Source organism: Gossypium arboreum, chromosome 4 (assembly GCF_025698485.1).
Source record: "Gossypium arboreum isolate Shixiya-1 chromosome 4, ASM2569848v2, whole genome shotgun sequence".
In the NCBI taxonomy this organism is placed as follows: domain Eukaryota; kingdom Viridiplantae; phylum Streptophyta; class Magnoliopsida; order Malvales; family Malvaceae; genus Gossypium; species Gossypium arboreum.
The window spans coordinates 7,597,087-7,669,175 of record NC_069073.1 but is presented as its reverse complement, the minus strand read 5'-3'; the positions used below and the strand labels follow the sequence as shown (position 1 = coordinate 7,669,175).

Sequence of the window (72,089 nt, the reverse complement as noted above, 5' to 3'; positions counted from 1 at the left end):
ACAACAAAACAGTAATAAAACAACACCAAAAAAGTGGAAACGACAACATTTGTTTCTTTTTTTTTTTTTTGCAAATTTAGGTTAAGGCAGGCTCGGATAAAAAACTTACATGAGGCCTTACCCATTTAGAAAATGTGCCTTGTTTTTTTGCTCAAGCCTATTTTTTAGACTTATATTTTTGCTCAAACATTCTCACTTTTCGAACAGGCTTTTGAGCATAACCCACCCCATGACCAAGTCTAGTTGGATAGAAATTTAGGGATTTTTTTTTATTCCCCTTTTAGCTATTGTATTATTCGTTTCTTTCTTACTTTTCCAACGTTTCTTCCTTCTCCTTTTTGTTATTTTAGTATTTTGTATAAAAACTTTTAATACTATAAATAAAATTATAATTTATACCAAAATGACTTTATGTATAATTATTTTTATCAACAAATTTATTATTTTACATAAAAATAAATTTGATAAAAAATTTAATTATCCATTATATAATTATTTGATATAAATATAACTTTAAGGGAGAATATTTGTTGCTTTGTTAGTGTATAAATTTCATGTGCTATCGGTGAATAATAAAATAATGCATCACCACTAAATAAAACAAAAAAATAGAGGAAGACTTATAAATAATTACTAATAATATTATTCAAACATAATTAAATATTAATTAATTATAAATAAATACTAAATCCTAAATCTTAAACATTTAAACCCAATATCCTAAATTAGGAGATATTAATATTTATTTATAATAGTTACGATTAATGTTTAAATAAAATTATTAGTATTTATTTACAAGTCCCCAAAATTTTTTCAATTTAATGATGACATGTTATATTATTATTCATTGATGGTGCATTAGACTTATACACCAACATTACATCAAATATTTTTCCTATCTTTAACAACATATAATTTATTGAACCCCATGTAATAACCTGATGGTTAAAGGTGTTAATTGCACCAAATGTGACCTCGGTTTGAGTTGTGCTAATTGTGATTATTATTCAAGATTTACCTTATTATTAAACTTCAAAAAAACATATAATGTATTTATTAATTTCATAAATCAAATAAAATACAAATTTTGTTATATATTTACACCTTTTGAGTAATGCTTGATGTTTTCATTGTTATCTTCATCGTATTCTAAATCTCAACCATCCATCTCTTTATATTCATGTTCATATAAACTTTTTTATATAATGTCTAAAATTAGGGATAAGTAAAATTCGATTTGATTTAAAAAATTCAATAAAAATTTAAATTTTAAATTAAATAGTTCGAGTTATTCGGACCAACTCGAATAAAAAAAATCAAAATTTTCGGAACTCAAATATGAATTACATAATTCGAGTTATCCGAAAATTTGAATAAGAAAAAATAAAACTACGTCATTTTTATAAATGTTTACCCATCAACCTTACTTATGTAGTTAAATAATCTTGTATTTCATCTACTAGTTAAATAATCCGTTCATATAAATACAACATTTAATAAAAATAATAAGATTCATTAACTCGACTGGACTTGATTCGAAATTTTTTTACTCAATTCGACTCGATCGAATGCTCACCCCTAATCAAAACTACTCATAACCCCTCCCCAACATTTAAAATAGAAAGATAATACGCTTCAACACACTCGAACTTATATTTTTCTACATTAATAATAATATCGATACTAATCAAACTGAGACTTAATTCGCATATACACATTCTAAATTAACATAAAACATATTTTCATTTAAAAAAATGAAATCCAAAAAGGATTACTAAAATCCAAAAGGAGGTAGATGGAATTTTTGGCGCAATGATAAGGCCGTAGAGTAGGTAAACGCGTACAAACCACTCAATGGGACAATGGAATGCACGCGCATTTTCCTTAATTTAACCAATTCCTTTCCTATAAATTCAAATTAAATTATTTATTTCATATATTATTAGTCTCTACCAATATAATTTAAATAATAGAATTTAATGTCGATATATATATTTTTAAAAATAAAAAATAAAAATACATATAATAATATTTAAATTTTAAATAAAAAATTTTCAGGACTAGCGATCAAATACTAAATCATAAAATACATACCAAACTCCTCAAAACTCAAAAAGATGAATGGAAACCAGCTGCATGCCAATTCCCATGCACTTCCCCACTTTAGTTGACTCCTTGTATTTACAATAATTGTTCTTACATTTTTAACAAAAAGAATTTCTTGTACAACCTTTTATTTTTCTTTATTAGTTAATTATTTCTATTCTTTTTAATCTTCATCGTTTTAATTTTCTTAAATTTATTCATGGTCACTAAACGTGTGAACGTCTGAACTAGAAATATTACAGTAAAAATATAAATAATAAAGCAGCGATACCTACAAGTATATGGGTCAAATTGTAATATAGTATAATATTACAACGAAACATTTTGGGAAATATTCCGAGAATCGTACCTAAGGGATTGCAGATTGGAGAAATTTTATTATTAAATTAATTATAAAAATAATTACTAATCTAATTGAATCACAAATCAGAAGTGTTGACGCGAAAAAAAATTAATTAAACTAATTAAATTAATTAACTTAAAATAACTTAATGGAATTTTCTATTCCTAGTGTCGATGATGCGCGTTTCTGGCCTATGATCAATTAAATCTCTAATTATCAATTAAATCATTAATTACCTTCAATTGAGTTATTTACCACCCTTAGCTAAGAATACACTTTCGGTCTCATCTTCACTAAGGATTACCACCTAAGTCACCCTTTCGGTCTCTTCCTAGACATGCAGATACCCTTTCAGCCTTACCACTTGACACAAGTTATACCCAACAAGATACCCTCTCGGTCTCACCTGTTTAGATATTCTACTAGGGGCATCACTCCCTAATATACTAAGCACTCTTGAATAAACACCTAATTTTAGATAAATAATTACTTAAAAATAAATCAATTCCATAACCGAATTATGCAAAATATAAAATATGCACAAGACTTTATCCCAATATTCATATAAATGTTAGTTGATCAAGTTAACAGAATAAAAGAATAAAGAAAAGAGAATGCTCATTAATAATTAACGGAAGTGTTGTTTCATAACAATCTTTGCTCACAATCATCTTCACATCGAAATAGAACAGTTATGATTAAGCGAACATAAGAAAAACTAAAATAAAAACTAAAGAGAACTGAAAATTAAAAAAATATGAAAATATTGTTTGACGGCTCCCTAGGGTGAATCCTTAGGTTGACTCCCCCCACCTAACGAGGTTATAAGGTTGTTTATATAGACCAAAAAAAAAATACTAAGAAAAAATCCAAAAGGCTAAAGTGCACATTCAATTATAATGTCAATTAGAGTTTTAGGTTAGAAAAATACTCTTAATTGCTCTAAAAATCGTAGCCACGGCGCACAGGAATTTTTGGCTACACAGAAGTCAGTGTCGCGACACTAGGTTCCGGTTTCGGAACACCGATGCCTATTTTGTTCCAGAATTTTATTTTTTGCTTTGATCTTCGGTGTCACGACATTGGGTGCCTGTGTCACGACATGACTCTCGTCCTTTGTGTTTTTGGACTAGAAATGGCACTCTGCACACTTAAATAGCCTATTAGTCATTCTTGAGGCCCAAGTTGGCCTAACGGGTTGTTGAAACACTAGAAAATGCTTAAAAACACTTATTTTGCTAATAAGTAGGACGAAGTTACTAAAACGAAAAACGAAACAAAATGACAAAAAAATACTTAAGATCAAGCTCATTAAGTACCGAAAAGACTCTAATTTGCCACAACAAATTGTGACAGATACAATTCAAAAATATAATAAACATTAATTGTAGAAAAGGTGATGAACTAATTATGCAATTTACTCCAATTTTGGTCTCATGGTAACTTGGAATTAAAATATGTGCAACAATAATTTTGTTTTAGCAAACTTAACCATACTAAATTAGGAAAGAAAAGTTGTAATTCTAACATGCATTTCAATAGTTAAGTTTGCTTCATGTATCTACTTCTATGCTTTAAACACTTAAATGGCACTTGATATCCACAATATGTATGGTGTATTTCCTAAAGATGTTAAATGGTGTTATCTTGCCTATGTTAAATATTAAAATTTAATCTCTTCTAATTGGATGCTTAATTAGAGAACAGTTAACAACATATCAAATGGGAATTGAGAAAATTAACTAATTAAATGCATGATGAAACATTTAAATTTTAGGGTAAATTACACCATTAACTGTGTAAGTTTTCGTTTTAGTCACTTTATTAAAAAAAAAGTTACAATTTGGTTACTGAATTCTTTAAAAGTTTTTATTTACGTCACTAGGCTGTTAAAATTGAGGTTATATGATTTTTTTTGTTCGCACTTCCTGCACCAATCGAAAGTTCTCTTTTCCCTTCTCTTTTAAAGTTCAGTTTTTTTCTCATGAAACAACTTTGGATGTTACAAATCTCGAACCAAAATTTAAACATTTTTTTTCTACCATCTCCAACACTAACCTCCAAATTGACTTGGATTTAAGGTATGTTTTTCTACTTGCCGATGGGTACTAATTCACAGCACCAGTCATCGAATGATTGCTTGAAACTTGCTAGCAGAATATTTTTGAGAAAAAAAAACTTAACAGCCCGGTGACTTAAATAAAAACTTTTAAATATTTCAGCAACTTAAATAAAAACTTTTAAATAAAAACTGTGACCAAATTATAATTTTTTTCTAGTTAAAATAAACTTTAATATATTGTAGAGGCATTATATACACACAAGTGGGTCAAAACGAAGGGCAAACTTTAATATATTGTAGAGGCATTATAAATAGAAATTACATGATATATACACACAAATGGGTCAAAACGAAGGGCAAACTTCAAAGGGAAGAATAAGTAAATCACCACAATGTATATATATGATAAATATATAAAATGGGACAAGAGTCCAGTCTTTTAGGTGAAAAAAGAAAAAGCAAAGAGAAAGGACAATGATTTGGTGGAGTCGTTTGAGTTTTATATATGTAGGCCATTTGCAGCCGCCCACCCCCACTAAACCATAGAGGAATAGGAATTGTGTGGAGGATGAGGTTAATCATGTCTTCTCACAAATTTTCCGCTCAGCATATGATTTGTTTGGAAAGTGGGATTTTGATTTGGATCATGCATATATGTTTCTCTAATTAATTACTTGTTGATTTTGTAAAACATTAATGTTTGACTTTAGTTTCCATGTTTGACAATCTTCAACCTATCTAGTTATTACATGAGTCCTGTTGTTGCCAGCCGTCATTAATTTTGGCTAAGTTGGATTTCACAATCAATTTAGCGAATTTGTCTACGTGTCCCTCTTACGTGCAAATCAACATGCAATTAACCTTAGATTATCATATTCATTAATGAAGAAATTTGGTGGATGAAGTGATAGACCACCACTATCTTCAACAAAGTTAAAAAAAGGTTTGCCGATTCATATGTGGACCAACTTTATGTATATACATCTTATCATGCATGTGTGTATATATAAATGTATCTCCAGCTAGCCTTGTAGCAAGCTAAGTGATCTCTCTTGAAGTAGTTGGTCATTGTATATACATAATGGTGTTGAACTTAGTGAAGATGATAACGATGGCTAATATGCTAAGTATGTTTATATTAATGGAGGTTGTGGCGGGTGGGTTTCGATTTGGAGTTGATGGTCTTCGCATGGACTACTACATAATGAGTTGCCCATTTGCTGAATCCATAGTGAAGAGCACTGTTAATAGAGCTTTGCAAGATGATCCAACGTTGGCAGCAGCTTTGGTTAGGATGCATTTCCATGATTGCTTCATTGAGGTATCTCTTTTCTTCCTCGCTTTTCAACTTTCTTTTTTTTTTCCCAATTTATAGTAAAGTTTCAGCTTAAATGGGATGGTATAAATGTGTTTAATATTGGTAATTTGTTGGGATTAGGGATGTGATGGCTCCATTCTGATTGACTCGACCAAGGATAACACAGCAGAAAAAGACTCACCTGGAAACTTGAGCTTGCGAGGCTATGAAGTTATTGATGACGCAAAGGAGCAGCTGGAAGATCAGTGCCCTGGCATTGTCTCCTGTGCTGATATTGTTGCAATGGCTGCCAGAGATGCCATTTTCTGGGTAACAATATATCTATAAACTTTATGGATACTAAAGTATTAATAGTCAAATTGTATTCTTTTGTCCCCTCTATTAAAAAAAATAGATAAATTAGTTATTGTATGTTAAATCGAAGAGTACATTTGTTATTTTTTATTAAAAATTTATCCATTTGCATTGTTAAAAACTGTCGTGCTTGACACAATAATCAAATAGTAATATGTAACTTTGTGTCCTTCATGTTACCAATTTACTATTTCATCAAAGATTAATTTACTCATTTTTTGAATAAAAGAGTTAAAATGTGATTCAATTCTTAATACAGATGTGTTTATGATACTTTTACTTAATATAGAGATGATTGGTAGGTTGTTTGAGTTAATTATGATTATAATAATATGACAGTCAGGGGGACCTGTGTATGATATACCAAAAGGAAGAAAAGATGGAAGGAGGTCCAAGATAGAAGACACCATAAACCTGCCATTCCCCACCTTCAACACCTCAGAGCTCATCAGCGCCTTCGGCAAGCGAGGTTTCACTGCTCAAGAAATGGTTGCTTTATCTGGTAACTAAATTGTGTTAAATATAAATTAAGTGTGGTTATCACACTTTGATACACAGCTAAGACATCCATCCAACTCGAGATTGGTGTGATTGAATGTAATGCAGGGGCACATACGTTAGGAGTGGCAAGGTGTTCGTCCTTCAAAAACAGATTGAGTAACGCAGATGCTACCCTGGATTCGGAATTCGCCAAGACGTTGTCCAAGACATGCAGTGCCGGCGACAACGCGGAGCAACCGTTCGATGCCACGCAAAACACCTTCGACAACTTCTACTTCAACGCATTGATAAGGAAAAGTGGGGTTCTTTTCTCCGATCAAGTACTGTATACGACGCCGAGAACAAGAAACATTGTGTATGGTTACGCCATGAACCAAGCTATGTTTTTCTTTGATTTCCAGCAGGCAATGGTGAAAATGGGGAAGGTTGATGTTAAGGAAGGATCTAATGGGGAAGTTCGACAGAATTGCCGCAAAATTAATTGAAGTTTATTATACTAGTTTGAGTTCTACAGCTTGATTTTCTGTAATCTAAATTGTATCAACCACAAATTCTGCCATTTCTATGTTTATGGTTACATAAAAATTAAATAATCCATAAATTACTTTACCTACTTCTCGCTCTTTCACAAAAGATTTTTAATTTCACCAATAGGTTTAAATAAATATACAGATAGTAAACCAACTATCAAAATTTTTATTTTAAATAATTATAATAAAAATTTACAATTTAGACACTTGATCATTTTAGTCTAAAGTCTCAAATAAATTTGACATGATATTTTTCTTTTAAATTCTGATTTTCCACGAAATAACCAATAAAATTCATGTCATTATAATTCATTAAAAATATTATCATTTTCATCCCAAACTTTTAATTTAAATTAAATATGGTATAACCCTAAAAATTTGGGAGATCTAGGGTTCTGGGCATCTGATTTTCTAAGAGATCTACCCGATTTCCAGTTCTTTTCTCTTGCTTCATCCATCTCTATTTGTAATTGAAGATTGGACACCAGTACCTTTAATGCTCTAAGTATCTATACATATTTGACCCATACTTTATTTAATAACTAAAATCTAATAAACTTTAACAAAATTAGATCACTTTTAATTTGAGCTAACTTTTATGATAATAAATAATAACATATAATTATTCTTATTATATATGTAATGTCTATATTTTTCAACATTGTCCCCACTCCATAGAAGGCCACCGATAGACCAAATAAAAATAAAAGATAGAGAGCCCGAACTCTTAAATTTTTAAGATTATACTTTATTTAAATTAAATTAAAAGTTTAGGAATAAGATGATAATCTTTTAATAAATTAAAATATATGAATTTTATTGTTTATTACATAAAAACTCAAAATTTAAAAGAAAAATGTCATGTCAATTTCCGTTTGATATTTTAAGTAGCAACCAAAATGATTAAACTATATAATATGGATATCTAAATTTCAAACTTGTGTTTCTTTCATTTAGCATTTTACCATAAGAATATATATATGAATAATTTTATTATAGGTTCTCGTCATATTTATTTTTTTGACATAATACTTATAATTACTCATAACCCCTCACCAATCCATAAAGAAGAGGATAATGCACTTCAGCACACTCGAACCCACGTCCTCTATATTAACAATAATACCTATAACAATTAAGTTAAGACTCAATCAACATTTTACGGTAAGAATATTGAATTTAAATCAAATTTAACTTTTATCTAATGTTTACTTTTTTAAAAATGAATAAATGAATTAATAACGAAAAAGTTATAAGTCTAAAATAAAATTGTTAATTTGAGGGATTAAGTTATCGTTATAAATAGATGATCCTTCTATTATTAGGTCACATACACATAAAAATTAAAAACTAGGTTAAAATATGTTGTATTAATCCAAAATTGTTGAATTTAAAATTTTAGTTTAATTATTATCGTTGTTTATAATTTCAATCAAAGTTTGTTGATTTAATATGTTTGTTTTTTTGTCAATTAAATGTAATGTCATATAAGAATAGTCTAATCAACATGTCAAGTTGGCCAATTTTGTCAAAAAAATTAAAAGATTCTTATTCGTCACATCTCGAGATCACAGAATACTGTTGTTGATCATATGGTCAAGTCTATGGCATCATGTTTTACAAGGATCCAATGGTTTGAAGAGCCTCCACAATCAGTTCGTGATTTAGTTGAGTTGGATTATGTTAAAAATGTGAGAGATTAATGTAATCTTTTAATTTCACCTTAGACTGTCATTATCTACCCAAAAAATAATGGCAATAATAATAATTGGACTGAGGTTTTTAAGTAAGAAAAGTAAGGACTTCATTTTAAATTTTTTAAAATTTTAGGTACAGAAATTAAATTTCAATTTTTATCCAAGTACAAAGACTAGCAACATATTTTTAACCAAACAACTGATAGAAAACTTTAATCATCAATTATTAGGGTTTACCTAACAAAAGAAAAAAGGTATCGAGAGAGGAAAACCAATTTATCATAGTGTTCTTCGTTGATTCTAAAGACCTGCTCTAATTTTGCAATAAGTAATTCTTTATATTTATGAAAATTATATTATTTTAAAATTTAAAAATATTTAAAATTTGATTAATAATAAAAATATGTAATTTTACTTAATTCACCTTAAAATAAATTACTTACCCTACACATCAAATAAAAGAGTCAATAGTAATTTACAAATTATCTTAAAATTTAACTATCTAGACAAAATTTTTCTATAATATAATTTAATAGCACAATATATCACTGCAATAATATTACAAATAACAAGATGGAAAAGTTGCCTCACAAAGAATATGATAAGTTTTTGGGATGATTCCACTATTTATTGTACTAAAAGATCTTTTATGAATTTTAAATGTGGAATTGGGCTATTTCAATAACAACTTACGTGGGTGGATTGTTTATTTGTGATGGGAGTTGCTATAAGATGAACAGATAATATTTATTATTATTATTATTTGACTACAGTTATGATTTGTTTTATGATATATTTATATAAATATACTAAGTGTGGGTTTGAACTTGTGGTACGTTAAGTTTATTTTTTTATTTCACGCTATAATATTATCATAATATCTAATATTATTATTACTATTATTTTATATTAACCGAAGATAAATAAATTGCCTATTCACCTTAATTCTAATATATGTAGTTAATTCATGTGTTAGTTCGAAACATCAACAATATGATGCTCTTAAATTTTGTAACATTATTTTGTATTTTAAAGTAAACTGAATTTATTTTTAAATTTTTAAATTTCTTTTAGAAGATAAAAGGTGTTGAATCAACATAGGGGCAATTCTTATTTTTAAAAAATAAAATTCAATGTTCATTTTTAAGCTTATCCATGGGTCGAGTTGGACTTAGATTAAGCCTTAACAAAATTTTAAGTCCATTTGATAGACCCAAATTTAAGGTGAGCATTTGTTCAAATCAAATGAACAAATTTTGAATTAATTGAATTACAAATCCTATTTTATCATCTTAACTTGATTTGAAATTCAAATCAAATCAAATATATTTGTTCAAATTAAATTTAAAAAATTACTTTAAATCCTTGTAGCTACTGTCACCCACCGTAATCAAATTTGTTACCCACCGTAGTCAGATTTGTTATTAATTTTCATTCCTTAATAATTTATTTATTAATATATTATATATAGGTTAGCTTTTTACTTGTTTAGTTGCTTCAATTATCTTTTGATTCTTATCACCGTGTGTTTTGAAATTAAAATATATATTAAATGTAGAAAATATGATTCTTTAATAAAAGTTATGTTAAAGATAAAATGTAAAATCTATATAGACAAAAAATTCAACACAAATATTTTATGTTATCATCAATAATTCAATTTTAAAAGAAATTGATAAATATTTAGCATGATTAAACAATTCAACAAAATGTGAAATTTAGAATTTAAGAGGAAAGTAAAAGTTTAAGGAAAAGTAAAAGAAAAAAGTTTGAAGGGATTAAGGGAAGTTAAATTTTGTAAGGAAAAAAGTTTGTCCATCCAGACCTGGATCTAAGCCTAAAATTTTATTCAAATCAACCCGAATAAAAATGTTAAAACCTAAGTCAGTCATGTTCTTTTGTATTAATTTTTTTATGTACCATTTAAAAAATATATAATACATCAAAACACTAAAAACATTAAAATAAATATTTCCTAACAAATTAAAAATTAATTTTAATAAATCTTTATTATCCAAAAAATAACAATAAAATTATAACAACATAATAGTAACATAATAGCAAAACAATAAAAAATGTAACAAAACAATAAAAAACAAAAAAAATCTTACCCAAACCTCAACTAGTTTTCTAAACAAAATTTATTTATTTTTCTAAATTTATTTTTCAAACTTATATTCAGATACCCAAAAAGAATCTTCGGGTGAAGTGGGATGATCCAACCTATATACAGATATATTCTTTTTCATGTTGTTTTCACAAATATTGTCAAGCAAATTTTCACTTAAACTAAATTCAAGCCTAGTAGAACCAGCCAATCAAGAAAATCCTTTTGTCGAAGCCCAACCAAGATGAGGCTAGGCCTATTGAGCTAAGTGAGCAATGGATAGCTCTAATCTCGACAACAATATCACTCGCTACATTTTCCCTGTTCTACCAATCAACTTTCTATTCAAACAATCAAAAGACAAATGTTGCATTGATTCAAAATAGAAAATGAAATCAAGAATTCCAGCTAATTCACCCTCTTCAGAGCCTCTACTTGTAACAATAACAAACATCATATTCACTAAAAAAATGGCCTCTCACAAGTCTTCTTTCCAAAACAATCTCAGCAGCTATTACGTACCAACATTCAAAGCATGTTCATCAATAAGCAACAGCTTAATAGAAAAAAGAAGAGCAATCAAGGCAAAGAAAAGAACATCTTTCTCTGGTTATTTTTAAAAAATTTAAAGAATTAGAAAAGAAAATCAAGATATCTTTATTATTTTGCCAAAACTAGAAAAAATAATTTGGCATCTGAAATCAAAAGAAGAAGAGATCATCAGTGACTTAAAAACGAGGAGGAATCATGGGAATGAATCCATCATGTTGTTGGTCTTTCAGACTCATCATTTGATCCTTTTTTTTTTATCATCCAATCGCTAAAAACCATGTAAAATGCTATCTTCTTCTTCCGAAAAGAACACATATAATAGCTTACCCAATGGGGAAAATGCAATTGGAGTGCATTTATAGACTCGAAGCCGACTGCCGCACCCTAAAACCCTGGAACTTTTGGAAAAGATGGAAACCCTAGCATTTATTCATTTAGATACCACTAAACGCAGCGTTCCGTTCCCACTCAATAGAGTAAAAGAGTGTGTCAAATTTTAGTTTTGGTCCCTCTATTATGCACAAAGTATAGATTTAGTCATTATACTTTAATTTTGCATAAATTGATTTTCCACTGCTATAATGTAATTAGTTAGTTCAAATAGTTATTTTTTCTTAATTCTTTCTTCAACTAACATGGATTCTTTTAATTGAAATTGTTAACACTACCCATAATTCTTCTCTAGCTCATAAATAAAAGGATAATGTGTTTCCGTGTATTTGAACTCACATCTTCTTGCATTGACAATAATGCTCATACCAGTTGAGCTAAGGCTCAATCGAAGTATCATTAAGTATTTTAATTAAGTTTTGCATGTATTTATTTTGTGTCTTAATTAATTTTTTTAATTATTTTGAAAATTATGAACTAAGCACGAGTGATAACATTTAACAAATCGCAATTTACTTACAAACCCCCCATCTCTGTGAAGCAGAAATAAGTAGAATTGAACAATTTGCCAATACGCAGCCTTTTTCTTTTTTCTACATATAAAAAATAAATTCAAAAAGGCCGCAAGTGGCCTATTAGCTCAGTTGGTTAGAGCGTCGTGCTAATAACGCGAAGGTCGCAGGTTCGAAACCTGCATGGGCCACTTTTATTTGTTTTTCCCTTTTACTATTTTTTAAAGACATATATTTATTCCGCTTTCTGCTCATTCGATGCCTACATGGGCCACTGCACATTTCACTTGGGCTTGGTGGACTATTTTGCTGTCAAAATCTAATTTTAAATTTTAAAAATAAATGACATTTATAGGATAAGAAAATATTATTATTTTATTATTTAATGTCATCTCTCTCTCAATCACATATATATATATATATACATACCAATCACAAATTGAGACATTCCCAAAAATTTGTGTGGTGAATATGGTTTGAAAATGTTTAATGTAGTACTTAAATTATCAATTTATATATTATTTGATATTTTTGCTGATAAAGTTTTTGATTAACTTATGTTCTATTTGAACAAGAATGAATTTTCTTCTTGGCCATGGGAAGAATTTAGTCTCTTTGATGTTAGTTGTTTATGGCCTGCAAAATTGTGACATATTCGACAAAACAACAATTTGATTCGGTTATGACTCTCAAGTGTTTCAATCGATCCTTGTGATTGTAGAAGCCCAAATTGCTCGGGCCCGATTTTATCAAAACCCAACCAAACCTCTAAACCCACTAAAACCCTTAACTCATGACCCATTTACATCTACCCAAACCCATTACAAAACTTAAACATTAAACCCAATTCAAAAGCCCATTAAGCCCCCTAAAAAAAAACCTAACCCAAAAAAAAAAAAAAAAAGAAAAACCTACCCAAAAAAAAAACCTAACCCAAAAAAAAAAAAAAGAAGAAAAAAAAACCTAACCAAAATAAAAAATAAAAAAACCTAGCCACCTAACCACTTTTCCACTTGCCCCATTTTTCCTCCCATTGTCTACCACCACCACCTACAAAATAAACAAAAAAATAATAGAAAATCATGTAAAAGATGGCTATAAAAAGCCATTCAAAAATCATGTAAAAGGGAGGAGGGAATTTTGATCAATACAAAGAATTTATCTTCAAAAAATACCTAAAGGTGATTTTATCTTCTTTATTATTTTACTCTTATTTTTATTTTTATTTTTTTCCTTTTTCGAATCTATTAATCTATATATATACATCATAATAAAAATATAATAAAATATATATACAAAACAAATATAAAGGCGCCGGCGACGACGATGACAAACATCGACCATTGATGACGCCCTGGCCGATTCCCTTCCCCCTCCTTCTTTCTTCCCTCTCTCTTTTTTTTCATTTATTTTCGTATTTACCTTAGATTTCATATTATTTTGCTATTTAATTTAGCTTTAAATATTAATCATGTTATATATGTAATATTGTTATCACTATTATTTTTATATATTGTTATTATTATATTATATTTAGCTATATATATATATATATATATATTCTTTATGTTCCGTTTCTTACTATTGTATGCATATATATCTATTATTATATTTATTATTAATATTGTTAGCATTAGTACTTTTACTTAATGTGTATGTAGATATACATGTACATATTAATAGTTTTTATCATATGTGTATATTGTATATATTATATTTATATTATATATATATTCTTAATGTTATTAGTTGTATACTTCTTGTATATTTCCATGTATATATTTTATATTGTCTCATGTACATACTCAAAATACTATTATATATATACGTATTTTTAATACCATATCATGTATATATTATTATATTTATTTTATCCTATTATATTTATTATTAATATTAGTACACATATTTTATTATAGGAGTATATATATTCTTTTCTTTATATAGTATTATTTTCATATATCGTTATATTTATTATTATACTTATCATTTTTCTCTATTGTTACTTACTATTTTGTTTTAAATTATTATGTATTATTTGGTATATATCGTCTTTTATTATTACTCTTATTATCATTATTAGTACATGTCCATTATATATGTAGATATTTTAATACATATAAGTACATATTCATGTAGTGTCGTTAGCATATATATATATAAAATATATTTTTCTGTTATTAATATTTCTAATATATGTTGTATATTTTCATTTTGGTATGTCATGTATATATATATATATGTATATGTATGTTTTATGTATATATTGTTATTTTCTATTGTCATTATGAATATATTATTTTTCTTATTATATTGGTAGTACATCATTTCTATTTTTTGTAAATATTAATATTGTTGTTTTAATATTCTCGGTTTAACATTTCATTATTAATTGCATCGTTGTTTTGTATTATTTACAATTCTTATTTTAAATAATGTTTTACTCATAATTTTTAATTTCAATAAATAAGACAACATGCCGATTTAATATTAAGTCATCGATTTCATCGCTATGTTGGGTGAATATCAATCGACTCGTGTTAAAACGGTACGTCCTTCTCAAAAGAAAACGAAACTTGAAATTTCTCGTGTTTTGATCGGATCACGATTCAATGTTACTTTGAACTTGCAATTTTGAAAATTAAGACAATACTTGTTTAATAAGATACCAATTTTGGGCGTCGCGAGGGTGCTAATACCTTCCTCACAGAATCAAACTCGAACCCAACTTTACTTTGGCTTTTGACGTAGACCTAAATTCGGCCTTCATTTTTGTGCAAGAATAAGTTTTCTTTTCTAAAAAAGGATGATTTATTAGGTGTCCGGTCACACCTGGAAAAAAGATCGGTGGCGACTCCCTTTGTTAATAAAATCGAAAGTTGGTTTTCAAATGTTTAATAAATCACCACAATTAGCAAGCGAAACTAAATTTTTTTTACGTTGCTACAGCTGGCGACTCCACTGGGGACCTCCATTTTTGAGAGTCGAGTTGAATTAAACGCGTGTTGTCAAAATTTTCAAATTTCCGTGTTCAAATTAATATTTAATCATGATCCTTAAGTTTTGTTTTCGAAAAAATCATACATACGTATCTCCTAATTTGTTTTATCTTTCATTTTAGTTTTGTAGTTTTAAAATAAATGGAAGGATTGCAAGTTTCTCCCACACACCGTGCACTTGCATTTTGCATAACATAAGCTCTCTACCCGGGCTCTGTCCGTTTAAGTGAAAGTAAACGCTATGCCTTCGTGAGTTAACTCGTCCCTCCGCACAGGCTAGTGAATACTTTCGGGTTACATATGACTTATGCTTTCGTGAGTTAACTTGTCCCTCTGCATAGGCATAAGTAAATGTAATCCCTCGAATTGAACTCGTGAGCCTGTGATGGGTTATGACCGAGGCTTCGTGCTAATCTTAGCAGATGATAGTACGAGCAATTCGAGTACCTGTCTAGAACCAAAACCGCATATAGTGAACCATACGAGCCACCCAACTAGAGCCATGCCGAACTTCCGCTCGTTTAGTAGTCACCGACATAAGTACACGGGAAAAACATATCTTACCGTCTATTTCTTTTACATTTGTGCTTTCTAAGCAAGGGAATCGAGTTCACTGGACCAAGTAGCTTAATTTGTTAGATTTTCCACAGTTTTTCTCTGTTTATATGTGTTGCGCTAACCAAGGTCGTTTGTCTGTATTTTTATTTTTCATCATGCATCGAAGGCATCTTGTTAGAAAGGTGTTGATTAGAGATTGGTTGCCAAAAACGGGTTTCTAATGGAGGAGTCAATTATACGAGTGACCGAAACATTGTGTAATACTCCTTTGATTAAGGAAATGCCTAAATAGGGGCTATCTTGAAATTAACATCAAATTTTTGCATATTCATTCATGATTGACATTCATTTAACATTCATGCATTCATTCATACATTGCATATCCCATACTCGGTCGCTGAAGATAAAATATATAATTCGCAGTTGTAATACCACAAGACTGGAACCACATCATCCGTATAAAACGCACCGACAAGCTAGAGTAATGGAGGCTGAATTCAATGAGAGAATTGAAAGGATAGAAAGGGCTCAAAAGGAATTACAAGAGCAACTGGCCAAATCGCAACAAGAAACGAGAGACCTAATGGTGAGATTTCGAGAGGAATCACTCGAGCAAAGAGATCAGATGGCCAAAATGATGGAGATGATGACAACTTTGGTCAAAGGAAAAGGACCCGTGCAGAACCCCGATGTTCTGGAACCTCAGTCAAGAATTCATCACGATCAGGATCCACTCTATCCCCCGGGATTTACTCCACCACCCGCATATACAACACAAAGAGGGTATACTCAAGGGGAACCCACAGGCTTGGAACATCGACCTATTCCACCTGCTCCACCCACTAATTTGGGGCAAGGAATATTCGCGTCGAACCCAGGGGCTAGTCCTGCTGATCCACTAGTTCCAGATCTGGATGACCCAGCAGAGGTAGCCAAGTTAAAATTGGATAACCATGACGCAAAATATAGGAGTCTAGAGGAAAGACTCAAAGCAATAGAAGGCATTGAAGTCTTCTCCGCACTAGGTGCCAAGGAACTCAGTTTGGTACCTGATCTAATTTTGCCTCCGAAGTTCAAAGTGCCTGATTTTGAGAAGTATGATGGGACAAGGTGCCCAAAAGCACATCTCATTATGTTACATCGAAAAATGACCGGTTATGTGAACGAGGATAAACTACTCATACATTGCTTTCAAGATAGTCTAACAGGTCACTCTTGGTGGCACAACCAACTCGATGAGAAAGATTCGATCTTGGAAGGACTTGGCGTCGATTCTGCGAAAGCGGTACAAGCATGTGTCGATATGGTGCGAGCCGGATGACCTTGCAAATGATGGAGAAAAAGCCATCAGAAACTTTCGAGACGATATCTGAGAGATGGAGAGACGTCTCGGCCCAAGTGGAACCCCCACTAACAAAAATGGAGATAATCGTTCTCTTTATCAACACCTTAAAGGCGCCATTTTATGACAAATTAATGGGAAGTGCCACGAAAGAGTTTGCGGATATTGTAATATCTGGTGAGCTCATAGAGAATGCCGTCAAGAGCGGTAGAATGGAAGGCTTAGAAAGTTCAAAAAGGGCAGCACCTATGAAGAAGAAAGAACCAGAAGCCCACATGGTGGGAATGAAAAGTCGTTATGCCTCTAATCCATATCCAAATCAACCCCGACCTCGAAATTATCCACCTCCAAATTTCTATTATCCTCCTCAAACCCCTTATTACCAAGCACCACCTCATTCCTATCCCGTTTACGCCACGAACAATCAAACACCCGTCACCTCATTCCCACAAAACATGGTACCCGCCCAAAGCCAACCCAGAAACGAACCAAGACCAGCAAGGCATAATCCCGAGTGACCGCAATTTACCCCAATCCCTGTGTCGTATGGAGAATTGTACCCAAAAATTTTGGAGAAACAATTGATATCTCCCCATTACATGGCCCCCCTTAAACCTCCATGCCCGAAATGGTACAATCCAAACGCTAGTTGTGCATACCATGCGGGGAACCAGGGGCATTCTACTGAGAACTGTCTTGCTTTCAAAAGGAGAGTTCAAGGGCTCATCGATGCGGGCATTTTGCGATTTGATGGTACTGGCAGTACGACCGGGAATCCATTCCAAAATCACACCGAAGGGAATGTGAGTGCAGTAGGAGAGGAGGATAAACGACAAAGTAGAAGATGGGTTTCTGAAGTAAGAACACCTCTGCAGAGAATCTGGGAGGTACTAAGTGAGAAGGGGTTGCTCTGTCGTTTTAACGGAGTATCCAAAGGAAAAGATGCAAAAGGTCACAGTTTTTGCGAGCTCCATGGTATTGGAGAGCATAACATTCAGTCTTGTGAAGAATTCAGAAGTGTACTGCAAAGTATGATGGACAATAAGGAGATTAGAATTTTTTGTAAAGCCAAAGAGGCTGATAGTGGAGAAATATGTGCCTCTCACAATCAATCATCAGGTTTCCCATATAGCGCCGACCGACCATTAATAATCTATTATGACGAGAAGAAGGAGGCGGTGAAACCAAAATGATAATTGAAGTACCATCTCCTTTCCCTTATAAGGACAATAAAAGCGATCTGGTGGAAGTACGATGTCAACATCGTTACACGAAGGTGAAAAGCTTGAAGCCACAACTGAAGACATTGGGGAAGTAGGTCATTTTACCCGCAGTGGACGGTGCTATTCTAAAGAAGTTGAACCGATAAAGAAAAGTAACGATTTGAAGCAAAAAGGGAAAGCAGTGATGCACGAAGTCGAAGTCGAGCAAGAAATTCCACCTGTGCAAGAAACTAAAAAGCCTGTGAATGAGGAAGAAGCTCAAGAATTTTTAAAATTTATTAAGCACAGCGAGTATAGTGTGGTGGAACAATTGAGCAAGCAGCTAGCGCGAATCTCAGTTCTATCTCTACTGTTAAATTCAGAGCCACACCGGAATGCTTTATTGAAGGTGTTAAATCAAGCTTATGTGGCCAACAACATATTTGTCGAAAAGCTTGATAGGTGGGTAAACAATCTGAATGCGGACAATTTCATCTCTTTTAGTGACGATGAGATACCGCCAAATGGTAGAGGCTTGGTGAAAGCGCTGCATATCACGACTCGTTGCAAGGGATACATAATACCAAACGTACTCATCGATAATGGGTCAGCATTAAATGTCATGCCATTGGCCACGCTTTCCAAAATGCCGATGGATTTGTCCTACTTAAGGCCCTGTCATTCCACGGTAAGGGCATTCGACGGGACGAGGCGCGAAGTCATGGGAAAGATCAAAATCCCTTTGGAAGTGGGCCCTTACATTTATGATGTCGAGTTCCAAGTCATGGACATTACACCCTCTTATAACTGCCTTTTGGGAAGGCCCTGGATCCATTCTGCTGGAACAGTTTCGTCCTCTCTCCATCAAAAAGTAAAGTTCATCATGGATGGCTGTTTGGTCACAGTCGAGGGCGAAGAAGACATTATTGCATCTATCTCTGCTGATGCGCCATACCTGGAAGTAAGCAAGGACGCAATGGAATGTTCCTTTCGATCTCTTGAATTCGTCAATGCCACTTTCGTCGCTGAGGGAAACAGAATTCCGATGCCAAAACTATCGAAAAATACCAGAATGGGCGTCAATTGACCGTAGGAAAGGGAGCTCGTGCGAGAAGAGGTTTAGGGAGACATCTGCAAGGAATAGTTAGGGCTTTAAAGCCAGTGCACCACAAGGCCCGATATGGTTTGGGGTTCCAGCCTGACATACGTCAAAGAAGAAGACAGTGGAAGAAGGATCAAGAAAGAAGAATTGCAAGAACTTTGGGCCGAGAACCAGAACGGGAACCAATAGAGTACCCTCCTTTGTTAAAAACATTTACATCTGCGGGAATAATGTACCCTGGACAAGATGATCCACGAAACATGCTGGGGTTAATTGAAAGGGGTTTTCAGAATGTCAGTATAAATGTCATTGACAAAGGAGCTGGTGCAAGTAAAGATGTCTCGAGGATACGCCCTTGCCTTCCTAGTTTCGTGTTGAACAATTGGACAGCCGAGGAGCTTCTTGTAGTTTATAAGTCTTCAGAGTAATGCTAAACATTAACCTTCTATTGTGTCCTTAGATATAATAGAATTCTTTTGTAAGAACTTGCATTCGCTCTTTATCATGAATATCAATGGAGATGCATTTTGTCACGATTTTTCGCATTATCACTAATCATTTTCTCATTTCATAGCCTATCCTTACATTTGCCTCATTGCCATGACATAATATTTCATTTGTTGTTTCCAATACTTGGATGTCCCTCTATAGCTTCCTTTTCCATTCAACTTTCAGGTGCTCAGATATTGACGACATGAATAAGCCCGTTACGAATCTTGAAATTGATTTTGAGAAGGCTGTTTGCTTAAGAGAATTTGAAGCCGAAAAAAATACTGAAGATTATGTCTCGTCTCCTGAATTGTTAAGGATGGTGGAATAAGAGGATAAACAGATTTTGCCTCATGAAGAATCTGTGGAAACAATAAATTTGGGCACTGAAGAGAGGAAACAAGAAGTGAAGCTTGGGACTTCTATTTCAAGGAGTACCAGGCATAGTTTGATCACTTTACTCCGTGAGTACAAAGACGTTTTTGCATGGTCATACCAGGACATGCCAGGGCTAGATGAAGATTTAGTGGTCCATAAGCTCCTATTAAAGCGAATGCAAGCCTATCCGGCCAAAAATTAAGACGGATGAGACCCGAAATCTTGTTGAAAATAAAAGAGGAAGTCAAGAAGCAATTTGATCTCGGCTTCCTACAAGCCTCAAATATCCGAATGGGTGGCTAACATAGTCCCAGACCAAAGAAAGATGGCAAAATACTGAATGTGCGTGGATTACTGTGACTGAATCGAGCAAGCCCAAAAGATAATTTTCCTTGCCACATATTGATACGTTGGTGGATAACACAACAAAACATTAATTATTTTCTTTCATGGATGGATTCTCGGGTATAATCGGATCAAGATGGCCCCGAGGATATGGAGAAAACTACCTTCATAACAATGTGGGGAACGTTACGCTACAAGGTGATGCCATTCGGGTTAAAGAATCTTTGGAGCAACATATCGAGGGCTATGGTGACGTTATTCCATGACATGATGCATAAAGAAATAGAGGTCTACGTCGACGATATGATTGCTAAATCCAGGGAAGAAGAGCATGTAGTGAATTTCAAGAAGTTGTTCGACGGTGAGAAAGTTCGATTAAAGCTCAATCCACCAAATGTACGTTTGGGGCTACCTCGGGAAGTTGCTAGGCTTCATTATCGATGAAAGAGGTATCGAGGTTGATTCATTAAAAATAAAAGCCATTCAAGAGTTGCCATCTCGCGCGCAAAAGGAAGTTAGAGGATTTTAGGGAGATTAAATTACATCGCCTGATTTATCGCTTCGACTTACCAACCAATGCGACCCAATCTTTCGACTTCTTCGAAAACATAACCCTGGAGAATGGAATGAGGAATGCCAGTTGGCCTTTGATAAAATAAAACAATATTTGTCTAGTCCTCTAGTGCTAGTGCCACCAACTCCGGGAAGACCATTGATATTGTATTTAACTGTGTTTGAAAATTCAATGGGTTACGTACTGGGGCAACACGACGAGTCAGGAAAGAAAGAAAAGGCAATCTACTACCTCAGTAAAAAGTTCACTGAATATGAGGTAAATTATTCGTCCATTGAAAAATCTCATTACGCTCTGGTTTGGGTAGCTCGGAGACTCGGACAATATATGTTGTATCATACGACATGGCTAATTTCAAAGCTAGACCCAATAAAATACATGATGGAATCACCGCACTCTCGGGAAGAATGGCACGATGGCGAGATCCTCCTATCGAATATGACATTGCCTATGTAAGTCAGAAGTCAATAAAAGGGAGCGCAATAGCTGATTTCTTAGCGACTCGAATGACGGAGGATATGAGCCCTTGAAATTTGATTTCCCGACGAAGACTTAATGTGCATCACGAAATGGAATCCGAGTCATCAAAGAGAAGTCATGGAAGATGTGCTTTGATGGTGCGTCAAATGCTTTAGGGCATGGAATTGGAGCAATCCTGGTATCACCAAACGGGAATCATTATCCGTTCACTACAAGACTGAATTTCTTCTGTACCAATAACATAGCAGAATATGAGGCCTATATCATGGGACTTCGTGCAGCCATTGAACGAAACATCGAAATCTTAGAGGTGTACGGGGACTCGACCCTAGTGGTTTACCAAATCCGTGGAGAGTGGGAAGTGAGGGACCCAAAATTGATTAAGTCAGTGATTTAGTAGTGAATTGATCAAATAATTCAAAGAAATAACTTTTCATTACTTCCGCGAGAAGAAAACCAATTGGTGATGCCACAGCCACTTTGGCTTCAATGTTCAAAGCAAGTAAAGAAGCGAAATAATGCCCTCAAAATGAGCATATACGAGGTCCCTGCACACTGTTGTAGCATTGAGAAAGAGGCGACGGACGGCCATGGTTCTATGATATCTTAGAATATATCAAGAATCAAAGCTATCCCGAACAAGCGAATGAGAATGACAAAAGAACAATCGGAAGAATGGCGGTGGATTTGTTCTTGATGGGGATATCTGTATAAAGAGGAAAGGATCAAGTACTTTTGAGATGCGTGGATGATGTTGAAGCGAAAAGATACTTGAAGATGTCCATGAAGGAATCATGAGACACATGCCAATGGTTTCAGTATGGCGAGAAAGATTATGAGACTCGGTTACTACTGGTTGACGATGGAAAGAGACTGCATTAGTTTTGCCAGAAAATGCCACAAATGTCAAATCTACGGCGATAAAATTCATGTAGCCCCTTCGCCCCTTCACGTCATGACTTCTCCGTGACCTTTTTCTATGTGGGGCATGGATGTCATAGGGCCTATTTTCCCGAAAGCTTCTAATGGACATCGATTCATTTTTGTGGTCATTGATTACTTCACAAAATGGATAGAAGCCGCTTGTTTGCCAATGTGACCAAGACTGCGGTTTGCGGGTTTTTGAAGAAGGAAATCATTTGTCGATATGGTTTGCTGAAAGAATCATTTCGAGATAACGCCATGAATCGAATAACAATATGATGAAGGAAGTATGCGAGCAATTCCAAATAAAGCATCATAACTCCTCGCCTATCGTCCAAAGATGAGCGGGTCATTGAAGCGACCAATAAAAATATTAAGAGGATCATTGGGAAAATGGTAGAGACGTTTAAAGATTGGCACGAAGCTTCCATTTGCTTTGTTTGCATATCGAACATCTGTCTGAACATCTACGGAGCAACTTCTTTCTCTCTGGTTTATGGAATGGAAGCTGTGCTACCTATCGAGGTTGAGATCCCTTCTCTACGAGTCTTAATGGAATCAAAGTTAGAAGAAGCAGAATGGGTACAAGCTCGATATGATCAGCTGAACCTCATTGAAGAAAAGCGTCTCGAGGCAATTTGTCACAGGCGGATGTGCCAAAAAGAATGATAGCGACCCATGACAAGAAGGTACGACCAAGAGAATTCCATGAAGGAGAACTCGTGCTGAGAAAAATTCTCCCAATACAAAAAGATCTGCGAGGGAAATGGGCACCAAACTGGGAAGGACCGTACGTCGTAAAGAAGGCATTCTCAGGAGGAGCTTTGATCCTTACCGAGATGGATGGGAAAGAGTTGTCGAATCCAGTGAACTCAGATGCTGTGAAGAAATATTATGCTTAAGATGAAAACCCGAAAAGGGCATCTTAAAAAAAAAATGGATCAAGGTGAAAACCCTAAAATAGCGTCTTGATTATTACAAAAAGATTAGGATGAAAACCCCAGAGGGCGTCCTAATGAAACAAACTGGCGGTCGAGCGATAGGTCAAGCGGTGAGGCTCTGATTTGAAGCATTTAAAAGCTTGAAATCTTCTACGAAGAAGCCGCTCAAAAGATTTTGATTGAGGAGCGAGGAAGAGTTCATGTGTTGAATATCTAGAGCATTTGTTTCAGTTAAATCGATCCTTTCTTTCTTTTGACATTTTTACTCTCATTGTTTAACTTGCTTTGTTTGCCACATTTGAAATAGATGAATATGAAATATCATTTTGTCCCTATCGACCTTTTTCATGCATATCATTATTTACATGATAAATGGTGAAATGACATACTCTAAACAAAAGAAATGTTAAGCATTACGGATGAAAATTTGATAAGCACAAGAGTCTCAAAGTAAGAACAAAGTTCAATCGAGGCGGAAGAGTGATATCGAGAAACGTCGATTACTCGTGAAGCTTGAAGATGGTATAAGGCACGAAGAGAAAGTCGAGAATCAAAGCAATGAACACGGATCCTCAACAATCGTGGCTAAATGGACATACGACAAACATGCTTAAGGAGCCTTTGCATAATCATGTAAGCATGAAAGCATTTAAGACAAACATGTGCATATCATGATAACATCATGCATGACATATACAGGTACTCCAGTAGAGCAAGAAGATGTGATGATAGCTAAAAAGACACATGAGTTCCACCAGATGACATGTTCTGGTATTCTGATGTTTTATTTCAAAATTCAACTCATATTGCGAGAGATGAGTTGAACCTCAGGACACGCTGAGGTAATTTCAATTTCTGTTGTCAAAAAAAAAAATCAACTCGTATTACAAGAGGTGAGTTGAGCCTCAAGACACGTTGAGGTATTTTCAATTTCTTTTTCAAAAAATCAGCTCATATTAGAGAGATGAGTTGAACCTCAAGACAATGAGGTGTTTTCCATTTCATTCTTTAATTTACGTGTTTCAAAAAATCAGCTCATATTGAGAATGGTGAGTTGAGCCTCGGGACACCACGAGGTAATTTCAATTTCTTTTTCAAAATTCAACTCATATTGCGAGAAATGAGTTGAGCCTCAAGACACGTTGAGGTATTTTCAATTTCGCTTTTAAAAAAAACCAACTTATATTGCGAGAGGTGAGTTGAGCCTCGGTTCATGCCGAGGTATTTTCAATTCTCTTTCAAAAAATCAACTCATATTGCGAGAGGTGAGTTGAGCTTGAGATCACACTGCTTGAGGTATTTTTTTTCAATTTATATTTTCAAAAATCAACTCATATTGTGAGAGGTGAGTTGAGCCTTGAGTCACATATCGAGGCATTTTCAAAATCTGCTTTTCAAGTTAAGTTTCAAAAATCAACTCATATTGCGAGAGGTGGGTTGAGCCTCAAGACACGTTGAGGTATTTTCAATTTCTGTTTTTAAAAAATCAGCTCATATTGCGAGAGGTGAGTTGAACCTCAAGGCGAGGTGTTTTCCATTTCATTCTTTAATTTCTGTGTTTCAAAAAAATCAGCTCATATTGCGAATGGTGAGTTGAGCCTTGACTCACACGCCGAGGTATTTTCAATTTCCGTTTTTCAATTTCTACCTTTCAAAAAAATCAACTCATATTGTGAGAGGTGAGTGAAGCCTCAGGATACGCTGAGGTAATTTCAATTTCTGTTGTCAAAAAAATCAACTCATATTAGAGAAATGAGTTGAGCCTCAAGACATGCTGAGGTATTTTCAATTTTTGTCTTTCAAAAAATCAACTTATATTGCGAGAGGTGAGTTGAGCCTCGGGACACGCTGAGGTAATTTCAATTTCTGTTTTCAAAATTCAACTCATATTGCGAGAAATGAGTTGAGCCTCAAGACACGTTGAGGTATTTTCAATTTCTGTTTTCAAAAAAAAAATCAACTTATATTGCGAGAGGTGAGTTGAGCCTCGGTTCACATGCTGAGGTATTTTCAATTTCTGTCTTTCAAAAAAATCAACTCATATTGTGAGAGGTGAGTTGAGCTTGAGATCACACTGCTGTGGTATTTTTTAATTTATATTGCGAAAGGTGAGTTGAGCTTGTAATTTCTGCGAGAGGTGAGTTGAGCCTCGAGTCACATGTCGAGTATTTTCAAAATCGCTTTTCAAGATAAGTTTCAAAATCAACTCATATTGCGAGAGGATCACATGCCGAGAAGAGAATAAAGATTGAAGGCGATTGAAGGCGTCGATTCTGTCTCCTTAAAGTTGCAGTGGAGTTGATTGAGGGCATCGATCTTGCCTTTCAAAGTCGCAGAAGAAAAGACCACAAACCTTATCTCACCGAAGCGACGAAAAAGAAGATTGAAGTTGTAGATCTCACCTTTACGAAGTTACAGATGAAGTAGACCAAAGCCATAAATTTCATATCCTTGAAGTTACATTGGAATAGATTGAAGCTACAAGGCGTATATCATAAGATGCGATGGAGTGAACCAAAGCTACAAGATGCGGTGGATGAAAAGGGACTAACTAAACAAGAAGAGTTCTAAAGCAAGTCAAGACCTAGCAAGACCAAGACAAATTTGGTCTTCCTTGAAAGTCTTTGCTCTATTCTGTTGCCGACAATGAGCAAAGAGGGTAGTCTGTAGAAGCCCAAATTGCCCGGGCCCGATTTCATCAAAACCCAACCAAACCTCTAAACCCACTAAAACCCTTACCTCATGACCCATTTACATCTACCCAAACCCATTACAAAACCTAAACATTAGACCTAATTCAAAAGCCCATTAAGCCCCCAAAAAAACCTAACCCAAAAAAAAAAAAAAGAAAAGAAAACCTACCCCCAAAAAAAACCTAACCCCCCAAAAAAAAAGAAAAAAAAAGAAAAACCTAACCAAAAAAAAAATAAAAAAACCTAGCCACCTAACCACTTTCCCACTTGCCCCATTTTTCCTCCCATTGTCTGCCACCACCACCTACAAAATAGAAAAAAAATAATAGAAAATCATGTAAAAGATTGCTACAAAAGCCATTCAAAAATCATGTAAAAGGGAGGAGGAATTTTGATCAATACAAAGAATTTATCTTCAAAAATACCTAAAAGTGATTTTATCTTCTTTATTATTTTACTCTTATTTTTATTTTTATTTTTATTTTTTCCTTTTTGAATCTATTAATCTATATAGATACATCATAATAAAAATATAATAAAATATATATACAAAACAAATATAAAAAAATTACATTTTTAAATATAGCGTCTTGATGTTTGCAACAACGACAGACGGCGGCCAATGATCGACCATTGATGGCCCCCTGGCCGATTCCCTTCCCCTCCCTTCTTTCTTCCCTCTCTCTTCTTTTTTCATTTATTTTTCGTATTTACCTTAGATTTCATATTATTTTGCTATTTAATTTAGCTTTAAATATTAATCATGTTATATATGTAATATTGTTATCACTATTATTTTTATATATTGTTATTATTATATTATATTTAGCTATATATATATATATATTTTCTTTATGTTCCGTTTCTTACTATTGTATGCATATATATCTATTATTATATTTATTATTAATATTGTTAGCATTAGTACTTTTACTTAATGTGTATGTAGATATACATGTGCATATTAATAGTTTTTATCATATGTGTATATTGTATATATTATATTTATATTATATATATATTCTTAATGTTATTAGTTGTATACTTCTTGTATATTTCCATGTATATATTTTATATTGTCTCATGTACATACTCAAAATACTATTATATATATATTATTTTTAATACCATATCATGTATATATTATTATATTTATTTTATCCTATTATATTTATTATTAATATTAGTACACATATTTTATTATAGGAGTATATATATTCTTTTCTTTATATAGTATTATTTTCATATATCGTTATATTTATTATTATACTTATCATTTTCTCTATTGTTACTTACTATTTTGTTTTAAATTATTATGTATTATTTGGTATATATCGTCTTTTATTATTACTCTTATTATCATTATTAGTACATGTCCATTATATATGTAGATATTTTTAATACATATAAGTACATATTCATGTAGTGTCGTTAGCATATATATATATAAAATATATTTTTCTGTTATTAATATTTCTAATATATGTTGTATATTTTCATTTTGGTATGTCATGTATATATATATATATATATGTATATGTATGTTTTATGTATATATTGTTATTTTCTATTGTCATTATGAATATATTATTTTTCTTATTATATTGGTAGTACATCATTTCTATTTTTTGTAAATATTAATATTGTTGTTTTAATATTCTCGGTTTAACATTTCATTATTAATTGCATCGTTGTTTTGTATTATTTACAATTCTTATTTTAAATAATGTTTTACTCATAATTTTTAATTTCAATAAATAAGGCAACATGTCGATTTAATATTAAGTCATCGATTTCATCGCTATGTTGGGTGAATATCAATCGACTCGTGTTAAAGCAGTACGTCCTTCTCAAAAGAAAGCGAAACTTAAAATTTCTCGTGTTTTGATGGGATCACGATTCAATGTTACTTTGAACTTGCAATTTTGAAAATTAAGACAATACTTGTTTAATAAGATACCAATTTTGGGCGTCGCGAGGGTGCTAATACCTTCCTCGCGTAGAATCAACTCGAACCCAACTTTACTTTGGCTTTTGATGTAGACCTAAATTCGGCCTTCATTTTGTGCAAGAATAAGTTTTCTTTTCTAAAAAAGGATGATTTATTAGGTGTCCGGTCACACCTGGAAAAAAGATCGGTGGCGACTCCCTTTGTTAATAAAATCGAAAGTTGGTTTTCAAATGTTTAATAAATCACCACAATTAGCAAGCGAAACTAAATTTTTTTTACGTCGCTACAGTGATGGTCATGAGTTTATTGGATAAGGATTGAATTCTTATCTTTTAAAGTATTTCAAATTGTTGAGGAACTTGTTTATGAAGGCTATTGTGAGATAAATATTAAAGATAATTAATGAATAAAATCAGTCTCCTTTAGGCTATCAAACCATTAATGGATGATCACTTGAAGAGACCTATAAATAAGTTGTTGATCATGTGGAGTATTTTAGACACTCCCTGTTTAGAGATCTATTATGAAGAGAGTGATTTGTATAATTGGGGGTCAATATTAAGGTTGCAATTACTTCTTTGTGTAAAATAGATTGGACTTAAACTAATAATTGATCTGGACAATTAGTAAATAAAATCATTCTCTAAGTGAGGCTCCATATATGTAGGATTGAGGAATCCGAACTGTGTTAACAAATGTCATATGTCAATTCTCTCTTTACTTATCTTTTTGACTCACTTGCGCTTTGGACTGATTGTGCAAACTCTCTAATTCTGCGCAGATTCTATTCTAATAGTAGTTAAGTTTATTTGGTTTGGTTAGTTTGATCAATGAAAGTATGTTAGGTCGATTTTGATGTGTTCAAGTCGATTAAGCCGATTGTAAAAAAGTCGATTAAGCCAATTGTAAGAAAATCGATTGAACAAACTAACTGAACCAACTGCTCTAAAGCTGTGATTGAATTCAAATACGTATTTTTTTTAAACTATATCATCCTCTAAAGTTTTTACATTAACAATTACTTCTATGTCTTCCACTTTCTAATCAGTATACAATTCAATACCAATACATATTTCAGATATTCACATATAATCATACTTCGATTCAATTCCAACCACTTTTCAATCAATACACAATTCACATATTTACACATATTCATAATTTAATTTATTTTTATTCAATTCATATTTTTAATTTATTGTCCAATCAAATTTAAAATCACTAATTACTTTTCAATCAATATACATTTCAAATATTCACATATTTTCTTTATTTAATTCAATTTGATTCAATTAAAATCACTTTTAGTTTCCAATCAATATACCTTCAAATATTCATATAATTCATAATTCAATTACGTAATTTAAATAACTTTTAATTTCCAATTTGTTCAATTCAATTTCAATAGCCATAAACATTTTTGAATCAAATTCATTCAAATCAATATCATCATTTCAATTGCTTACCTAATTTTTACTTACCATGTATTTATTTAAAATATAACAATTAATAATAAATAAAATTTAATTATAGTAATACAAATCTTATCAGAATCGGAAGATATCACACTATTATAGGTTATGTAATGTATTTCTAGACTTCACATGTGCTACATTGGGTCCGAGAACCGACTAAACCTTAGCTCTGATACCACTAAATGTAACGCCCATAACCCGAATCCATCACCGGAATAGAGTTACGGAGCATTACTGAAGTTACCAATTTATTTATCAAATATTTTATTTCGTCTAACGTTCATATTTGGAACCAATTAAAATCAAACATATTGTTCCTTAAACATACTTATTTTTCTCGACATGTTTTACTTGAATTTATTACTCGTCTCAATATACTTAATTTCATTGTATCAACGTATCAAAGATAATCACATATTTACATGTCATGATAAATATTATTCTCTTGTCATTTCTTCATAAACATAAATTGGGTAATTCATTATATCGATATTTCATGCATTTAAAAATACAATTCAAGCTACACTACTTACCTCGTTGATTGTTCATGTTTATAATTTCATTTATCCGATATCTTTTCTTTTCCACGTTCAAGTCTCGTATTTAAGTCATCCGGATCTTTATAATAAATTTGATTTTCGTTTTCATTTATTTCATGTTCTAATACATTCAATTAATGCTATAAATAAAATTACCATTTTACCTCTAAACTTTTAATTAATGACGATTTCATCATTAGGCTCAAAAAAATAAAATTCTTGCAATTTAATCCTTATTTCCAGCCGTTATTCTCATACAAATTGATAACAACCCATGAATTCTATAAAATATCAGAATTTTCCATAATTTCAACACTCAATTTAATCCTTAAAACATATTTTTTCCCGATCTTGAACTAAATTATCACCTCATCAATTATGTTTATATTTTAATATTGGAGTTTATTTGGGTATTTAATTGATAATATTTTTATATTTAACATTACAATTTATTTAAAATATTTTGTATTTATATTAAAAGTCAATTAAAATTTTGAATTTTTCTAAAATAATCTATAATATATTAAAAAAGTAAGAATAAAAACATAAAATATAATTTAAATTTCATATTTATCAAATAATTTAATTATATTCTTTACATAATTTAAACTAATATGCTAAATATATACTATAATTTAATTTACTAATTAATTTTTCAATCTTTAATCACTACAGGAAAATAGAGCAAAAACGTCACTATATGTAATGTTGCTAAAAAATGCCGCTAAAGACTAAGATTTTAGTCAGCTTATATAAAAAACGCCGCTAAAGACCAGGACTTATAGCGGCGCTTATATAAAAACCGCCGCTAAAGACCAGGACTTTTAGCGGCGCTTTTTTAAAAAACGCCACTAATTTGTCCAATTTTGCAATATGTATTTTGCACCTATATCCAACCTTCCCAAGAAACTCAACCAAAAACAACAAATATACTATGAAATCTAACCAAAACCATAAATTTAAATAATACAAAATTATCTGAAAAATATATTATATAAATTGTAAATGAATATTCAAAATATTCTTACAATAATGTTAAAAGTTACAAGAAAACAAATGTCTAAGATGGCGGATTTTGAAATTCTTTGGAACATAGTCATCATAGATCAAGTCATATTGGAGTTCATTGTATTTTACTTACTCTCGCCTCCCCTCGCCTTGCCTCCACCTCCCTCGCTGCCTCCGCTCTAAGTTGAGAAATTTGCTCATCTGTGCTAGCTTGTATCTGAACTATCGATCTTTTAGCCTCGAACTTGACTTGACTTTGACTCGGAAGGCATGTATTGGTGCGAGGTGGATCCAAAATATTGGGTCGGGTTAACACGGATCCTTGAAATCTAACGACCATACCTTTCAGGACCCAAAACTTCATTAATAATTCATTATCAATATCCTCAAAATTAACAGAACTATCGATCAAGCGGTCGCTTCATACTCTGCCTTCTTATCTTTTAGTTTCTCCTAATAAATCACTCAAAGAGTTAGAAACGAAATATACAATAAAAACGAATACAACGTAACATTATTTAAAATTAAACTAATAAAAGCATTTAATTAAAACATTATAATTAAATATTATAAATATTTATAATGAATCAAATTTTATTAAGTAAATATACCATAATTTCTGTAGCCTCAAATGTCATCGGAGTTCCATCTTTTTTCCAGTGCGTAATGTCAAAAAGCTGAAGGCGTCCAACTTTTTGACCAGACGAGGCTTCCTACAATATAGTAGTAAAAATATTATTTAATAGTAAAAAGTCATTAATACTTGATAGAATTAATAAATCCATAGTACCGTGGCCTGAGCTACACAAGTAAAACTTCTCGACCTACTGGTAATAAATAAATTTTTATTTTTGCCTGCTGCTTGTTCCAACTCGCTCACGGTCTTGCATAATGAAATTATTATTACGTATATAGTAAATACTATAAACCGAAGAATTTATAAGAGTTTGCAAGTACATAATACCTCTCCTTTCTTCGAATTCCAAAATCGAACCGCATCTTCCCATTGGTACCTCAGCATTCCTGGTGGGACATTTTGCAATTTTTCTTCGAGGCTTATGGGTTTTTTAAAATATTCTTTTTTCAAACTGTTTTTATGGTCTCTCCCTTTTTTACCCAATGCCTTCTTGATATAGGCATCAGAGACCTCTAAAACAAACCTCTCCTAAAAAACACAAGTTTAGGAATTAAATATAAATGAAACTTAAACCAAAGTATTATAAATTACATTAACGTTTTGTTACCTTAATATTAGAGAGCTTGATTTTTATTGCTATCGGGCATGTTATGCCATGATTAAGTAGTTGATGGGCAACATATTGACATTTCGTACTATAATGCCTAAATAGCACTGCTAAAAGTCGAGCTTCTTGTCCAACAGTGACCATGGTCATTTCTAGTTACTTTGACACGCTCGATGAATTTAAGTTATATAAATCATTAGGAGCGTCGTCATCGACCTCTCTGCGTCCCACCATTCTCAATTGAAAAATAATATATTATTACTATATTGAAATTTAAAAATAAATCGAGTAATAAAATTTAATACAATTTGTAAAATAAACTTAACATTACTTTGAAATTCCACGACTCGTCAAGTGTCTCCAAGACGCTTGAAGATCCAACAACTGTCTGCATTCAAGACTTACTTCTTCCGAATTTGTAGTATTCTGCACAATACTAAGATCTCTTAATCTTCTTCTAGGCATTTTCCCGCAACATATAAAATAGTTAAAATTTTAGTAAGAAATAACAACAATAGTAAATATAAAATAGTTAAATTATATAACATGACCAATGTTAAAATTATAACATTACATATAAAAAAAATATCATAAAATCTTACTACATCATAAATCGTAAATATCTTCGTCCACATCCTGACGAACCTATTGAAATTGTGTACTAGTACTAGGGATATTTTCATTTAAGTTTTGTTCTGGAAAAGGCAAAGTTTCTGATCTTTCAACGATGTCCTCTCTACTTCCATTCCCCATGTCAAACAAGTCTCTAGGGGTGTTTCGGAGTACAACGTACCAACCCTCATCAATTGGATCTTTCGAGTAAAAAACTTGTTTAACTTGAGAAGAAAATACATACTGCTCGTCTATCAAATGTTCTCCAAGTGTGAATTAATCAAGAGAAATTCACCATTGTAAAACCAAACTGATCATTTTAATTCCATGAGCGAGATTAGCATCAGCCCAATCACATCGAAATAAGACAACTTTCCATTTTCCATAGTAATCCAACTCAATAATGTCGGTTAGAAGTCCGTAATACTCCACATTTCCTCGACAGATTCTCGTCCCTAGCACTAGCGTAACTTGTAATTAAAGAATTAACAACTACTCCACAATTTTGAGTTCTCCTCAATCTCTCGCGATATTTGGTATGAAATCTGAATCCATTCATGATGAAGCCACTATATCTTTTTACTACTCGATTCGGACCTTAGGAAAGCCATTTAACTTCGTCATTAACGACATTCCCACTCCAAACCTATTGAATCAAAAGTAAATTGAGTAATTGTAAATGTTATAAGAAAACATTATTATTTGTCAATAAAATGTCGAGTTGCATACCGTTTGGCTTAACCATTCATGAAAAGATTCTGCGAATAACCTATTAATCTCGCGATGTTGTAATCTTCGTGAGCGTGAATGAGATCTTAAGACTTGTTTGTACTCACTATGTTAAAAACATGTTTAATTCGTTAAAAATAAACAAATCAAAAAAAGATGAATATTTATCATATTCTAGAACTTACTTGCGTAATTGTTCAAGTGCATCGTGGTGGAAAAGAACATATCTATGTGCTTGTATCCAAGATCGGTCATCTAATTTTGCAATTTCAACTTTGCCGATTGGTTCTCCATAACTTTGAACTAAATAAGTTTCGGCCAAGCTAAGATCATTGAGTCCGGCATTTCTACTTGGTCTATTCAATCTTATTTCAACATCTTCTAAATATCTAGAACAGAATGTCATACACTCCTCTGCCAAGTAGCCTTCAGTAATTGATCCTTCCGGATAACGCTTGTTACGGCAATAAGACCTCAATTTGCTTAGGAACCTAAACACCATATACAACATTATCAAAACTGGTAACTATAGGTATAAAGGTGAATGCCTTTGAAATAAATTAGCACCTTTCAATTGGATACATCCAACGATAGAAAATCGGCCCACCAATTATTGCTTCACGAGGGAGATGAATGACAAGGTGCACCATAATAGTGAAGAAGGAAGGTGGAAAGATCTTCTCCAAATTGCATAATGTCAAAGCGGCTCGATCTTGTACTTTTTCAAGTTCTTCAACATTCAGAACTTTGCCACAAATTGCTTTCATTATATTGGACAATTCAATTATACAGGACGTTACCTTCTTTGACATATAGCACCGTAAAGCAACTAGAAGTAGATCTTGCATCAAGATGTGATAGTCATGTGATTTTATTGAATAGAGTCTTCGATCTTTAAGACTTACACATCGAGATATATTTGATGCATACACATCTGGAACCTTTATATCCTTCAACACCGTGCAGAACATTTCTTTCTCTTCCTTTGACATTGCAAAAATTGTAGGCGGCAACCAATATTTTCCATTAGGACGTACTTGGGGATGAAGATCACGCCTAATTCCCATGTGAACTAAATCAAGTCGACTCTGAAGATTATCTTTTGATTTACCATTGACGTTCAAAATTGTCTAGATGATGTTCTCGCAGACATTCTTCTCAATATGCATCACATCAAGATTGTGGCGTAATATGTGATGCTCCCAATAAGGTAACTCAAAAAAAATACTTCTTTTCTTCCACAAGTCTGTCTCATTAGGGTCATCCTCCTCGTCAGATTCATCATCAGATTCATCCCTCGATCGTCTATTTGTTTTCCTGTTAGATGGTTGATTCAGCTTCCCGTAACTGAAATCCATATCTTTTAACATGAATAAGATTTCAGATCCAATAGTCTGCTCAGGAGCTTTTTTCAACTCTTGATCACAAATAAAGCCCTCGAAATCTATAGCTATGATTTTCATCTAACCACCGACGATGCCCCATATAGCGAACTTCTTCCCATTATATAACCACTGTGAACACGTTTGAGCAGCACAACAAGGACAAGCATAACGTCCTCGGTACTCCAACCAGATAAATTCGCATATCTTGGAAATCATTAATTGTCCACAAAAAGCGACGTAGGTAAAAGTTCTCTTTTCTTAATACATCATACGTCTCAACACCGCCCATAATTGTTTTAACTCTTCAATAAGTGGTCAGTAGATATATGTCAATATCATTTCCGGTATTTCTCTCGGGATAATCATAGATAATATCAAAGAAGATTGCTTCATGCGAGCCATGGAGGCAAATTATAAGGAACAAGGACCACGTGCCAAATCTTGTACGAGGTGCTCATGATTTTAAAAGGATTAAATCCGTTAGATGCTAACCCGAGCCTTACACTCCGAGGATCACTTGTAAAGCTTGGAAATTTATTGTCAAATGATTTCCATGCTAAAAAATCTACAGGATGCCTTAATAATCCATCATCCATTCGTTGATCATGATGTCACGTCATAAACTCGGCTGTCTTTGACGACATGAATAGCCTTTGAAGCCTTGGGATTAGCGAGAAATAACGTAAAATCTTGTTCGGCTTCCTTATTGACTGTGGCCCATATTCATCCTCATTAACATCTTCTGCATCTCTATTCATCCAACGAGATTTACCGCAAACATGACAAGACCGTTGATTTCTCCGATCACCCCAATACAACATGCAATCATTTGGGCAACTATGAATTTTGTTGTACCTAAGGCCCAAATATTTTATCACTTTCTTCATGTCTTTACATGATTGAGGGATTTTTGCAAACGAGAACATTTCTCTCAAAAGCTCTAACAGCATTGTCAAAGAGTTTTCGGTCCACCCTCCCAAACATTTTAAGTAGAAAAGGTGAATACAGAATGACATTTTCGAAAATTTTGATCCCTCATAAAGTTCTTCATTCATTTTACCAAGTACGTGTAAAACTTCGTCATTTCTTCATTTGGTTGTTCATCCGGTACACTTCTTCTCGTTTCCATAAAAGTATTCCCACTGATATTATAATCATCGGATGCAACATAGTTTGGTAGAAATGATTGGAAACCTTCACTCCGCATATTAAATGCATCCCGCATCATACCTTCCATGTCATCTTCTCTAACATACTAACGGTAACCACTATAAGGATAACCCGGATTAATCATCGAAGAGGCTCCACTAGGTGTACACTCTCCATGGAAAATCCATTTTTTATACCCCCGAATGAAGTCATCAACAATTAGATGTTCGTAGACAACTTCACAATAATGCCAATAGATATTGCTACACTTCTTACACGGGAAAAGAATCATATTCTCTTGGCTTGAATTGTGAAATGCAAAATCTAAAAAAAATTGCACTCCATTTTGATACTCGTTGCTTGCCCTTGAGAAATTCATCCAAGTCCTATCCATTTCGTAGTTGTTGAAGTCTAAAGTTGGCAATAAGTTACACGGGTAAGTTGTTTATTATGTAAGTCTTGATATGATATATTTTTATGTTTTATGTAAGTTATGTAGATTATGTAAGTTATGAAATTTGAACTTTAAACTATATGCTTTTAAGGAAATTATTAGATTAAACTACATGTATTAGTTAAGTTATGTAAGTTGTTATATACGTTATGTGAGTTATGTAAATTATGTAAGTTATGTGAGTTATGTAAGTTGTTATGTAAATTATGTAAGTTATGTGAGTTATGTAAGTTGTTATGTAAATTATGTAAGTTATATGAGTTATGTAAGTTATGTAATTTATTTAAGTAATGATCAATATTAATACTATTTTGATAAAATTAGTTATAACTTTTAAAGACATTTAAAAATATTAAATATTAAAATCAAACATTATTAATATAAAAAAAATAGTAATTTGAATATAATAATATCAAAAAAGAATCGTAGTTTTATTTTTATAAGTAAATTGGAAATAAATTGAGGTTATATAAATATTCAATAGTAAATGAGCTCGATAGAACTTTTTTCATGTCTTTTTAAATTTTTTAAGATTCATCATACGTGGCGTTGTTACATCTAGGGAGGATCCATTATATCTTACAGCTCGATATAAGGCAACCCGTTAGGTTTCCAGCCTATATACTTTGAATCTTTAAAGTATTTAAAATAAGGTTGGAGAGAAGGTCAGTTATTGTTGTAATTTTAATGGACAAGCAAGCTACATGGTAATAAAATTAATTCATACTTATTCATACTTAAGTTGAATCAAATAATAATTAAGTTGAGCCAAATATAAAAACTTATTCATACTTATTCATACTTCAAATAATAATTAAGCTACAAGAATCAGGTCTGGTTCAAGTTTATTTAAAGGGCTGCAATTCATACATTTAAAGGGCTGCAACTCATACATTTGATTAATGTTATGAAATAAAGGGTGTGCTTGTTTTTCTATCCCATAAAGGATTAGACATTTCAATCGCCAACCCTAAGGATGAAGAGAACTTTGCAAGGACTTTCAAGAGTAAGCCTATCAATTATAGTCCATATTCACTAATATAGCTATCATAGTTCCTAATGCATATATGATAAGGATACTCACAGTTTGATTAGTTAAACCTAGAAAAGCAATAACCAAATGCACAATCCCAAACTTATATTTGCTAATAACAGGTGGGAATAAACAAATAAAATGATAAAAAAAATAGAAGCTGCCGATTAACCGCATGAGGAGGCTTGAACCGAAAAACAAAGCAAGAAGACCAAAGATGACAGCAAAAACCGCATTCAAAATAGACAGGCAGCGAACTCCACCTACAGATTTCAGTTGGGAATTTAGCATCCACTCCAATCAATGAAAGTAACATGCGCATTTATATAAAAATAGAGAGATGAAAACCAGCTTGAACTATCAGTCAGGTAACTACAAAGAAAACTTGGCTAGCAAATGAAAGTATATTCAAGCAACTAACTTGTTAATAGCTTTATAGTTAATAACTTTCAAAAGGATGAACAACAAAAAAAAGATGCTGGTTATTTACTATGAAATAGCACCTAGAACAGATTCAAATTCTTTCTTAACAGATTGCAACAAGTAGAACCATTTGCTTCACAACACAGCTTATACTTCATTTTGCAATTAAGAGGTTTACTTGAAACCTCCAAATGCAAGAAGTGAGAAAACAGTTTCTATTTTTTAAGGAATTATAACAAAGGACCAAAGTTCCAAAACCAATAAGAAATTAAATTAAATAAATGAAAAATACAGCATACCTCTTTTTGAAGCACAGTAATTATTCTCAACCACCTTCAAACATCCATGCCTATTTGGAGCAAAATAAGCAACGGTAATTCCTGCATCATGACTAAGCCATTAGAGAGTAAGACAACAGAAAGCATAGTCATATCAAGATAACAGATCAACAAGCCAGGATAGTAACATAACAAAAAATAAATAAAAATGATAAAGAGAATCAAACATATACAAAAAAACCGAAGACCCAACATCAAAGCAATTCCCACTAAATTTTTAGCACTAAATAAACCGGCAAATAACATCAAGAAAAAAAAAAAACAACAACAACAATAGCCTCAATAAAGCAAACATAAAATCATCAAATGAACATGTACAACAGTAAACAATTCCAAATTTATGATCCAACATTTTCGAGCCTGTTTTAACCTAGTAATAACAAAAGAAGAGAAAGTCAAATTCTGCTATTAATCCCTATACTATGTATAAATTGTAGATTTAATCTCTATAATTTAATATCGTCATTTTTAGCCATACTTTTTGAACTTTAAAATTTCAATCCTAACCCAATTTCTATACTCTACCATTTTCAATAATATTAAGCGATAAACACATTATCACATATGTAATCAGGGGTGATCTGCCTTGCCCCCAAAATAAAAATTTGTATTAACCCTTTTAAAATCTAAAAAATTGCAAATTAATACATGATAAAATGGTATTTTGTCTCCCTAAACTGATAAAATTGTGATTTAACCTTTCTAAAAATTATAAAGCTTTAAGGTTACAAATCAAAAAAACATTTTAGTTCTCATAAAAATTTTAATTTTAATTTCAACCCCTCCATAAAAATCACTTCCTAGCTTCGCCCCTATTTGTAATGTTATGAAAACTTGTTATTATTACATAATACTCGCACAAAAAGGCATATTATTTTAGTTAATAGTTTAACAATTATTGTCTAAGTCGAGACTGAAATTTCAAAATCTTTAAAAGCATAAGGACTAAAAAAATGATCCATTGGAGAATAATGACTAAATCCTCAATTTTTGCATAGCACAAGACTAATAACTAAATTTGACCTATCAAATTTAACTGATATTGTTTAGATTAAAATTGAAAATTTAAAATTTTAAAAATATAAAAATGAAAATTAACCAAATTCAAGCAACCTATGATTGTACAAGGGTTAATAGCAAAATTTGACCCTTTTTTTTTATATTTCACCCAAAAACAAAATTACTTTAACTGAATCAAAATATTTACAACTGAACAAAAAAAATTAAAACTGAAATGTGAAATGTAATGAAAAATACCTTATTCACGTGATTGGTTTATTCTTTATGAAGTTAAATTTCTTTTTTTTTTTAATTTTGTTGTTCTTCCGCTTTCTTTAATGCCTTTGGCCCTTTGCAAGTTTATATTTGCAAAGCTTAAAAATTGTGAAATGGTAGTGCCACTGTGCCATTTCCATTGCAGGAACTGTGTTTGTCCTTGTAAGAAAAGAAGCAAAAAACAAACTATTAACTTACACTATTTAATTCATAAGTTACCGATTGGTTGTGGCAGAGAAGAGCGAAAGTGACGGTCGCAGTAGAGGAGACGGCGATGCAGCAGGTGGTCCACTCGGAGTCTTCAACGGCAGTCGGAGTCTTCAACGGCAGAAGGATATTTCGATTTTGATTCGGGGAAATATTTAGGGATTAGGGGAAAAGTTAGGGATTTGGAGAAATTTGGGTGGGGGAAAACTAAGTTCTTTCGGGTTTAACATCATGGATATATTGGATGGAAAAAAACGACGACGTTTTCGTATAAAACTGAATCAATTTGCGGCGTTTCTAATAAAGCGCCACTAAAAACATAGAACAAAACGCAGACGTTTTGTAAACATTTAACTCATATTTGTGGCGTTTCCAGATAAAACGCCGGTAATGTATAGCCTATTGCGGCGTTTGGTTCCAAACGCCACTAATAACATTGCCAAAACGGCATCGTCCACTAAAACCTTAATACAAATTTGCGGCGTTTTATATAAAGCGCCACTAAAAACAAAGAATAAAACGGCGTCGTTTAGAAAACACATAACACAAATTTGCGGTGTTTTTGTCAAAGCGCCACCAATAACAAGTATAAACAGTGTCGTTTCTTGAACTCGTAATACATTTTTGTGGCGTTTGTACAAAGCGCCACTAAAAACAAAACATAGAACGGTGTCGTTTTGCTGCTAATGTATAACCTATTGTGGCGTTTTTTGGACTCATAATACACATTTGTGGCGTTTTGAATGAAAACGCCGCTAAAGCATAACATTTTGTGGCGTTTTGTGGAAAACGCCACTAATTATGCAGCATTAAACGGTAGCGTTCTAATATCTTTTTAATGTATATTAGTGGCGTTTTTAATAAAAACGCCACTATTGTTTAACTTAATTAAAATTTGATTCACGTTATACCTTAATCTAGATAGCCAAATTTTAATGGCCAATGCAAACAACTAAAATGACAAAAAAATATGATTGTTAAGACACTTGTTATTCGTTAACTCAAATAAAATGTTTTAAAAGAACTAAATTAGAATGCTAGCCATAATTTAAGAGAGATATTTACTGAATTCCAAAATAATATTTTTCATAAATCTAAAAGTAAACATGAAATATATGTTGAATTGAAAAGGAGATCAATTAACATTTTGATATATAATTAGTCATCTATTTGTGAAATGCATCATTTTGCCATTTCACTTTTTTTCCTCTTTTATTGTTTTGTGAAATTTATTTTTAGGGTTTACAAATTTAGGGTTTATAATTTAGGGTATAAGTGTTTAAAGATTTAGTTTTTAGAGTTTGGAGTTTTAGGGTTTAAAAGGTTTATAGGTCATGGATTATGATTTAGGGGTTAGGCTTTATATTTTAGGGTTTAATTAGGTAGTTTAAGGTTTTAGGATATTGCTTTAGAGTTTAAGGTTTAAATGGTTTAGAGTTTAGATCATGGGTTATGATTTAGGGGTTAGGCGGTCATGGGTTATGATTTAAGGGTTAGGCTTCATATTTTAGGGTTTAATGTAGTTTAAGGTTTTGGGATTAGCCTTTAGGGGCAAAAATTCAATTGTAAGTGAAAATGCAATCTGATGATCATTTTCTTATTGGAACGTTATAAGTCCCCATATTTTTTCCATTTATAATTTATTTTCAGGGTTTAGAGTTTTAATGTTTATGTAGGGTTTAATTAGACCCTTATAAGGATTTAGTTTGTATGGTAGGGTTTAAATAAAAAAAAATTCATTTTAGGGGGGCCGAAATCATTTCAACCCCATAGTTATGTCCCTGATTTAATATGATTCACTTGAGATTGTAAAAACTCAAATTCAAGTTGAATTTGTAATTTGAGACGTAAAATTTTAATATTTAAGTTGGATTCAATTTTATAAGATTCAAAATAAAAATCGATGCATTAAAAAGTAGTTGATTAAGTTTGGTTTTGGGGAGGGGGAACTAATTTTGGAAAAATACTAAGGCATTTCGGGGATAACAAAATAGAGTAGTTAAAATAATAAATATTAGCGGCGCTTTTATAAAAACGCCACTATAGCTCAACCTTTTGTGGCGTTTGGACCTAAAGCGCCACTATATCTCAGTTTTTTGCGGCGTTTTGCATGAAAACGCCACTATTACTCAGTTTTTAGCGGCGTTTTGCACGAAAAAGCCACTATTGCTCAGTTTTTAGCGGCGTTTTTCATTCAAACTCCGCTAATGTATAATATTTGCGGCGTTTTTCATTCAAACGCCACTAAAAATGCCGCTAAAAGTCTGTTTTCTTGTAGTGAATATTCCACACTTAATTCAACTAAACCCTAACTAATATTATTATTACTATTGTTGAGTATTTTTCTCTGTTTCATTTGAATAGTGGTATTTGCCTATTTATATGATATAAGTATTATTCATTGATGTGACGTGCTAGGTGAGTTTCATGCACATTAACACGTATTTTACTTTAGACCTAACATGTATTTATATAATATTATGTGTGACTTTGCGGGAGAACATAGATACCTAATTTACAAATTCGATCTGCGAAATCGATGCGTGAACTCAATAGAAACTGGCCCATCCTACTCAAATTCATTCAAATTTTGAGCCGATGATAACATGTAGATGATTCTGGTAAATGATCCAAAGGCAGATCCTAAGTTTGCAACACTGCCCACTATTACAAATAATTTTATTTTCACCATCTCTTAATAATATATATTTACCATTAATGTTGATTTATATACATGCAGATGCAGTGGACAGAAAAGCTCAAAGTACTGACAAATGAAAGAATAAGAAATGAATTTAATTGAAAAAGGTGCATTTGCTATCCTCCATAGCCTGAGCTAAGCTAAGTGATTGATTGTGCAAGCAAAGCAAGCCCTACCCATATTATAATTATCCTTAAATTTGGTGTCTCCATGTTAGATTCTCTCTTTGTCTCTCTTACGCTTTAATTTTTATAAGCTACTACTGGTTGTTCCTCTACTACTTCTTTATGTCTTCGCCCACCACTTCCCTCTTAATTTATAAATATATTTCCCTTTATTTGTTGCTTCACTTTTAAAACTAACCATATAAAAAGCTGTCTCTTTGCTTGTAATGTTCTTCCTCTAATTTGTGAGGAAAGGTAGCCCCCATATTTATACTTGTTAAGTTTGTCACTAATTTGCAGGTGGATGGTTTTTTTGGGGAGAGATGAGTAATAATAAGCCAATCTCAACAAGCGGCGATGGAGGAGATAACTGCAACAAAGTGGTGGTGAGGTACAAGGAATGCCTAAAGAACCATGCAGTAGCCATTGGAGGGAACGCCACAGATGGGTGCGGGGAGTTCATGCCAAATGGAGAAGAAGGCTCCCTCGAGGCGCTTATCTGCTCGGCTTGCAACTGCCATAGGAACTTCCATCGAAAAGAGACAGAATGCAGTGGTTGCTGCCCCTCTGAGTTTGGGGGAGAACTCATGTTGGGTCATCTTCAAAGTTACATGTTGAGGTCCTCACCGCAACCGATGACAGTGTCGTACAAAGGTGGAGGGTCGATCCCATCAGAAACAAATGAGAAAGATGATGGGAAAGTGAGGAAAAGGTTTAGGACCAAGTTCAGCCAAGCACAAAAGGAAAAGATGTTGAGCTTTGCAGAGAAGGCTGGTTGGAGAATTCAAAAGCTGGATGAGAATGTGGTGCAGCAGTTTTGCCAGGAGATTGGCATCAAGAGGAGAGTCCTTAAGGTGTGGATGCACAATAACAAACAAAGCTTTGCAAACAAAAACAATGTCTCTGCTGCTTGAATTTATTTCAACATTATCTACGTCTTTCTCTACTATTCTTATAATTTCATCTTAGGGTTTCTCTTCTTACAACTATAATTTCCCATCTATTCTTTATTTTAATATTTTTTTATACATCCTACCAACCTATCAAATACATAATGATGACTAAACAAAAATGGTTTTAAAAAGTAGAGTTAGTTCATAATTAATACCACCATAAATTTCAAACACCTATACAGGTATGATCGGTAGCATTCATTAATAGGCCAAACTAAGATGAGCTTCTTGGTTCATCTTCATAAAGTTTTGCATTAAAACCAAACAACTAATTTAGAAATTATATTTTTGGTAAAAAAAATAGATTATAAATTAAAGCTCAAAAAATACAAAACTTAAAATTAAATTACATTTAGAACGATGAACACTTTAATTATTAGTTCAACACACGAGGTTTGAATAAATAAAAAATTTAATAGAACGAATAACAAGCGTTACAACAATTGAATAGCATTAATTTAGAGTTATTAAATAATTGGATTATTTCTGAAGGCAGGAAGTGTTCCAGCAAAAATATTAGGTAAAAAAATGGATTTAAGAAGCAAACTATTGAGGAATCTATTTTGCTGAGCATGAACTTGATTCTCTCCTTGAAAACAATGGTTTAATAGGATCTATAAGCTTTGTAAAGTCCTATGTTAGACAAATGGTACTTTAGCTTTATGCTAATATGTTGAGAAGCATCAATGATGGTCAAAACAAGGTGTACATCAAAGGAAGATGGTATGACTTTAATCTTGAATTGATTAGGAAGGTGATGAATTTGCTACTACCAGAACATTGAACTGGATGAGCATTTGGATAAATTACTTCGATCATCACCAACAATGTTCAACTCTCATGGCCAACAAAGGGTAACATTCATGCATCGTCCCTTGCCACAAGGAACTGACTGCCAAACAGTCAAAGGGATTGTCAGCAAGAAAGCTATTGTGTTGATCAGAAAGGTAGTAGAAATGGTGGAGTTTCCACATTTGTCTATGAAGAGGCGGTCAAACACGCTAAAAATGTTCATGCTAGGTACCTTCAAGTATTTATGAAGCAAAATCCAAAACTAATTCGAGCCACTAAACATCCTAGAAGAGCTATTGCCGAGCTCAAATTTCCCCCAAAATGGCTCGAGGAAAAGCATGCATCGACTAACATTGCAGATCAACCTGATGAGGATAAAGAAGAACCTGCTGGTGAGTACGCATCAGTGGCTCCTAAAGTGCCCACTGTCACAAGCCTTTCGAGTAACCTTGAAGGGTTCAAAAAAAGGATGGTTGATCATATCACTGCTTCCATTGAATCTCACAATCTAGTCATAGCAAAGCTTCAAGGGAGATTAAGGTTATCCGGAAAATCAGGGACTGGGAGGTAGCTTTGCCCAACAATTTGCTCAGCTGGTTGATTTTTTTGTTACCCCTTCTTATAGGAGTTATTTTGTTTTGTTTACTTTGTTATTATAGAATTTTTGTTTCTTCTGTATTACAAGCTTTGTAACTAATGGATATTGGAGATTTTATTGGTGATTGGTTTTACCCTACTGCACATTTTCTTATCATCTTACATAGATATAATTATAGTATTTTTGCTGATAATTATGCAAATTCAGACAAGCATTAATGGTTAATTTTCTCAGCTAAGTTTGATGGATTAAGGGAATTGTGCTGAGGGGCAACCATAATTATTTGTTCTAATGATAAGATTTTTTATTTGTTTAGTTTTGTTTAAAAAATTCTTAAAGATGGCAATTGTTGAGGTAAATGTTTTGAAGTCACTATCAAAATATTAATAGAAGTGACCATTACGACTATTACTACGACAGACCAGTTTACTTGTTATATTTGAAGTTGACAATTTTTAAAGCAATATCTTTGAATTTTAAATGATTTTGATATTGTAGAATTGTATAAGCCTAACTATGAAGAATAACCCATTTGAAGTAACTTATCTTGAATATTGAATTGGATTATATTAGATCAATCAAATGGACCCTTATATTGTGGAGATTGAATCGAGACAGCATTTAAGACATATCTCCAACTATCCATTTTATGTTGGTTTTTATTGTTATATATTGTATTTTGCTATTTAAGTTGTTGTTTAATAAGAGATTAAATTGTAATTGATTTCCCTATATTAACAAGTCTAAAACTTTTATGTATTAAGCGACTTATATATGCTTTGTAACTGAGTATTGAAAGCACTTATCTGCATTGTTGAACGATTTTTTTTTAAAGTGCATTTAATAAAATAAACATGTTTTGCTTTCTGCCTAAGGTCTTAGTGGTGAGTGATATTACAAAAGTGAGATTACTATACTAGGTGTGATAGAATTTAAATCATTTGTTATATTAAGATTAAAGATAGTGAATTTACTCACTAAACTAGACTCCACCAATGTATGGAAACCAAACTATACCAACAATATTCTGTGTTTTGTTTTTCTCTGTTTTATTGCAGTGATCATTACAACCTTTACTTCTAGTCAAGCACTTTGTTTTTTAAGCAATTAGCAAATATCCGTTTTAACATGTATATATGTCTGTGTGTGCATATATATATATATATATCTCTTTCATGGTGTTTCTTCAATGAAAAAACTCCATGATACTCCTGGAAAAAAAACGTATTCTGAAAAATAATATTTGAAGATGTTTAGTTTGAGAAATAATATAAAAATTGTCCCGAATTGTGCTGCAACCAAGTCTTTGCCCACAAGGACATAACACCAACAGAACAAAAGCAGGCTGTTGTAAAACAAACTTTTCATGCTTCAAATTTAATTGGAACAAACTGAACACAATTCAAGTCGTTAAACGTGTAGATATACATACTGCACAGATTGAACAAAGGGCTGGCATTTTATCTTTCTTGTATCTACTTTATTTGAGATAAAATAGATTGAATAAATAGGTGATATTGCAGCACACTTGTTAAATGAAACATCAGCTGGCTGAGTTGAACTGGTAAGAAGCATAGGAAAGAGCACCAAGTTGCCAGCTGTGATGGATAAGTTTGGCCTTTGCATTTTCACCAGCAGCACCCATGGCTACATGCAACGGATAGAAGTGATCCGGCCATGGGTGAGCCATCTTCGCATGCGGTGCCTTCTCTTGATAGCAGTTCACGTCTTCATATCTATAAAAAGAATCAAACGAAGAGACAACAAAAAAGAACAAACGGAAAACATTCATCAGAAACATGAATTGCCAATTGCTATCATTGTTGCCCCAAAGAACAGAGTGATAGTAAGTTGGAGATAAAAGGAATGTCAGCCTTGGTTCATTAAAAGCAATCCCTTTCTTTTATGTGCAATTTGCAATCATGAGCCATGAATCTTATCAAACAATATACTTCCTTCTCAGTTAAATATACATTTGAGGGGGGCATATATTTAGGATCAGAACCATAATCCAATCAAATTCATTACCTTTACACATACTATGTAAATACTACTGCCAGTCATAGCCTTTTGACAGTCTGATTATTGAAGTAGAAAAGCGAAGAGTCACTAAACAACCTAAACATTTTTTCAGCTTTCCAATTGATACCATTGTCTAAATTGATTTGCTAATTTTATCATCACTGGTTAGAACTTACATCAGTCACCATATTTAAACACCAATTGCACATTGTTGTCAATCTAACGTGTAAAAACATAGAAAAAGAAAAATGAAGTTACAAGAAAAGAAAGAATGATTTACCTTCCTTGAAGGAGAGCATCTTTGAGCCAAGTATCAAACTCCAAAGCCCATGGAACAATACCATCTACCATTCTAAGGGCCCTCAAGTTATGAGTGGCGGATCCAGAACCCATGATAAGAACACCTTCATCCTTGAGAGGGGCCAAAGCCTTTCCCAAGTTGTAGTGGTAATTACCATCCCTTTTTGACTGAACAGAGAGTTGGCAAACTGGAATATCAGCCTCTGGATACATGAGCATGAGTGGAACCCAAGCACCATGGTCCAGCCCACGTTCTCTATCTTCATCAACACGCTTGAAACCGGATCCCATCAGCAATTCCTTCACTCTTAGTGCCAACTCTGGCGCCCCTGGTGCCGGATATTTCAGCTGTTAACCAAAAAGGAAAAGAAACCGATTACGACTACCATTTTTTTCCCTAAGAAGCTAGAAGCATAATTTCAATTACAACCGCTACACATCCGAATAACTACAATCTGAATCAATTATTACGATATTTGATCAGATTGATAACTAGAATATCCTGAGCTAAACTAGAATAAATCCGGATTGGCTCCACAAATAGTAAGACTTAAACCAGATTAAATCTAGTGAGAAGCCGGCCTCAAAGCAGGGTTCTCAGACTACCATTTTTTGCTCAAATTGACAACACCCAATGGCCGAAATTACTTTAATATTGAAGAATTTCATTAAAAAAACAATCATTTTCATAGCTGATATATAGAGCACCTCATTCAAATGAATAAAACATAATGGCCTAAATTCCAGTTATATTGAAGAACCCCTTTCAAATTAACATCCCCAGTCCCTTGCTTTTAATTTTCAGAATCGAAATACGATAAACCAAAGTCCGAATTAAACAAAAAAAATAGAAAAGTTAGGAGGGTTAGGAAAGGCACCTTGTACATAGCGTCAGGGAAACCATAGAAATCATAGATTGTATCATTGCGGTGAACGATGTTAACGGCGGGAAAGGAAGTGTCCCAATGACCAGAAATGACGAGGATGGCTTTGGGTTTTTGGGGGAACACTTTGTCCTTCCATGACTGCAAGAAATGCTTGGCGGGAATCGACTCGTCTATGGCCAGCGTCGGTGCTCCGTGTGATATATAGAAAGTATCCTTCATCGACAACGCCATCTTTACCGATATCCGTATTTCTTAAGCAATTAAAACGGTTTTGCAGATCCCAACTCCGAGTCTGACATTGATATTATATATATATATATATAGCTCATGGTTTTTAGTTTCTACCTAACCCCTCCCGCTCATGGTTGTTGAAGGAAAGGAAAAGCAAGGCCGCTACCCTGTTTTCCATTGCACCCGTCTTTCATTTGATTTGCGGAAATTAAAATTTACGTTGAAATCCATTACACGTCTCTCCTATATTTGCAAGTTAGTCCTTTTATTTTTATTTTTTTATTTCAGACTTTCCAATTTAAAAATACGAGTGTAATTGGCAATATTGTTAAAATTCTTCCTGTTGAAGCATATACTCGGGGGTGGGTGCAAGGCGAACGATTTCAAAGCGGACTCCCCATTCATTAGATAGAGAAGATCCCCAAGATCTCGTGATCCATTATAATGTTATTTTTTATTGTTTCAAAATGTCACACCAAAAAATTTAAATGAAGAATTTTAACCGTGTTAATAATTGGACTTAAATTTCAAATTTGATCCGTAAATGGACTAAATTTAAATGTGTGGATAATATAAAGGCTTAGAGTATATTATAACCTAAAATTTATGACTGTATTTTTATAGGATAAATCTTAAATTTACACACCAAAAATATATACATAATATGATACACAATTTTGATTCGATACAATTATATAAATAAACTTTTAATTTTGGTTAATGTATGAAATTTTTATTTAATTATACACATTTAAAAATAAACATATCAATTTAATTTCGTGTTAGATCATTATAATTATTTGTACATGCAATATGTAAATGTCAAATTAGGTACACGTTATTTCTAGACTTGTACACGCTACGTTCAATCCGCGAACTGATTAAATCATAGCTCCGATACCACTAAATGTAATACCCTTAACCTACATCTATCATAAGAATAGGGTTACGGAGCATTACCGTATAAATGTAATATAAAAACATACATTTCCAAATATTGATATAAACATAGCATAATCCATTCATATACATGTATATTGTCCCTTAATCAAGCCCTCGAGGCCTTAGAAATACTTTAGAAATGGTTCTAGACAAAATCAAAAATATTTGAAACATTTGAGAAAAATTTGAAAAAAATTAAACTGCAAGAGTCACAAGCCCATGTCTCAGGCCGTTAACAATCGAAATAGGGACACATGGCCGTGTGTCACATACAGCTAAGACACACGTCCGTGTCTTAGGCCGTGTGGACATTATATATGTAACAACACGTTTTCAGTAAAATCGAAACAGTGGTTTTGGGACCACAAATATGATGTAGAAAATTTTATTTTTCTATTATTATGTGATCTACAGCATGATAGTATGATAGTATCAAAATTTCGTTAAAAATTTTACCGTTTATATGTTCAATTCGATGAAAAGGACTTAATCGCATAAATTGCGAAAGTTGTGTTCTATTAGCTAATGGGGTTAAATAGATATAAAACTTAAATGTGGAGGTCCTTATATGAAATTAGACCATTAAAGGTGATAGTGGATGAGCATGGTTTTGTAATCATGACAAATAGTAAAGTTGGTAAAGTAAAATTTGGAATTTAGTAATTATTGATAAAAATAAATAAAACATTAAAGGCATCATATTTTCTTATTCTTCTTTAACCATTTGTGAAGGGGAAAAGAAGCCATTTTTTTTGCTCCTTAGGGTTTGACATCTTTGAAGCTCAATTGGTGAGTGATTCTTGTCCCGTTTTTTATGATTTTTATGTTTTTAGAATTGTTATAGCTTAATCTAGATGGTTGAAAGTTTAAGGTTTTTACTTTAGAACATATTGGTTGTTTTTGAAGTTTAATGAAAGAAAATAAATCATTGTTATTGATTAAACAACTTTTGTTAAGTAATTTTTAATGAATTTGTCAAATAAGGATTTAATTGAGAAATGTGATAAACTGTGTGATAAAAGTGTGAATATGTGAAATATATGGGCTGATATAAGTATGCTTAATATTTGGCTAGGTTTGGGTAATGATAAAATTGAATGAATTTCATTTTCCAAGCCTAGGGACTAAATTGCAAAGAATTAAAAGTATTGGGGTAAAATAATAATTTTGTAAAACATATGTGTTGGAATAAATTGAATGGGATTTGTATTCAAATAAGTTGAAATTCATTCGTATAGATTCGGTTAGACCTCATACGGAGTTAGAATGAGGCGAAGAGAAAATATCAGACTAATTTCCTTCAAGTTTACGTAAACTCGTCGAGGTAAGTTCGTGGACTCGAACTTAATTTTATTTTTAATTACAATTTAAATTAATTAATGATAAATTAGCTATTGATATAAAATGTATGCATATTATGGAATTAATGTTAAGGAAAATGAATGAGGAATTTATGGAAGTAAATAATTGTACAATCATCGATATATTCGACTAGCATTGGGCGTAATCTTTTTCAACTTATCTGACTAGTGCTGGGCACAAATATCATAGGTTTATCCAACTAAATCTGGGCTCACAATTATTATCGTCGGTATATCCGACTAGCACTGGGTGCAAATATTGTTGGCTTATCCAACTAGAGCTGGGCTCACTATTATTATCGTTGGTATATCCGACTAGCACTTGGTGCAAATATCGTTGGTTTATCCAACTAGAGCTGGGCTCACATTCAATATCGTTGGTTAATCTGACTAGCGCTGGGTGCAAACTTCTCTACGGTTTACCGCTAGGCACCGAGTGCCACATCGCTAATAGATATTGGTAAAAGGTTACTTGAATTATCGAAAGAACTGAAATCTTATTTGGTTAAGTTATAATTTCATACTAATATTGGTTGTTTTTTACTTTAGCTAATAATTGGAACCTATTAATGGTAAATTGATTTACATGTTGTCACATAGAGTGCGAGATACCCTTTTATCTAGTATTATTCTAAGTAGGTCAACGGGCACAGTTCTGTTACAAGGTTATATGAGTTCAATACGAACTAGTACAGGTATGTACGCGAAATACGTGGAAATGGTATACGTTTATGACATATGAATACATGGCATGGCTAACTTGGTTGATGATTATGTGTTAGGCTTTTGGGCCAAATCGAGTTGTGATATGCCTTGTTTTACTTACATAAATTGTGGTTAAATAGGTATGAAAAGAAGGAAAGATCGTCAAATGCTTCAATTAGAATTGCTATGAAAGCATGGAAAAGTATGAATTATTAGACGACCAAAATAAGCTTAGACACATGCTTGAAAATGTGAATGTATTTCAGGAGTGTGTACTTATGCTATGATGTTTTGAGATGGTTTGTTACTTTATGTGATAATTAAAATTGAGAGGCTAATGTTGTTTAGGCTAAGGCCAAGATATGTTGGATTGACTAAAGTGGCTTATGGTTATAAATTGTTGTGGTAAGATTTATTTTTGAATTACGAACTTACTAAGAATTACATGTTTACTTTGTGTTAATTTCTTTGTGTTTTTAGATATCAAAAGCTTGTTCGAGTTGGAAGTTGGCGGAGATTTCATCACATTATCTATCGGCTATTTTGGTATTGTGGTTTTATAATCTTGGTTATAACGGCATGTATAGGTCATTTTGGCTAATGATAGTCTATATGTCTTGTTGTGGCTTGAAAATGATATATGTTTTGTTATGTAAACATGTGTATGTGACTTTATGATATGTGGTGTATGGTTTCCATGTGAACGTCTTGTTTTTGAATTGGTATTTTACGCACCAAATGGTTGAAATTGAGATATGATATGTATGTTAAATTTTAAGCACAAAGTCTCTTTCATGTGTTTGACCATTTAGATAGATCTTTGGAAGTTTAAATTGGCATGTTTAAAGTAGCCAATTAAGGTGCGTATTAGTATCATGGTTGTGTGTAATCTTATAAGATGTTATAAGCTTGTTATTGATTGGTTTTGAATGTTTAAATATGTCATGTTTATATGCACATTAAGGTGTTTAGGTTGGCACCAAGTTGGGTGAGAAATATGGTTTAGAAAATGGTCTATTTTCGTCCACACGGGCATGTGTCTCAACTGTGTGTGACACACGGCCTAGCACATGGGAGTGTGTCTTAATCGTGTGACCCCTGCACCTAATTAATGCAAATTTAATTGTTTACACAGCCTAGCACACGGGCGTGTGGCTTGGCCATGTGACCCAAGTCAAAGAGTTACACGAATATGGGCACGGGCTAGGACACGGCCGTGTGCCTCATATCGAATGCCCACACTGCCGGAGACACTGACGTGTCACTTGCCCGTATGAGCCACACAGCATGGCCACACAGGCGTGTGTCTCTTGCACTTAAGAGAAATTTTGTGATTTCGAAAAAAAATTCTCTAAGCTTCCAGTTTAGTCTTGACTTGATTCTATTCTTTATTTTGGGCCTCGATAACCCATATAAGGGACTTTATGATTGATTATGAATGGGTTTGATTTGAAAGTGATATGAACATGAAATGTCTGTTTGTTCGATTATTAGTCCAGTAATGCTCTATAACTCTATTCCAACGTCGGATACAGGTTAGGGGTGTTACATTTACTGGATCAGAGCTACAGTTTAGTTGATTCTCAAACTGAACGTAGCATATGTGAGTCTAGCTATACATGCCATTATATAACCTGTGATAGTGTGATATCTCCTGACTTTGATGAGATTTATTTTACTTAGACCAAGATACTTTCCAACCGAGCTAATTCCAATAATACTGAAAGCGATACTCAAGTATCTGAGTAAAGATATTGCTTATGATGAGTCAAGACTCATTAAGGTATGAATAGAAGTTCATAATATTATGTTATTGATAAATATTATGTTATATGTGTGTATATATGATAGTCAAAATTTGAGGCTTTATGACCTGTACCCCTCATCAATATAGTATTATTCAACGAAATACATAAAATATAGATTGAATGAGCTCACAAGTGTGAAACCAAAGAATTCAGGGGTTGAATGATTAATAGTACGGTCAGAGCTAAGAATAGGTTAGCAAGTAAAGATAATTCTAGAAGAGATATCAGAATTTTTCTTAGATCATTCTGATTACGCAATGTCACTGTTAAAGAAGAAGTTAATCTTGACTAATCGACTTATTGGATATGATATCTAAAGAATGTATTACCCGAAATTTCTTCTGAATTGATTTTTGTTAATGAATAGGATTATTGATGACTGTGATAGTTAGTGGAATAATGTTTAAATTGTAAAGATATTTGAGAGCAGCAGTTATAGTGAAGTAGCTTATGATGATTTCTACTGGATATTCTATGTGTTCATTTATTTTTAGAGATATATGCAGCTGTTCATCTTCAGATGTAATTCTTATCATATGAGAAAGTTAGCAAACCATCATGTTAGATGGAAGCATTGATAAATTTGATGTGATTATGGAAATGGACTGATTAACTCTGCATGATGCTGTGGTAAATAGTAAATAAAAGCATATTATATTAAAGTACTAGGATGGTGAAATGTTCTGTTTTGAATCAGAAAAGTTGAATGATTTGCCTACTATGATATCAGTAATATGAGCGCAGAAATATGTCGGAAAAGGTTATAATACTTACTTTGCTTATATATTGGATATTAAAGAATTTGAGTCAAAGTTTAAATCAGTAGCAGTGGTATGTAAAAAAAAAAAGTTTGCTATAGAATTTTACTGCAAATAACATTGAAAAATGTATCTGAAGTCAGAGGTTTTCTGAGATTAACCGGTTGTTACCAGAGATTTGTAAAAGGAGTTTTCAAGTGATAGTCACACTGATGACATGGTTATGACAAAGAGATGTGAATTTTAAAATGGTCTGATAGGTGTCAGCAAAGTTTTGACAAGCTGAAAGCTCTGTTGACTGAAGCATCAGTTCTAGTTCAGCTTAAAATCCGGTAAGGAATTTGTGATTTACAATGAAGTGCCAATGAACAGTTTATGTTGTGTTTTGATGCAAGAAAGTAAACTAAAAGTCTATGCTTCTAGAAAGTTAGAGTTACAAGAAAATTTTTTTTTATCTGATACATGACTTAAATTGGTAACTATTGTCTTTGTATTGAAAGATTATGACTTGATTATTGATAATCAACCGGGAAGAAGAAAACGAAGTTGCATATTCTCTGAATTGAAATTTTTATTTTGTTTTGTTTTATGAATTATGAATACTCGACTGTTATTTTCTGGTGATGGATCGATCTTAGCTAAGTTAAAAGCTAAATCGACGTTTTACAACATATCTGTAAAGTTCAGAAAGGTGAAAATGAGTTACAAGCTAAACGGGTATAGTGTTAAACGACTTCTGATTTAGAATTTTAGATTGGACCTGATGGTTGTCTGTTATTCAGAAATAGATTTAGTGTACCGAAAAATTCAGAACTGATATAGAAAATTTTGCACGAAGTTCAAAATGGTATTATGCTTGTTTATCTTGAAAGTAATTAAATGTGTAATGAATAGAAACAAATGTATTAATGACAGGGAATGAAACATGATACTTCTGACTCGTATCTAGATGCTTGATATGTCAGTAGAATAAAGCTGATATCAAGTGCCTTTAGGACTGTTACAGCCAGTGATGATACCAGAGTGGAAATAAGATACAGTTATTATAGATTCTGTATTAAGATTACCCCTAACTCCGGAAAAGAGAAGTGTTATACGGGTTATTGTTGACCGTTTGATGAAATTTGCTCATTTTATTCTGGTACGCACAGATTTCTCACTTGACAGATTAGTTGAGTTATATGTTTAAGAAATTGTTAGATTATACGGAGTGCTAGTCTCTATTTGAGTGTAAAGGTAACTGGGAAAAATATTTACTGTTGGTCAAATTAGCGTATAATGATACTTTTCAGTCTATTATATTGGACTGATTTAAAAAAAATTCGCGGGGTTGATTTGATTCGTGAGTTTAAAAAAAATGAAAGTGGTTCGTGAAAGTTCAAAAACAGTTTCAGATAGACAGAAAGAGTATACAAATTTGAAACGTAAAGATATTGAATTTCAGATTGGTGATAGAGTGCTTCTATAAGTATCACCTAGGAAAAAGGATTATTCGTTTTGGTTGAAAAAGGAAAGTTGAGTAAGTGATGTAGTAGGCCGTAGGAAATTACTGAAAGAATCAGACCTATTACGTACCGATTAGATTTACCGACAGAGCTTGAAAGGATTCATAGTGTCTTTCACGTGTCTATCTTACGATGATATTAATCTGACCCTTCACATGTTATCCATCCAACGGATGTCGAGATTCATCCTGATATGACAAACAATGAAGAACTAATTAGAATTCTGACATAAGAAATAAAGGAGCTAAGAAATAAAAGCATGGCTTTAGTAGAGGTTCTTTGACAACATCACAAAATAGAGGAGGCTACTTGGGAAACCGAGGAAGCTATGAGAAAAAAAATTCATAATCTATTTTCTGATAAGATTTTAGGGGACAAAAATTCCTAAGGGGGGAGAGTTGTAACAGCCCGTTTTTAGTAAAATCTGAACAGTAGTTTCAAGACCATAAATACGATGTAAAAAAAATTAATTTTCTATTATTATGTGATCTACAATATGATAGTATGATAGTATAAAATTTTCGTTAAGAAATTTTACCGTTTGTATGTTTAATTCGATGAAAAGGACTTAATCGCATAAAGTGCAAAAGTTGTGTTCTATTAGCTAATGGGGTTAAATAGCTATAAAATTTAAATGTGGAGGTCCTTATATGATAATTAGACCATTAAAGGTGATAGTAGATGAGCATGGTTTTGTAATCATGACAAATAGTAAAGTTGGTAAAGTAAAATTTGGAATTTAGTAATTATTGATAAAAATAAATAAAACATTAAAGGCATCATATTTTCTTATTCTTCATTAACCATTGGTGAAGGGGAAAAGAAGCCATTTTTTTTACTCTTTAGGGTTTGACATCTTTGAAGCTCAATTGGTGAGTGATTCTTGTCTCGTTTTTTATGATTTTTATGTTTTTGGAATTGTTATAGCTTAATCTAGCTAAAGAGGGGGCTAATTTACAATATGGTTGAAAGTTTAAGGTTTTTAATTTAGAACATTTTGAAGTTTAATGGAAGAAAATAAATAATTGTTATTGATTAAACAACTTTTGTTAAGTAATTTTTAATGAATTTGTCAAATAAGGATTTAATTGAGAAATGTGATAAATTGTGTGATAAAAGTGTGAATATGTGAAATATATGGGCTGATATAAGTATGCTTAATATTTGGCTAGGTTTGGGTAGTGATAAAATTGAATGAATTTCATTTTCCGAGCCTAGGGACTAAATTGCAAAGAATTAAAAGTATTGGGGTAAAATAATAATTTTGTAAAACATATGTGTTGGAATAAATTGAATGGGATTTGTATTGAAATAAGTTGAAATTCATTCGTATAGATCCGGTTAGACCTCATACGGAGTTAGAATGAGGCGAAGAGAAAATATCAGACTAATTTCCTTCAAGTTTACGTAAACTCGTCGAGGTAAGTTCGTGGACTCGAACTTAATTTTATTTTTAATTACAATTTAAATTAATTAATGATAAATTAGCTATTGATATAAAATGTATGCATATTATGGAATTAATGTTAAGGAAAATGAATGAGGAATTTATGGAAGTAAATAATTGTACAATCATCGATATATTCGACTAGCATTGGGCGCAATCTTTTTCAACTTATATGACTAGTGCTGGGCGCAAATATCATAGGTTTATCCAACTAAATCTGGGCTCACAATTATTATCGTCGGTATATCCGACTAGCACTGGGTGTAAATATCGTTGGTTTATCCAACTAGAGCTGGGCTCACTATTATTATCGTTGGTATATCCGACTAGCACTTGGTGCAAATATCGTTGGTTTATCCAACTAGAGCTGGGCTCACATTCAATATCGTTGGTTAATCTGACTAGCGCTGGGTGCAAACTTCTCTACGGTTTACCGCTAGGCACCGAGTGCCACGTCGCTAATAGATATTGGTAAAAGGTTACTTGAATTATCGAAAGAACAAAAATCTTATTTGGTTAAGTTATAATTTCATACTAATATTGATTGTTTTTTACTTTAGCTAATAATTGGAACCTATTAATGGTAAATTTATTTACATGTTGTCACATAGAGTGCGAGATACCCTTTTATCTAGTATTATTCTAAGTAGGTCAACGGGCACAGTTCTGTTACAAGGTTATATGAGTTCAATACGAACTAAATATGGTATGTCTGCGAAATACGTGGAAATGGTATCGTTTATGACATATGAATACATGGCATGGCTAACTTGGTTGATGATTATGTGTTAGGCTTTTGGGCCAAATCGAGTTGTGATATGCCTTGTTTTACTTACTTAAATTGTGGTTAAATAGGTATGAAAAGAAGGAAAGATCGTCAAATGCTTCAATTAGAATTGCTATGAAAGCATGGAAAAGTATGAATTATTAGACGACCAAAATAAGCTTAGACACATGCTTGAAAATGTGAATGCATTTCAGGAGTGTGTACTTATGCTATGGTGTTTTGAGATGGTTTGTTAGTTTATGTGATAATTAAAATTGAGAGGCTAATGTTGTTTAGGCTAAGGCCAAGATATGTTGGATTGACTAAAGTGGCTTATGGTTATTAATTGTAGTGGTAAGATTTATTTTTGAATTATGAACTTACTAAGAATTACATGTTTACTTTGTGTTAATTTCTTTGTGTTTTTAGATATCAAAAGCTTGTTCGAGTTGGAAGTTGGCGGAGATTTCATCACATTATCTATCGGCTATTTTGGTATTGTGGTTTTATAATCTTGGTTATAACGGCATGTATAGGTCATTTTGGCTAATGATAGTCTATATGTCTTGTTGTGGCTTGAAAATGATATATGTTTTGTTATGTAAACATGTGTATGTGACTTTATGATATGTGGTGTATGGTTTCCATGTGAACGTCTTGTTTTTGAATTGGTATTTTATGCACCAAATGGTTGAAATTGAGATATGATATGTATGTTAAATTTTAAGCACAAAGTCTCTTTCATGTGTTTGACCATTTAGATAGATCTTTGGAAGTTTAAATTGGCATGTTTAAAGTAGCCAATTAAGGTGCGTATTAGTATCGTGGTTGTGTGTGATCTTATAAGATGTTATAAGCTTGTTATTGATTGGTTTTGAATGTTTAAATATGTCATGTTTATATGCACATTAAGGTGTTTAGGTTGGTACCAAGTTGGGTGAGAAATATGGTTTAGAAAATGGTCTATTTTCGTCCACACGGGCATGTGTCTCAACTGTGTGTGACACACGGCCTAGCACATGGGAGTGTGTCTTAATCGTGTGACCCCTGCACCTAATTAATGCAAATTTAATTGTTTACACAGCCTAGCACACGGGCGTATGGCTTGGCCATGTGACCCAAGTCAAAGAGTTACACGAATATGGGCACGGGCTAGGACACGGCCGTGTGCCTCATATTGAATGCCCACACTGCCGGAGACACTGACGTGTCACTTGCCCATATGAGCCACACAGCTTGGCCACACAGGCGTGTGTCTCTTGCACTTAAGAGAAATTTTGTGATTTCGAAAAAAAATTCTCTAAGCTTCCAGTTTAGTCTTGACTTGATTCTATTCTTTATTTTGGGCCTCGAGAACCCATATAAAAGACTTTATGATTGATTATGAATGGGTTTGATTTGAAAGTGATATGAACATGAAATGTCTGTTTGTTCGATTATTAGTCCAGTAATGCTCCGTAACTCTGTTCCGGCATCGAATACGGGTTAGGGGTGTTACAATATAATCCAACCAAGAACATAACTTACCATTTCAATGCGTAACATGAACATAACCTATCTTTTCAATGCATAACATTAAAATTAAGCATGATATAATCCAACCACAAGCTTGGCACAAGCCTAAGCACCATCAACAACATATGTTAGTACATCAACTCACAATTCACTTGCGCTATCATAAGGTAAGTCATTATACATGAACAATTTCATTAGAAATCATCAACTTCATGAACATAAGTATACTTACATTAAACATTTCCTTTTCAATTCTTTTCATAGATTCATGACATATGTCATTAGGGTACTTATCGTTGCTTTCCTTTTTCATGCCCGTTGAACCATTTAGAATAACATTAGATACGCGAGAGAGCTCACACGAAGTGTGCTAAACATATAACCTTTCCTTTCCTATTTCCTTTACATCGTTACTCACTCAAGCCGTAAAATGGGTCTGCTCACACAAGCTGATGGTCGAAATGTAAGCTACACGGTGCTACTCACACAAGCTGTTGAGTATCCGCAACAAATGCCAGACCTCAGTGTAACACCCCTTACCTGTATTTGACGCCGGAATAGGGTACGAGGCATTACTGAAACACATACGCTTGTAAACGTATTAAACCAAGTCATAAAATTTCATTCAATTTAAAATCATTCATACACATGCATAATAGGCTTACGAGGCCCAATACATACTTTGGAAGTGGTCCGAGACTAAACCGTGAACTTTGGAAAACATTAGAAAATTTCTTGAAAATAAAGGTATACGCCCGTGTCTAAGGCCGTGTTCTTCACACAACCATTCACATGCTTCACTTTCCATAATTAATCATCACACACTCATTCAACCAAGTCATGCAAGCTTGCACCTCCACAAAATACAACATCATAAACATATAACTTAACTAATATTAGCCATCCTCAATGGCCTTATACAAAATGAACTATCAAATATTATAGGCCAACATTTTAGGCCAACTCATAATAACATATACACATAATCAAGTCCTTGTACATGCCATAGACTTAAAAATACTTGAAAATCATTAATATTGTACCAATCAATAACTTGTTAGTGTGATAGAATCTCCGACAACCTCTAACTCGAGCTAGCATCTATGGCACTACTAGAAAAAGGAAAGGAAGGGGGGTAAGCATTATCGCTTGGTAAGTAGGTATGTAAATGATAAGTACTATTAACATGCTTTTATAAATCTTCACAATATGGTCTCAAGATAATACAATCATAATTGCACATAGTTCCACTATTTATTCATGTTCATCTCAAGTTGTTTACTCGAGTCACAGTCACTAAATTATTTATATCTTGAGCTACAGAACTCTAAATTAAGATCCGCAAATTTTTCCTAAAACTAGGCTCATATATCTTCTTACCATAAAATTTCCAGAATTTTTGGTTTAGCCAATAAGTACAATTTATTCTTTAAAGTCACCCCTGTTTTGTTGTCTGACAATTCCGACCCCTTTACACTAAAAATTAATTTTCTCTTCGTACAAGATTTGAATAATGTTATCGTTTATTTATTTCAAAAAATAAAATCATTAAGGATTTTAAGCCTATAAATTATAACCTATAATTATTTTTTTTACAATTTTTAATGATTTTCCCAAATCAGAACAGGGGATTCCAAAATCATTCTGACTCTGTCTCAAAAAATTTAAAATATCTCATAATATGAAATTCTTTTACTTACACCGTTTCCTTTATATGAAAATAGACTTAATAATATTTTATTTAATATCTTATTCAACTTCTAATTCGATTTCCACTATTTTTGGTAATTTTTCAAAGTTACACAACTGCTGCTGTCCAAAACTATTTTATTACTAAATTTCACTCTTTCATACTTTCTTTGTAGTAACTTTCATTGTAACACTTACTCCATATCAATCTTACCAAAGTTTGATCACATATCGAGCACGTTGCTCATAAGTTTACACACATGAACCGGCACTTATTCATCACATAGTCATATTCAATTACACCTAGTCATTTCCCGTTGAACACATCGAAATAATAACGGATGCCCGGTGGCCTGCACATAGTACCACACTTGTGACCAGAGCTATCTTTTACACATAGTGGCCTGCACTTAGTACCACACATGTGATTGAAGCTATCAGGTACGCATAGTAGCTTGCACTTAGTACTACACACGTGACCTAAAACCATTTTAAACACATAGTAGCCTGCACATAGTACTACACGTGTTCTCACGATGAATTATTCGTATCTTTTCTATTCCGAAGGTCCAACCAGTAAATTCCACACTTTTGAACCTTTTGTCAGTTCATCAATAATCAATTTCAATTCAAAATTTACATCAAGTGGTCATTCAATATTCAACCACATCTCATATAATAACAAAATATTATAACATAAATAAAAACAAGATATTATTTACATACAAACTTACCTCGGTGCAAAAAATATAGTAGTTTTGCAATTTAGTCCATAATCTTTTCCTTTCCCCGATCAAAGTCAATTCCACGTCTTTCTTGATCTGTAATAACACATTTTACTTATTCAATGCTCACATTATTCAGATAAGCCCAAAAACATCCTATGGAAAAAATTACAATTTTGCCCCTAAAGTTTCACAAAATTATGATTTTGCCCCTAGGCTAGAAAAATAATTTTTATTCAATTTCCTTGCATTTTAGGCCTAGCCGAACCATTTTCATAACTATAGCAGTCCAAAATTTGCACTAAATCAGACACTTACACACATTTTACAACTTTTTACAAACTAGTCCTTTTATGCAATTTCATAAAAAATAACTTAGTAAAAGTTGTTTATCACACCCCAAACATTCATATTCTTCCATAAAACATCAAAATACATGCATGTCATCCATGGGTAAATTTTTAAATATAAGCCCTAACTCAAAATATTGGTAGAAATTAGGTAAACCGAGCTACGAGGATCTCAAAAATGTAAAGAACATTAAAAACGAGGCTAGAACGGACTTACAATCGAGCTTGGAAGCTTGAAAAACCCTAGCCATGGTTTCCCCTTGTGAAATTCAGCATAGCTTGAAGATGGACACAATTTTGCTTTGATTTTGGCTTTTTAATTCTTTTAATTACTAAATGACCAAAATACCCCTAACTTAAAAATATTTTATTTCACCTATTTCATGTCCATTTTTGTCCAAAAAATTATCCAATAGTCTAATTACCATTTAAGGACCTCAAATTTAAAATTTCATAATTGGACACCTCTAGCATGTAGAACTCAACTTTTGCACTTTTTACAAATTAGTCCTTTTGACTAAATTGAGTGGCCAAACGTTAAAATTTTTGAACGAAATTTTTACAAAATCATTTCATAGAATTGTAGACCATAAAAATATAATAAAAATAAATTTTCTTACATCAAATTTGTGGTCCCAAACCAGTATTCCAACTAGGCCCAAAATTGGGCTGTTACACTCAGCCATCGGTAGGACATTTAGGACTAGCACCCGAAACATGCTAACCCTAATGACATGTCATTTGTATCCTATATATTCCTAAGGTTCAAACGAGGCTCGATAATCGTTGTAACATCATTGGATTTCTGTATTTATTTACATGATAAATAGAACAATGGCAATGAATCAAGATAACACTAAATGTTATTTAAACATACGAACTTACCTCGACAAACAAAATGCAAAAACGTAGTCGATCAATCCGAGGCTTTCGCTTTTTCCTGATCTAAATCTGTATGAGGTTTGTCTTAAGCTAAATAAGCAAATTCAATCCATTTAATACTCAAACTATTTAGTTTAGTCCAAAATTCATACTTTTGCAAAATTAAAAATTTGCTCCTAATATTTTAACTTCTTTACAATTTAGTCCTTAAGCTCATAAATTGAAATTTAAGTAATCTCATCCACATTTCATGCTAGCCGAATGCATTAGGGACCTCTACTAATCCATACAAATCATCATTTCAAGAATTAAACATAAAATTTATCATGTTTACAAATAGGTCCTTAAATAATAATTTCATCAAAAATCTATTTACAAAACTTGTTTATTTAGCAAAAAGAACTTAAAATCTTCTATTAAACTTCAAAAACCATACAAACATATTCATGTAAAATCCCTAAACCTTTAACATCTTTGCAAATTAGTCCATGGGCTAGCTAGATTAAGCTACAACGATCCCGAAAATATAAAAATCATTAAAAACGGAATCGAAATACATACCATGCTAACAAAAATGAAATGGCCGAACCCTAGCTATGGTCATTTGATAATTTTTGTTGAAGAAGGAAACAAATGGAAGATGATATCTCTTTTTCTTTCTTTTGTTTTTATTATTTTAACATTTATTTACTTAATTACCAAAATAACCTTTAAAACTTTAAAAAGTTTCAATCAAATCTTGCCATATAATCCCACTAACTAATCTATTGGCCTAATTACTATCTAAGTCCTTTCACTTTAAATTTTTATAGCTAATTGATACTTTTAACATATAGAATTCTACTTTTGCACTTTTTACAATTTAGTCTTTTTCACATAATTAAACATGCAAACATCAAAATTTCTTAATGAAATTTTTATATGACCATACTAACATTCTATAGACATTAAAATAATAATAAAATTAAATTTTACTCACCAGATTTATGGTCTCAAAATCACTATTCTGATTTAACTGAAAACGTGTTGTTATAACATGTCATTTAAGACTGCTTGTAGAGAAGACAACAACAACTCAACCCTGTGTGACTTCTAAAGAAGCTTGGATAAGTTGAAGGAGGAGTTTCAAGGAAAGTATCCGAGTTGTCCAAAATGCAAGTGGCAAGCTTGAAAGCAAAATATGCAAGCTCAGCAAGTGGTACGAGCTCATCAAAAGGTGCGAGCCCTGTATAGTTGTGAGCCTGTTGAAAATAATATGCAGAGTGTGAGTCTGTCAAATGTGAGAGCTCAACAACATGTGGAAGCTTAGTGTGAGCTATAAAGGTGCGAGCCTATTGAAGACACATGTTGAAGACAGTATGCAAATATGTGAGCCTGTCAAAGGTGCGAGCTTAGCAACATGTGGAAGCTCAGTGTGAGCTGTAAAGTTGTGAGCCTGTTGAAGACAATAAGCCAAATGTGCGAGCTATCAAAGTGTGCGAGCCTTGTAAATTTGCGAGCATGTTAAAGATAATAAGCAAAGTGTGAGCCTATCAAAGTGTGAGCCTATCGAATTGCAAGCCAAAGTGGCAAATAGTCAAAATGCAAACTCAAGCGGGTGTAAGCTAAAATGGCAGACTGAAGGCAAGCAAACTATAATCACGAATTGTTTGTACAAGAATAAACAGGACTGTAATGAACAAGGGAACAAGACAAGATGTGTTTGAAGGAAAATTACCAACCAATGCTGTGAAGGAGGAAATACTCCATTTTAAGAACAAATCTTTGGCACAAAAGACTGGTATGGTCAAATGTGTGAGTCATATTTGGTTGAGTATGAGGCCATGGTTGAAGATAAGTTGAAAATGAAGTGTTTGAGCAAGGTTAACTTGAAACAAGGCATTTTGGTACTAGCAAGCTTAAAAATTGTTGAATGATTGGTATTCGCAACATGGAGTCCAAAGAAGAGTGTTGAAAATTGGTCATCCATGTTGCTGTGATATTTTTGGTTGAAGTACATGTTGTAAACATGTTGCAACACGTCTGCTTGCTCCACAGCAAGTTTGTTGTTTAATTACTTTGTTAAGTTACTTAGTTGAAAGTGAACTAAGTTGGTATTTTTTTATGTTTTTAGGTATTGATTTACATAATCAACTTGTGTGCAAATTAAGTTTTACTTGTTTCAAAGTATGATTAGTGGCATTAGTTGAGTATTTGGTAATGTGTATTTTTTATAAATATATTGTTTTTCTGATTGAAAAAATGAGAAAAATAAGCTATCAGCCATAAGTTCCCTTGCTGCACATTTGTAAGCAAGTACAAATATTTCTTGGATCTTGATGTCTTGTTCTGTTCTTTATTTTCTTCTTTTGCTCCTCCAAATTGCCAATATGATTAGAAAAGTAGTAGAAATGGTGGAGTTTCCACATTGCCTATGAAAAGGTGGTCAAACACGCTAAAAATGTTCATGCTAGGTACTTTCAAGTATTTTTGAAGCAAAATCCTAAACTAATTCGAGCGACTAAACATCCTAGAATAGCTATTTCCGAGCTCAAATTTCCCCTAAAATGGCTCGAAGAAAAGCACACATTGACTAATCTTACAGATCAACCTGATGAGGATAAACTATAACCTACTAGTGAATATGCATCAATGGCTCCTAAAGTGTCCACTATCACAAGCCTTTCGAGTAATCTTGAAGGGTTCAAAAAAAGGATGGTTATTCATATCACTGCTTCCATTGAATCTTGCAACCGGGTCATAGCAAAGCTTCAAGAGAGATCAAGGTTATCTAGCAAATTAGGGATTGCGAGATAGCTTTGCCCAACAATTTGCTCAGCTGATGTAGGTGCCTAGATGACGGTGCTGCTGCTTGATTTTTTTGTTACCCCTTCTTATAAGAGTTATTTTGTTTTGTTTACTTTGTTATTACAAACTTTTTGTTACTTTTTTATTACAAGCTTTGTAACTAATGGATATTTGAGATTTTATTGGTGATTGATTTTACTCTACTGCACATTTTCTTATCATCTTACATAGATATAAGTATAGTATTTTTGTTGATAATGCAAATTCAAACAAGGCATTAATGGCTAATTTTCTTAGCTAAGTTTGATGGATTAAGTGAATTGTGTTGAAGGGCAACCATAATTGTTCTGATGATAAGTTTCTTTATTTGTTTGGTTTTGTTCAAAAAATTATTAAAGATGGCGATTGTTAAGGCAAGTGTTTTGAAGTGACTATCAAAATGTCAAGAAAAGTGACCATTACAACTATCACTACAACAGACCAATTTACTTGTAATATTTGAAGTTGACAATTTTTAAAGCAATATCTTTGAATTTTAAATGAGGTTGATATTGTGGAAGTATATAAGCCTGACTATGAAGAACAACCCATTTGTAGTAACTTATCTTGAATATTGAATTGGATTAGATTAGATCAATCAATAGGACCCCTTATATTATGGAGATTGAACCGATATAGCATTGAAGACATATCTCCAACCATCCATTTTACATTGGTTTTTATTCTTATATATATTGTATCCTGCTATTTAAGTTGTTTAATAGGAGACTGAATTGTAATTGATCTTCATTATGTTAACAAGTCTAAAACTCTTATGTATTAAGCAACTTGTATATGCTTTGTAACTGAGTATTGAAAGCACTTATCTGTTCATTGTTGAACGAGTTTTTTTTAAAAGTGCATTTGAGAAAGTAAACATTTTTTGCTTACTACATAAGTTCTTTAGGGGGAGAACTTAGTGGTGAGTGATATTACAAAAGTGAGGTTACTGTACTATGATAGAATTTAAATCATTTGTTATTGAGATTAAAGATAGTGGATTTACTCACTAAATTAGACTCCGCCAACGTAAGGAAACCAAATTGTACAAACAATTTTCTGTGGTATTGTTTTTCTCTGTTTTATTGTTGTTATCATTACAAGTATTACTTCTATTCAAACACTTTGTTTTTTAAGCAATTAGCAAATATCCGTTGTAACATATATATATGTCTCTGTTTATATACATATATAAATCCCTTTCATGGTGTTTCTTCAATGAAAAAACTCCATAATACTCCTGAAAATACTTATTTCGAAAAATAATATTTGAAGATGTTTAGTTTGAGAAATAATATAAAAATTGTCCCGAATTGTGTTGCAACCAAGTCTTTGCCCACAAGGACATAACACCAACAGAACAAAAGCAGGCTGTTGTAAAACAAACTTTGCATGCGTCAAATTTAATTGGAACAAACTGAACACAGTTCAAGTCGTTAAACGTGTAGATATACACACTGCACAGATTGAACAAAGGGCTTGCATTTTTATCTTTCTTGTATATACTTTATTTGAGATAAAATAGATTGAATAAATAGGCGATATTGCAGCACACTTGTTAAATGAAACATCAGCTGGCTGAGTTGTACTGGTAAGAAGCATAGGAAAGGGAACCAAGTTGCCAGCTGTGATGGATAAGTTTGGCCTTTGCATTTTCACCAGCAGCACCCATGGCTACTTGCAACGGATAGAAGTGGTCCGGGCATGGGTGAGCCATCTTCGCATGCGGTGCCTTCTCTTGATAGCAGTTCACATCTTCATATCTATAAAAAGAATCAAACGAAGAGACAACAAAAAAGAACAAACAGAAAACATTCATCAGAAACATTAAATGCCAATTGCTATCATTGTTACCCCAAAGAACAGAGTGATAGTAAGTTGGAGATAAAAGGAATGTCAGCCTTGGTTCATTAAAATCAATCCCTTTCTTTTAAGTGCAATTTGCAATCATGAGCCATGAATCTTCTCGAACAATATACTTCTCAGTTAAATATACATTTGAGGGGGGGATATATTTAGGATCAGTACCATAATCCAATCAAATTCATAACCTTTACACATACTATGTGAATACTACTGCCAGTCATAGCCTTTTGACAGTCTGATTATTGAAGTAGAAAAGCGAAGAGTCACTAAACAACCTAAACATTTTTTCAGCTTTCCAATGATTCCATTGTCTAAATCGATTTGCTAGTTTTATCATCACTCGTTAGAAGTTACATCAGTCACCATGTTTAAACACCAATTGCACATTGTTGTCAATCTAACGTGTAAAAATATAGAAAAAGAAAAATGAAGTTACAAGAAAAGAAAGAATGATTTACCTTCCTTGAAGGAGAGCATCTTTAAGCCAAGTATCAAACTCCAAAGCCCATGGAACAATACCATCTACAATTCTAGGGGCCCTCAAGTTATGAGTGGCGGATCCAGAACCCATGATAAGAACACCTTCACCTTTGAGAGGGGCCAAAGCCTTTCCCAAGTTGTAGTGGTAATTGCCATCCCTTTTTGACTGAACAGAGAGTTGGCAAACTGGAATATCAGCCTCCGGATACATGAGCATGAGTGGAACCCAAGCACCATGGTCCAGCCCACGTTCTCTATCTTCATCAACACGCTTGAAACCGGATCCCATCAGCAATTCCTTCACTCTTAGTGCCAACTCTGGCGCCCCTGGTGCCGGATATTTCAGCTGTTAACCGAAAAGGAAAAGAAACCGATTACGACTACCATTTTTTCCCCTAAGAAGTTAGAAGCATAATTTCAATTACAACCGCTACACATCCGAATAACTACACTCTGAATCAATTATTACGATATTTGATCAGATTGATAACTAGAATATCCTGAGCTAAACTAGAATAAATCCGGATTGGCTCCACAAATAGTAAGACTTAAACCAGAATAAATCTAGTGAGAAGCCGGCCTCAAAGCAGGGTTCTCAAACTACCATTTATTGCTCAAATTAACAACATCCAATGGCCGAAATTACTTTTATATTGAAGAATCTCATTAAAAAACAATCATTTTCATAGCTGCTATATAGAACACCTCATTCAAATGAATAAAATATAATGGCCTAAATTCCAGTTATATTGAAGAACCCCATTCAAATTAACATCCCCAGTCCTTTGCTTTTAATTTTCAGAATCGAAATACGATCAACCAAAGTCCGAAATAAACAAAAATAGAAAAGTTAGGAGGGTTAGGAAAGCCACCTTGTACATACGGTCAGGGAAACCATAGAAATCATAGATTGTATCATTGCGGTGAACGATGTTAACGGCGGGAAAGGAAGTGTCCCAGTGACCAGAAATGACGAGGATGGCTTTGGGTTTTTGGGGGAACACTTTGTCCTTCCATGACTGCAAGAAAGACCTGGCGGGAAGCGACTCATCTATGGCCAGCGTCGGTGCTCCGTGTGATATGTAGAAAGTATCCTTCATCGTCGACGCCATTTTTAACGATATCCGTATTTCTTAAGCAATTAAAACGGATTTCTATATCCCAATTCCGAGTCTGACATTGATATTATATATATATAGCTCATGGTTTTTGGTTAGTACCTAACCCCTCCTGCTCTTGGTAAAGGAAAGGAAAAGCAGGGCCGCTGCCCTGTTTTCCATTTCACCTGTCTTTCATTTGATTCGCGGGAATTAAAATATACGTTGAAATCCATTACAAGTCTCTCCAATATTTGCAAGTTAGTCCCTTTATTTTTATTTTTTTTCAACTTTCCTATTTAAAAATGCAAGTGTAATTGGTAATATTGTTAATTTTTTGTTAAATTCGAGTTAATTATTTTTTTATTGTTTCAAAATGTCACACTAAAGAATTTAAATGAAGAACTTTAATCGTGTTAACAATTGGACTTAAATTTTAAATTTGATAAGTAATTGGACTAAATTTAAATGAATGGATACTACGAAACTTAGAGCATATTATAACCTAAAATTTATTGCTATATTTTTATGGGATAAATCTTAAATTTACACACCAAAAATATATATATACATAATATGATACACGAATTGCACTAAAGAGCAAAGTTAATATATAAATTTGATATTTATCCCTATTTAAAATTGCAAATAAAATGTAAGGGTATTTTAAAAATAAGATTTAAAAAAATATTTTGCTAAAAATAGGTATAACTAATATAATTTTATTTATAAAAATAATAATATTTAAAGAATATTTAAGGAAAAAAGGGTAAATACACATTTTGGTACTTGAAGTTAGCTTCAATATTTAAATTGGTACCTAAGATATTTTTTTTGTCAATTTACATACTTGAACAAGACTTTAAGGTTTAATTTGATATCTAAAGTTAATTTTGATCCAATTAGATATCTAAAGTTTATTTTGGTCCAATTTGAACTATGAAGCCAAATCCATGTACCAATTTGAGCCAAAAAGTCGAGTTTAGATACTTAATTGGACCAAAAAGAAGTTTAGATATCAAATTGAATATTAATAAAAAATCCAAGTACCAAAATATATATTTACCCAAAGAAGGTGAGTGCCGTTTTAGTGTCTTCCCATTTCCCACTAAAAGATTGTGATTAATAGAATCCTTCGGTTTTCGTCCAATCCACCAATAACTTAAAATTTACTCTTAATAAAATATTTTGTAACTAAAATTAACTAAAATTTTGCTTTTTAGAAATTTATTTTATTACATAAATTTAATTAATAATATATTTATTTTAATATTTTTATTTTTTATATAGTCATCTTAACATTATTTTAATTTTTACATTAGAATAGTATTATATATTTAGTATAGGTTTATTTTTTTTAATGTGTTTTAATTTACATAATATAAAGTATTATAAACTTAAAAATAGGTCTGGTCGGGCTGAGCTCAGGCCTTAATATTCAAATTCGAGCCGGACTTATATTTTAAATGAGTCCATTTTTTTTATCCAAACTCATTTTTAGGGCCTAATATTTTTGCTCACACCGTCCCACATTTAGGTAAACCTTCGGGATTAGGCGGATAACTTGACCTATGAAAAAAATTAAAAAGCAATTTGTTGAGTCCTACTAGCCCATAACCCCTTGCTTAGGAGCCTATTGAGTTTTGTAATTACCAAATATTATTTTTGCCATTGATTGAAAATTAACCACTAAAAGACTAAAAAGGCATGCTTCAATTTTCAAATAGGTCTTAGGGTACTTTTGGAGGGGCGGTGCGTTTAACTCCAATAAAGTTAAAAATAATGGTGGCGATGAGATTGATTACTGTATCTATAAGGTAAAAGATTTTATTGTGCCACAATCACTGCTCATCTTTGCAATTTCAAATTTGGTTCATACTATGTATAAATTTAATGCAAGACATCTCTAGACATATAATTATTTAAGTTTTATTATTTGTAAATTTTGTCTAGATATATATATATATTTCTAATTTTCTATACATTTTATTATCAATTTGATTGTGCTTTATAACGATTAATTCGACTTAATTATTCATATGTTTTATTTATAATTACAATTAAGATATATTGTAATTTTTTAAATTACTACAATAAAAAGTCTTGATTTTCCAAAAACTACAATAAAAACTTTAGAAATCAAATTGAGGGAAAACGGTTTAAATAACCTTCAACTACTCAAAAAAAATTAATTAAGTCCCTCGTAGCCTTTTCAATTGAACACTTGAACTAGTGAATTCTATCAAAAAAGTTTTTTGATAGTTTTTAATAGTTACTTTTCTAACATGGTCATTAACGGTGCCAACATGGTGCTCTATGTCAGTAATAGTTGTTGATGTGGCACTAGTTGTCACGTCAACAATAATAAAAAAATTAACTTTTTATTGGATCAAACCTC

General features: G+C 32.6%; 4 protein-coding genes, 1 long non-coding RNA gene and 2 other non-coding genes across 7 annotated transcripts; 3 read left to right on the top strand and 4 right to left on the bottom strand.

Moving 5' to 3' along the window:
• The first annotated feature begins 5,050 nt into the window (after window positions 1-5,050).
• Window positions 5,051-7,297, top strand: LOC108465622 (peroxidase 47). The gene is made up of 4 exons (XM_017765994.2): window positions 5,051-5,832; window positions 5,950-6,138; window positions 6,523-6,685; window positions 6,790-7,297. The coding sequence occupies exons 1-4, from the start codon at window positions 5,593-5,595 to the stop codon at window positions 7,167-7,169; spliced, it is 972 nt and encodes a 323-aa protein (XP_017621483.1). The 5' UTR covers window positions 5,051-5,592; the 3' UTR covers window positions 7,170-7,297.
• Window positions 7,298-11,037: 3,740 nt separating this feature from the next.
• LOC128291826 (uncharacterized) lies at window positions 11,038-11,980 on the bottom strand. Its single transcript, XR_008281758.1, has 2 exons — window positions 11,898-11,980; window positions 11,038-11,529 (listed from the first exon to the last, which is right to left on the bottom strand). It is a non-coding gene; the product is annotated as an uncharacterized LOC128291826 (long non-coding RNA).
• Window positions 11,734-11,816, bottom strand: LOC128292080 (small nucleolar RNA Z199). The gene has a single exon (XR_008282065.1). It is a non-coding gene; the product is annotated as a small nucleolar RNA Z199 (small nucleolar RNA).
• Window positions 11,981-12,589: 609 nt separating the features above from the next.
• Window positions 12,590-12,663, top strand: TRNAI-AAU (transfer RNA isoleucine (anticodon AAU)). Its single transcript has one exon. It is a non-coding gene; the product is annotated as a tRNA-Ile (tRNA).
• Window positions 12,664-43,075: 30,412 nt separating this feature from the next.
• On the top strand, window positions 43,076-44,172 carry LOC108459866 (zinc-finger homeodomain protein 4-like). The gene is made up of 2 exons (XM_017759263.2): window positions 43,076-43,234; window positions 43,487-44,172. The coding sequence occupies exon 2, from the start codon at window positions 43,510-43,512 to the stop codon at window positions 44,098-44,100; it is 591 nt and encodes a 196-aa protein (XP_017614752.1). The 5' UTR covers window positions 43,076-43,234; window positions 43,487-43,509; the 3' UTR covers window positions 44,101-44,172.
• Window positions 44,173-46,877: 2,705 nt separating this feature from the next.
• Window positions 46,878-49,185, bottom strand: LOC108458022 (extradiol ring-cleavage dioxygenase-like). Its single transcript, XM_017757253.2, has 3 exons — window positions 48,730-49,185; window positions 47,832-48,199; window positions 46,878-47,265 (listed from the first exon to the last, which is right to left on the bottom strand). The coding sequence occupies exons 1-3, from the start codon at window positions 48,967-48,969 to the stop codon at window positions 47,073-47,075; spliced, it is 801 nt and encodes a 266-aa protein (XP_017612742.1). The 5' UTR covers window positions 48,970-49,185; the 3' UTR covers window positions 46,878-47,072.
• Window positions 49,186-67,622: 18,437 nt separating this feature from the next.
• LOC108459871 (extradiol ring-cleavage dioxygenase-like) lies at window positions 67,623-69,886 on the bottom strand. Its single transcript, XM_017759268.2, has 3 exons — window positions 69,467-69,886; window positions 68,573-68,940; window positions 67,623-68,011 (listed from the first exon to the last, which is right to left on the bottom strand). The coding sequence occupies exons 1-3, from the start codon at window positions 69,704-69,706 to the stop codon at window positions 67,819-67,821; spliced, it is 801 nt and encodes a 266-aa protein (XP_017614757.1). The 5' UTR covers window positions 69,707-69,886; the 3' UTR covers window positions 67,623-67,818.
• Between the last annotated feature and the right edge of the window lie 2,203 nt (window positions 69,887-72,089).

Coding starts and splice junctions, on each gene's coding strand:
- LOC108459866 (XM_017759263.2), top strand. CDS start 43,510: ATGAGTAATAATAAGCCAATCTCAACAAGCGGCGATGGAGGAGATAAC.
- LOC108465622 (XM_017765994.2), top strand. CDS start 5,593: ATGGTGTTGAACTTAGTGAAGATGATAACGATGGCTAATATGCTAAGT. Junction 5,833..5,949: donor TCCATGATTGCTTCATTGAG/GTATCTCTTTTC, acceptor TGTTGGGATTAG/GGATGTGATGGCTCCATTCT. Junction 6,686..6,789: donor AGAAATGGTTGCTTTATCTG/GTAACTAAATTG, acceptor AATGTAATGCAG/GGGCACATACGTTAGGAGTG.
- LOC108458022 (XM_017757253.2), bottom strand. CDS start 48,969: ATGGCGTTGTCGATGAAGGATACTTTCTATATATCACACGGAGCACCG. Junction 48,200..48,729: donor TCCCTGACGCTATGTACAAG/GTGCCTTTCCTA, acceptor TTTGGTTAACAG/CTGAAATATCCGGCACCAGG. Junction 47,266..47,831: donor GATGCTCTCCTTCAAGGAAG/GTAAATCATTCT, acceptor TTCTTTTTATAG/ATATGAAGACGTGAACTGCT.
- LOC108459871 (XM_017759268.2), bottom strand. CDS start 69,706: ATGGCGTCGACGATGAAGGATACTTTCTACATATCACACGGAGCACCG. Junction 68,941..69,466: donor TCCCTGACCGTATGTACAAG/GTGGCTTTCCTA, acceptor TTCGGTTAACAG/CTGAAATATCCGGCACCAGG. Junction 68,012..68,572: donor GATGCTCTCCTTCAAGGAAG/GTAAATCATTCT, acceptor TTCTTTTTATAG/ATATGAAGATGTGAACTGCT.